Source organism: Saccoglossus kowalevskii, chromosome 12 (assembly GCF_978046115.1).
Source record: "Saccoglossus kowalevskii chromosome 12, keSacKowa6.1, whole genome shotgun sequence".
Taxonomy (NCBI): domain Eukaryota; kingdom Metazoa; phylum Hemichordata; class Enteropneusta; family Harrimaniidae; genus Saccoglossus; species Saccoglossus kowalevskii.
Window position 1 is genome coordinate 28,978,991 of NC_140652.1, and position 68,107 is coordinate 29,047,097.

General features: G+C 35.8%; 4 protein-coding genes and 1 pseudogene across 4 annotated transcripts in view; 2 read left to right on the top strand and 3 right to left on the bottom strand.

The window, feature by feature from the left end:
• The window catches only part of LOC100374107 (RNA-binding protein 28-like), a 25,388-nt gene extending 15,590 nt beyond the window's left edge, over positions 1-9,798 (top strand). The window contains exons 10-17 of the mRNA XM_085506557.1: positions 629-738; positions 921-994; positions 1,264-1,405; positions 1,669-1,889; positions 2,924-3,073; positions 8,337-8,411; positions 8,722-8,979; positions 9,352-9,798. Of these exons, the coding sequence (XP_085362683.1) occupies positions 629-738; positions 921-994; positions 1,264-1,405; positions 1,669-1,889; positions 2,924-3,073; positions 8,337-8,411; positions 8,722-8,979; positions 9,352-9,498 (1,177 nt within the window). The 3' untranslated portion in view covers positions 9,499-9,798. The remainder of the gene's footprint in view (positions 1-628; positions 739-920; positions 995-1,263; positions 1,406-1,668; positions 1,890-2,923; positions 3,074-8,336; positions 8,412-8,721; positions 8,980-9,351) is intronic.
• A 2,690-nt stretch (positions 9,799-12,488) lies between these two features.
• LOC100373952 (beta-1,4 N-acetylgalactosaminyltransferase 1-like) lies at positions 12,489-14,832 on the bottom strand (annotated as a pseudogene).
• A 5,693-nt stretch (positions 14,833-20,525) lies between these two features.
• On the top strand, positions 20,526-21,796 carry LOC144342485 (uncharacterized). The gene is made up of 2 exons (XM_078005593.2): positions 20,526-20,993; positions 21,116-21,796. Exons 1-2 carry the CDS (start codon positions 20,526-20,528, stop codon positions 21,794-21,796), a joined length of 1,149 nt encoding a protein of 382 aa, XP_077861719.2.
• A 5,214-nt stretch (positions 21,797-27,010) lies between these two features.
• Positions 27,011-29,631, bottom strand: LOC100366571 (beta-1,4 N-acetylgalactosaminyltransferase 1). Its single transcript, XM_006823554.3, has 2 exons — positions 29,565-29,631; positions 27,011-28,903 (listed from the first exon to the last, which is right to left on the bottom strand). Exon 2 carries the CDS (start codon positions 28,889-28,891, stop codon positions 27,383-27,385), a length of 1,509 nt encoding a protein of 502 aa, XP_006823617.1. The 5' UTR covers positions 28,892-28,903; positions 29,565-29,631; the 3' UTR covers positions 27,011-27,382.
• Positions 29,632-37,302: 7,671 nt separating this feature from the next.
• Positions 37,303-46,884, bottom strand: LOC100366723 (kielin/chordin-like protein). The gene is made up of 9 exons (XM_085506227.1): positions 46,791-46,884; positions 44,085-44,369; positions 43,584-43,604; positions 43,402-43,416; positions 41,893-41,907; positions 39,991-40,005; positions 39,336-39,568; positions 38,679-38,977; positions 37,303-37,513 (listed from the first exon to the last, which is right to left on the bottom strand). The coding sequence occupies exons 1-9, from the start codon at positions 46,846-46,848 to the stop codon at positions 37,504-37,506; spliced, it is 951 nt and encodes a 316-aa protein (XP_085362353.1). The 5' UTR covers positions 46,849-46,884; the 3' UTR covers positions 37,303-37,503.
• Positions 46,885-68,107: the final 21,223 nt, after the last annotated feature.

Below are 68,107 nucleotides of genomic sequence, written 5' to 3' on the forward strand. Positions count from 1 at the left end.
TCACAAAGGAAACTGTTAAGTACGTATTTCACACCTTTCCTGCGACCGCGGTAGAGACCCCTAATTATAAGCTGTCCGCGGCTCTCCTCGGTGTACCGCGGAGAGCCGCGGTGATTACCCCGGTGAACCGCCAGTTTGATTTCCTACTCTCCCCTTACTGGTACAATCAAGGTTTAACTAAATGGTACTACGGTTTGTGTTTACTTGCATCTCATTGATTCATTCAGAAATGAATACAAAGCTTCAACATTTTTAGTTGTGTTGATATAGCCTTCAAAAGCGCATCTTCCCACCATAGTGACGATCGGCTCACTGACCCCCAAGCTCAAAAAAGTTGACAAAGACGAATACTGAATGCAGCGTTGTGTTTTCCCAGTATGCAATCATGTTGTAAAATTGGCATAAATCATCACTGGGCAAGTTAGGGCTTAAAAACAAATTTGACAGTGGGCACATTAAATAATTGATCTGGTCAACAACAACAAACAAGAAAACCAAATATGTTTCACAAAATTTTACTTTATTGCCTATAGACTTTATGCAAAACCTGTACACAAAACCTTTACAAAGAAAAACGGGATGAATCTAGTAATATATATTATTTTTATATATTTTTTCTGCCGTGTAGGAATATTCCATTTGATGCTCAAGAAGAGGATGTAACTGAGCTTTTTGGAAAACACGGAAAAGTAAACTATTGTAAATTGGTGATCGATCCATCCACAGAACATTCAAGAGGTGAAAATCAATAATGATATTTAGAATGTATGCATTTCATTAACTGTGTAGATTGTGTGTTTTCTTGATTAGAAACGCAAGTGCATAAATATGTTTGAAATTATAACAAAAACAATGAGATATAATATTCTGTTTTCTTCCAGAATTATAATTCATTTGTACATTTTTGTCTATCTCTACAGGTTGTGCATTTGTAAAATTTCGAAGTTCAACTGAGGCTGAAAAATGTCTTGAAAAGAACAGTAATGAAGATGGGGTAAGACATTTCTCGATTTGAGATCATAAAGACAGTGTACAAATGTTGTACATGTAGGACCCTAAGTAGTGATATACAGGAATAATAATGTAATACTTGTAGTAATATGCTATGAAACAATGTTTCACTGATTGCACAAGTGTTTTACTGCACCTAACTGATGCTGAACTGTGTATAAAATTGCTATAATGCCATAACGTGTATTTAATTTGTTATTAAAATTAAATTTATTTCTTTTTAATTTTATTTCAATTTGTTTAAATTCTCAGGTGAATGGTTTTATGCTGAATGGACGCAAACTACACTTGTCAATGGCATTATCGAAAGAAGAAGCAGAAAAGCTAAAAAAGGACAAAAAAGAACCAAAAGAAAAGAAAGACAAAAGAAATCTTTATCTTGCCAGAGAGGGCAGTAAGTACTGAAAATAACTTTTACCAGAATTGTGTTATTATGTTAAGATCATATTGACTAATCAAAAATGGTTTATTGTGAATACTTGACACTTCAAATATCTTTTTCTGAGTTACACTTGAGAAGTATACTTTATTAGGGAGTTCATCAGAAGGCTGACATTGTATACCCGCTGTGTTTTTAATTGTATGATTCGTATATATTGCTTATCCCATGCTATATGATACTGAATATAAAAGTTTATAACACTTCTTATTTTGCAGTGATTCGTCCTGGTACGAAAGCAGCAGAAGGGGTTTCCAAGGGCGACATGATGAAAAGATTCAAGATGGAGAAGGTCAAACGACAGAAATTACAGAATTTGAACATCTTTGTTTCACCAACAAGGTTGAGTGTCCACAATTTACCAACGTCTGTAGATAACAAAAAACTTCGAGAATTGTTCTGGAAAGCAGCTGGTGATGATAAAGCCAAGATAATTGAGGTTAGTTTTCAACTTGAAAATTTAATCAGTCTGTACTGCACGTCAGATATAATTCTTTAATTAAATCATATCATGAATTTTTAATAACCATAAGTAAAAATGGTCTGAGAGGACACGTGTCAGTTCTTTCACAGACTCACTAATTTTCATTAAAATTTCTGCATATAGTAAAACACTTTAACTCAGCTTGGAATTTATTTTCACGATTTTCGCTGAAGGGATGATACAGTGAAAACAAAATCCAATGAATATACCTTTTTCTCCATATTTCAAATTCAACTCATCAAAAATCAGTGAAAGTTATCCCATACAGAACACCAAAAATATCTATTCAGCGAAAATTAATTACAGCTAAAATAAAGTATTTTACAGTATATAAACTTGTCTTGTGATTTCGTGACCATCTTGCAATTTGCGCGAGATCTTTATCGAATATCACAGCACTTGCATACCCTACATCTTATAAATAGTTGGTCTTAATCCTTAATCACATTTTGGCAAAGATGATATTAAACTCAATTATTGATTGAAACAACCATATAATATATAGTGCTAGATTATCATAGAAAACACATATAAATATCGTATATAATTAATAAAAGTGACCAATTATGACAAGGTTACAGAAGTAGAAAGTGTTTCTGAATTTGTTCTGCGCATGCTGTTGATACATTCTGACCTCAATATAACACCAGGGACAGAATATATTGCTTAATGAGCACTGAATCAGTAGTTCCAGTAGTACGTAAAATCTGTATTAGAAAAAACATCCATTTTTTTTAACAAAAAGGGAAGCCAAAATTTACCAATTCTCATATTGAAGCAGCATTCCTTCTGTTACATTGTGCCATTTTTAATAGAAGACATGGTTTCTGATACAGATTTTACACACTTGCATATAAAATATGGTCAAAATAAATCATATTTGAATGATTCAGTATTTTTATTTTATTCTGTATAATTATTTGTTTTTATTAGAGATTCGCTACAAATAGAGCAAATACAGTATACTTATTCTGTGTTTCCATTTGCAGGCCCGAGTGATGCGAGATATGGGACGTGTAAATAGCCGTGGAGTGCCCAAGTCACTGGGATATGCCTTTATTGAATTCACAGAACATGAACATGCTCTGAAAGCACTCAGACATGTCAACAATAACCCAGAAATATATGAACCTATTAAGGTTAGATGAATATTTACCATATTATATTCTACAAACAGCTCCAATAATGGCTTTTGTATAAGCAATGGAGTTATATACCATATTCAGATTTAGTAACATGGGGTATAAATGAAGGAGTTATATTCCACAAACAGCTACAATAATGGTTTAGGGTATAATATTGGCTTGTGGTATAAATGAAGGAGTTATATTCTACAATCTCCCTAATACTGGCTTGGGGTATAAATGAAGAAGTTATATTCTACAATCTCCCTAATATTGGCTTGGGGTATAAGAAGGAGTTATATTCTACAATCTCCCTAATATTGGCTTGTGGTATAAATGAAGGAGTTATATTCTACAATCTCCCTAATACTGGCTTGGGGTATAAATGAAGAAGTTATATTCTACAATCTCCCTAATATTGGCTTGGGGTATAAGAAGGAGTTATATTCTACAATCTCCCTAATATTGGCTTGTGGTATAAATGAAGGAGTTATATTCTACAATCTCCCTAATACTGGCTTGGGGTATAAATGAAGAAGTTATATTCTACAATCTCCCTAATATTGGCTTGGGGTATAAGAAGGAGTTATATTCTACAATCTCCCTAATATTGGCTTGTGGTATAAATGAAGGAGTTATATTCTACAATCTCCCTAATACTGGCTTGGGGTATAAATGAAGGAGTTATATTCTACAATCTCCCTTATAATGGCTTGGGGTATAAATGAAGGAGTTATATTCTACAATCTCCCTAATAATGGCCTGGGGTATAAATGAAGGAGTTATATTCTACAATCTTCCTAATACTGGCTTAGGGTATAAATGAAGGAGTTATATTCTACAATCTGCCTTAATATTGGCGTGGGGTATAAATGAAGGAGTTATATTCTTCAATCTCCCTAATAATGGCTTGGGGTATAAATGAAGGAGTTATATTCTACAATCTGCTCTAATAATGGCTTGGAGTATAAATGAAGGAGTTATATTCTACAATTTCCTTAATATTGGCTTGTGGTATAAATGAAGGAGTTATATTCTACAATCTCCCTAATATTGGCTTGGGGTATAAATGAAGGAGTTATATTCTACAATCTGCTCTAATAATGGCTTGGGGTATAAATGAAGAAGTTATATTCTACAATCTCCCTAATATTGGCTTGGGGTATAAATGAAGGAGTTATATTCTACAATCTTCCTAATAATGGATTGGGGTATAAATGAAGGAGTTATATTCTACAATCTTCCTAATATTGGCTTGGGGTATAAATGAAGGAGTTATATTCTACAATCTTCCTAATATTGGCTTGGGGTATAAATGAAGAAGTTATATTCTACAATCTTCCTAATATTGGCTTGGGGTATAAATGAAGAAGTTATATTCTACAATCTCCCTATTACTGGCTTGGGGTATAAATGAAGGAGTTATATTCTACAATCTTTCTAATAATGGCTTGGGGTATAAATGAAGGAGTTATATTCTACAATCTCCCTAATATTGGCTTGTGGTACATGTATAGATGAAGGAGTTATATTCTACAATCTCCCTAATAATGGCTTGGGGTATAAATGAAAGAGTTATATTCTACAATCTGCTCTAATAATGCTTTGGAGTATAAATGAAGGAGTTATATTCTACAATCTCCCTAATATTGGCTTGGGGTATAAATGAAGGAGTTATATTCTACAATCTTCCTACTATTGGCTTAGGGTATAAATGAAGGAGTTATATTCTACAATCTGCTCTAATAATGGCCTGGGGTATAAATGAAGGAGTTATATTCTACAATCTTCCTAATATTGGCTTGGGGTATAAATGAAGGAGTTATATTCTACAATCTCCCTAATAATGGCCTGGGGTATAAATGAAGGAGTTACATTCTACAATCTTCTTAATATTGGCTTAGGGTATAAATGAAAGAGGTATATTCTACAATCTTCTCTAATAATGGCTTGGGGTATAAATGAAGGAGTTATATTCTACAATCTCCCTAATATTGGCTTGGGGTATAAATGAAGGAGTTATATTCTACAATTTCCTTAATATTGGCTTGTGGTATAAATGAAGGAGTTATATTCTACAATCTCCCTAATATTGGCTTGGGGTATAAATGAAGGAGTTATATTCTACAATCTGCTCTAATAATGGCTTGGGGTATAAATGAAGAAGTTATATTCTACAATCTCCCTAATATTGGCTTGGGGTATAAATGAAGGAGTTATATTCTACAATCTTCCTAATAATGGATTGGGGTATAAATGAAGGAGTTATATTCTACAATCTTCCTAATATTGGCTTGGGGTATAAATGAAGGAGTTATATTCTACAATCTTCCTAATATTGGCTTGGGGTATAAATGAAGAAGTTATATTCTACAATCTTCCTAATATTGGCTTGGGGTATAAATGAAGAAGTTATATTCTACAATCTCCCTATTACTGGCTTGGGGTATAAATGAAGGAGTTATATTCTACAATCTTTCTAATAATGGCTTGGGGTATAAATGAAGGAGTTATATTCTACAATCTCCCTAATATTGGCTTGTGGTACATGTATAGATGAAGGAGTTATATTCTACAATCTCCCTAATAATGGCTTGGGGTATAAATGAAAGAGTTATATTCTACAATCTGCTCTAATAATGCTTTGGAGTATAAATGAAGGAGTTATATTCTACAATCTCCCTAATATTGGCTTGGGGTATAAATGAAGGAGTTATATTCTACAATCTTCCTACTATTGGCTTAGGGTATAAATGAAGGAGTTATATTCTACAATCTGCTCTAATAATGGCCTGGGGTATAAATGAAGGAGTTATATTCTACAATCTTTCTAATAATGGCTTGGGGTATAAATGAAGGAGTTATATTCTACAATCTCCCTAATATTGGCTTGTGGTACATGTATAGATGAAGGAGTTATATTCTACAATCTCCCTAATAATGGCTTGGGGTATAAATGAAAGAGTTATATTCTACAATCTGCTCTAATAATGCTTTGGAGTATAAATGAAGGAGTTATATTCTACAATCTCCCTAATATTGGCTTGGGGTATAAATGAAGGAGTTATATTCTACAATCTTCCTACTATTGGCTTAGGGTATAAATGAAGGAGTTATATTCTACAATCTGCTCTAATAATGGCCTGGGGTATAAATGAAGGAGTTATATTCTACAATCTTCCTAATATTGGCTTGGGGTATAAATGAAGGAGTTATATTCTACAATCTCCCTAATAATGGCCTGGGGTATAAATGAAGGAGTTACATTCTACAATCTTCTTAATATTGGCTTAGGGTATAAATGAAAGAGGTATATTCTACAATCTTCTCTAATAATGGCTTGGGGTATAAATGAAGGAGTTATATTCTACAATCTCCCTAATATTGGCTTGGGGTATAAATGAAGGAGTTATATTCTACAATCTCCCTAATGTTGGCTTGGGGTATAAATGAAGGAGTTATATTCTACAATCTCCCTAATAATGGATTGGGGTATAAATGAAGGAGTTATATTCTACAATCTCCCTAATAATGGCCTGGGGTATAAATGAAGGAGTTATATTCTACAATCTTCCTAATACTGGCTTAGGGTATAAATGAAGGAGTTATATTCTACAATCTCCCTAATAATGGCTTGGGGTATAAATGAAGGAGTTATATTCTACAATCTCCCTAATATTGGCTTGGGGTATAAATGAAGGAGTTATATTCTACAATCTCCCTAATAATGGATTGGGGTATAAATGAAGGAGTTATATTCTACAATCTCCCTAATAATGGCCTGGGGTATAAATGAAGGAGTTATATTCTACAATCTTCCTAATACTGGCTTAGGGTATAAATGAAGGAGTTATATTCTACAATCTGCCTTAATATTGGCGTGGGGTATAAATGAAGGAGTTATATTCTACAATCTCCCTAATACTGGCTTGGAGTATAAATGAAGGAGTTATATTCTACAATCTCCCTAATATTGGCTTGGGGTATAAGAAGGAGTTATATTCTACAATCTCCCTAATATTGGCGTGGGGTATAAATGAAGGAGTTATATTCTACAATCTCCCTATTACTGGCTTGGGGTATAAATGAAGGAGTTATATTCTACAATCTCCCTAATATTGGCTTGTGGTATAAATGAAGGAGTTATATTCTACAATATCCCTAATACTGGCTTGGGGTATAAATGAAGGAGTTATATTCTACAATCTCCCTAATAATGGCTTGGGGTATGAATGAAGGAGTTATATTCTTCAATCTCCCTAATAATGGCTTGGGGTATAAATGAAGGAGTTATATTCTACAATCTCCCTAATATTGGCTTGGAGTATAAATGAAGAAGTTATATTCTACAATTTGCCCTAATATTGGCTTGGAGTATAAATGAAAGAGGTATATTCTACAATCTCCCTAATATTGGCTTGGAGTATAAATGAAGGAGTTATATTCTACAATCTCCCTAATATTGGCTTGGGGTATAAATGAAGGAGTTATATTCTACAATCTCCCTAATACTGGCTTGGGGTATAAATGAAGGAGTTATATTCTACAATCTCCCTAATATTGGCTTGGGGTATAAATGAAGGAGTTATATTCTACAATCTTCCTAATATTGGCTTGGGGTATAAATGAAGAGTCGGATTTGTAACTTACTAGAGAGTATGTTAGCTTTCAAAACCACTATACACCATAAATGCAAACTATACTCTTGTGGTGAAATGTATGATAAATTGTTTGCTGACAATGTTATCAACAATAAAAAAAAGTTAAAAAAAAAATCAATCGATTTTAGCAACTGATGTTTGGTCATTTGTACATTTTCTACAAGCTCACTCTTTAAAGCATTTCTGTTTTGGATGAAATTGTTTCTCATTTTTTCTGTTGGTTATGTAGTTTGTTCATTATTTATCATATGTTAAATCAGTTAACATTTTTTTTAATGGCTAAAGATTGATATTGAAATGACAATAATTTTCCCACCCGAAATTCAACTCAAATATTTTCACATTTTGTAAAATTATCACTAAATTTTATCATCTATTCGGATCATACAAACAATTTCAGATATTGCTTTTAGATTTTGATCAAACATTTTGTCAGTTTTTAACATTTCAAGCGAGGAGGAGCGACTATAAAAAGTTATTTTGAAGGTGATACCAACAAATTGACAATGGCGCTCAAAGAGTTGACATTTGATTCTTTTCATCCATTTTGTCCAAGAAGTATAGTGTTTGTAAAGGGCACAGCATATTAATGGTTTATTTATTTCTAATATTGACAGAGACCCATTGTTGAATTCTCTCTGGAAAACAAACTTGCATTACAAGTAAAAGAAAGAAGAAAACAGAAAGTATCGGTAAGTGAAATGTTTCATTTTATAGGGGTGTGGTCAACAACAGGGTCTAACAGATTAGGTAATTATCCTTTAGATGTCTCTCCCAACTCAGGTGTATTGTTAATTTCACAGTCTTGGCTTAAACTAAAGATGAATGAAATAAATTAAGCCATTTTATTTTTATAGCCTATTTTGAAATTGTCAAATTGGGAGGAGATAAAGTCACAAAATTGATAAATAAATTGAAATATACTACTTGTTGTTTGTTACAGTGGATAGCATATGCACAAAATATTATTTCCACTTGTCTCATTTCCTCATTTTTTTATAGGCAAAGTTAAATGAGGAAGGTGCTTCCGGCAAAAAGCCAATGATTACAAAAACCAAGTTTGAAACAGCAGCAAAAATAATGGATGGAACTAAAGAGAAAGTTAGGAAAGGCATGCCATCACATATGGGACCCAAAGTTAGATGGAGAGATCGAAAAAACAAATTACCAGTTGCTAAAAAACCAAAGGATAAAATGAGCAGAGAAAAATCAAGAGGAATGAAGATGAACAGTGATGCCAGAGTTGTACAACCAATGAAGGTGAGTACAAATTGTATCAGTTGTTGTGTAGTTTCCATAATCAGTTTGTTTGTTCAAACCTCTAAGTTAAGATTAAACACCAAAAAGGGTTCAACTTGTACGCTTGGTGAGTGTACCAATGATGTATTCAGGTGTCCAAAACCAGTTTCATTCACACAAGGTTGTCACTTTCGGGGAAACAGGTGCTTGTGTCTGACCTAGTCCGGTTAATGCCAGGATACAAAATTAAATTGCCATATGGCATATGTAGACTATACTATAATGTGCAAAATTGACAGTTAATGTCAGAAACTTTGCACAATTTAAAAAAAACTTACTGTTTAAAAAGTCACAGGTCATTCAATCACAGCTCATTTTTTCTTTGTTTTTCAGGTTAAAACGAAAAAGAAATCTGGAAAACGAAAAGGAGCACCAGGAGATGACTTTGATAGAATGGTGCAAAACTATCAAAAGAGCAAACTTTCAAGAACGAGACAGACGAAGAAAGTTAAGAAAACAAAATCGAAATGGTTTGAGTGACAGACATTTCATTTCGCCAATGGTGGAGTTTTCTAATTTAATATGATCATGCTGTGACATATTTTTACTTTATCTGTCAATTAGAATTCATTACTCAACAAACAATAACATGTTTTAAATTTGATTTATTAAAAAAATACAGTTACAATAAAATGTTGTGTAAATAATCAATGTATTTTACACATGCACGTTGCATGGGCACCACATAGAATGTGGGGTTGAAATTAAAATGAAAAATTCCTAAATATCTGCACATATTTATCTGTATCTAAATTGAATAAACATGATATTGTCACATGATATGGTCACATGATTTTTATTTTCTCCCCATTGTTCCAAGTCCTGATTTTACAGTTGTGCACAGCATTGTATTCAATCATGCGAAAAGAAAATTATCACCTGGTCACCATGACAATAGTCGAGTTCCGGGCTTTCCAGTTGCCAAGTTACCATCATGATAGTGATGACCTCTGAATCAGAGAATAGGGAGAGTTCTGCTGGTGTCAGTGCTTCAGGTAATCAATAATATGCATTTGTGAGCCTGTTGAATTTGCCCATGTTTATTATTCAATTGTTGTCCTTCGCATATATTTATTATATAAAATGTGGTCCTTCGGTCATATTTATCATGCATATATATTCTATTACCTGGCTATAGGTATCAAATTATTGTAAATTTAATCACTACTGCATAATTTGTGGTCAAATGCGGCCCATTTTCAAAATAACAAAACTTGTGTTAAACTTTATTGTACAGCATTTTCCTGCTAGTAGTAATAATTTAATCCCAAAATGCAATGAAAAATTGTTGTGCTGTGTGAAAATTTGCTTTCAGTGAGAGGATTATATTTCTATCACGCGCTTTTGTGTCTGATGTAAAAAAAAAAGGGTTCGAATGTGACGTAAATGGGACGCAGTGTTATTTACTTTTACGATTGCCATGGCAACAGAATAGCTAGGATGTGTAATTCAAATTGTTTGCTCTAGTTCCAATGCATTTAATACAAATATTTTTCTCAGTAATGTGCAAGTATGAAATCTATATACTTCCACGTAATTGATGCTAGCTTGTCAATGTCGACTAGCTCTTAAAAGCTCTCTCTCTTGATGCTCTCGTACCGAGGATACGGTAGTAATGGAGGCTTTGAGGGTTTTGATTTTGCTGCAAAACTAGTATCAACAGATGGTGGCAAACAGTAGTTCTTGGATTGAGCCAGTGGTAATGTTCCAAACACGGGAAATGAAGTAATTTACAATTCAGTTTGTCTGCAAAATATCACTGTTAAGTTACCTACAACAATTGAACATATTATATAATGAATTTAATGAAATTCCATCATCTTTTTATGAACTCAAATCATTCATAGTTCGGAAGACTATAATATGATCTCATTTATATCACCTGATATTACAAAACTATTACAAAATACAGAAGCACCCTATAGTTCAATTCACTAAAGTATTCGGACTTGGGCAAAAATAAATTGTTAGTTTGCCGTTTATAAATCTCTATAAAGATTTCCATTGTTGTCAGTCTCTGCAATTAGTTATCGTGTTTCTCAGTATTCATTAGACAATTTTTTTCCACAGGCATGAAATACTACAAAGACAAGACAAAGTTATCATACTTGCACAGAGGATGTTGAATACACACCACGTGTACATGTATAACTGTGTTATACCCAATATAGTAATCTTCCTGGACTAAGTGAACCTTTGGGTTTGATAGTTCTGTGTTAAGAATATTCTTATGTGTGCCACTTTACTATGTTGTTTGTATGTTCAAGATTAAACTGTGTGTATTTTCATGGAACAATGTTCAAGCATTATATGTGGCATATAGTGTAACATTTTAACTGCGGCTTTGCAATACACTGGAATATACACAGGTGTGGTAAATGTATGTTGAATGGTTCGCCCATCGTTTATTATGTATATAAACATGTATACGAACATATAAGCATATATGTATATATGTATACAACTTCCTTGGATCTGTTGATACTACATGTATGTGCTATTTAAACCATGTATTCAATTATTGACAACAACAATAGTAAATCTATTCATCTATTTATATTGTTTGTGACGGAATTATTTCACGGTACATTCAAACCTAAAGCCCCATAGTTTGTATACTACTACTTGGTGACCACATCTTTTTATAAGCACACAGACGCGATTTGATTCTCTAAACAGAATATAATTGGCATTCACACTTGAAACAAACCTTCTAACTAATTATGATTTTATCACTCACTATCTAAGACCACCAACCCCTTACTATCTCCCGGACCTATTCCTTTACATATTTCGAAATTATTATTGTGCATGATAACGCAATAACTAGTACATATATTGTACATTCCAGTATTATACACTGTTTCTGAAAATAATACAAATTAACTTAAAACGTTTCTACTGCATGTTATTACAAACTGCCCTATATGAGGATTAGTATCGAGTCAGCTGTTGTAGTGTCCACAGAATATCAATTTACTTTATAAATAATTCAAAACAGTATGTATTGCCATTTACTTGGTTTGACAATTAATACTTATATATTTGGCAATTGATTCTGATGACATATATAATGTCCACGTCCATCATTTAGTGAGCATTTTATAGTGACAAATTTTATTCAGGGTTTAAATCATGTGGCTGTTATAAATGTTTGTTGAATATATAAATTTAAAGTTTAGTTTTTCTAGAAGCTGTAGAAAAGGTTATTTATAACCCTTAATAATGTAATCGAATTTTGTTTTATATTGCTTGTTTATTACTGAAAAACCCATGTCGTAGATTGTATACATGAACCCACTACAACCGAAACTACGTACTGTTGATGCATTCATCTTTGGTTATCAGTGATTCCTTATTTGAGAAAACTAAACAGTTAATTATAAAATTGCTTATTGTTTTATTATAATGTGCCATTTCCTGTGGTTACACCCAATTTCAAAACATCTGATTTCTATTGATATGAAATGTTAACGTTTGTTTCCAGAAAACGCCTTTAAAACGTTATTCCAGGATTGTAAGCATTGATAATTATTCTTGAATAATATGCGTTCTGCACATTGTGATCGTTCTTTAGTTTGATTTTGCATACCTCTATAGTAACGGTAATGTATCGTCTTTTCTTATGGATTATGTCCAATGATGACGTCATCACACTGTGCGATTCGTAAATAGCCCAAAGCATCTACAAAAAACTCCCGGTGAGATATTCATTCAAACACTAAATCAAAACCGACTTTACGAATAGCTTCGGTCTTTGCCATGAAAAAGTTAATAACCATATCCTTTAATATGCAATTCGGGAAACCCTCTACTCTCTTAACTGGTATATCTCTTTTAAAAAGACAACCGCCATCTTCGTTTCTAGCATACTCAACTTCGCTCCAGCCATTTTTGCTTGTGTCTTCAGAGATTTTTCCTTTCATATTGGATATTACCCCAGCAACTAAGTCCAGTTCAGCTGTGCGTGATTCAAGTTTTACCACAAACCGTTCCAAGATGGTTTCATTGGTAAAAACAAAATCATCATCAACCATCAACAAGTAGTTTGTGCGCACCTGACTGACAACCAAATTTTTACCAGCAGCGTAACCGTCTAAGAAAGGCATTTGAAAATGTTTTACATTCTTTTCAGAATCATCTGCAACTATTATCGTCATGTTTGGATAGAACGTATTAATGCTTGATATAAGTCTCTTAACACATTCATATCTTTCAAATGTCTTGGCTACAACAGTTAATTTTCTACTGATGTCACCATCTAGTCTAGGGCCATACAATCTAGGCACTTGATTTCTCTAAATGAGAATTTTAATGACGATATGAAAATTAAGGATGGAAACGTCAATGTAATCTTTTTGTTTTATATGGTGTGTCTTACTCTTGTAAATTAAAGTGTGAAAGAGCACTATTCATATGGTCAATATTTTCTGTCTGCATTGAAACTCGACCATTATTATTGCCTTCTACATGCAGTGAATCTGTTATTGTGAAAGGCTCTACATAAATGTATCCTAATGAATGTCTGGAAGATAATATTATTCTCAAGTGCTTACTTGCTTTCAACACAGAGTCTACTTCAATACCAACAACACGAACGGAGCTTAGAGGCTCGACAGTTATTCCAGACCCCAAGTAACGTATAGTGCACATAGTGTCATTGGTTCAGCCATTTTGTTTTCTTGTTGTTCCCATTCTATATATTCCTTTTTCTGTCTGAAATGTTTTTATGTTTAAAGGCCCAATGGTTGGTTCCGGACATGAACATTTGCTGCCTTGTTGAAATTCCATTTTCTGTCTCAAATGTTCCATGTGTGTTTCAATTTTATTCCAAACTGCTACGTTCTCCGTTCTGCTAATCGTGATAATTTGTTTATTAGGTTTACTCGTAAAATTGAAAATGTTTGTGTCTTGTACATATAGTAACACAATTATCCCAGGGGCTTGTGGATATAATTTAATTTTTCCCAGTGATACTAGGATTTAACCAGCGCCACGGAGTTCTTTAAATTAGTGAATACAACAATTGCGGTCAGTCAGATAGCTGAATAGTATGTGCTATAGCACACAAACATCAAAAATCAAAAGATCCCGCTTCGTTTAAAATAAAAAATACGGTCAAGTGCGGAATTCCCCAAGGGTCCATCTTGAGTCCAATATTTGTTCTTATTTATATTAACGACACCAATAAAGCGACTGAAGCCTTTAAATTTCGACTGTTCGCTGACGATACATACCTGTTTAAATTCCTAACAAGTTGTGAAATGGTGCAATGCCAATAAACTTACAATTAATGTGCAAAAAACAAATTATATGATTTAGAAAACACCCCAGCATCATATTAATGTGGAAGGAAAAAAATATATAGATGGTACATGGGTAGAGGGTGCTTCGGTTACAACATATTTGGGTGTAACCATCGACCCATCCCTGACATGGAAATCTCATATTGAGAAAATAAGTAAAATAATCAGTTCAAAAGTGGGTGTTATATCACGTATTCGACATTATGTGCCAAAATCTATTCTCCTCTTGTTATACAATAGTGGATTTCTCCCGCACCTAAAGTATTGTATTGAAATTTGGGGACGTACTTACCCCACTTTACTTGAGCCAATTCTACGTTTACAAAAAAAGCTTGTACGACTTATCACCTTCTCTTGTTTATATACGCACTCTGCACCTCTCTTTCGACAGCTTGGCATCGTTGACATTAACAAACTCTGCAAACTTCATACTTGTTTGTTCATATTTGACCTTAAGAATAATCGCTTTGCCCATGATATCAGTCATTATATTGATCAGCATTCCCATCGTTACCCAACAACAGTCATTTCCAGTGGAAAGTTGTCAGTCCCGAAAATGAATTTATCACTTTCCCAACATAACTTCACATATTCAGCGGTCAAATATTGGAATTCCCTTACTGTCCAAGTAAAAGGTTTACGCAATAGAAACCAATTTAAAACAGCACTGAACAAATTGCTCTTATCACAGTGAACATCCTGTCGTCCAAATGATGCATACCACTTACTGCTATTTTGTTTTAACTTAGATATTTAATTTACTCGTGTATTTTTCTGATTAAGTACTTATTCATTTATGTTACCATACCACTTTCTGTTCGTACTAGTTATTTATTTTAAGTGATAGGGCCATGAACTAGACTAGTTCTGCTGAACTATTTTCATGTTCCACACCAGAATTATTCACATTGTGTACATATTACCTTGTATATTAATTTTTCCTTTTTATATATCTCCATTATTGTATACATAATGTTCTGGCGAAATAAAAAAATCAATCAATCAACATGTCTTGTGTTCTTATATCTAGAGAAGGCGTATAATGATTTAATTATGTTACTATACCGTGCGTACCCATGGTTTAATGATTATGTTACTAGTCACCAACTGTTCATTGGTATTCATGTTTAGTTTGACACTCAAGTCATTGAAATGGTTATCATGTAAAGTGTGAGAGACGAATGTTTCATCTTTCCACAACTTTCATTTCGGAAAGTCTACCCACGGTTGTGAAAGCTAACTACTAAATAATCTGTACTTAACAACTTTGTATCTTTCTTTGCACAATTAGGTCCTTGTGGAAATCAGCTCTAGCTTTTCCGTATGCTTTCGTTCAAGCTTTCTTAAAAGTGTGCCAATATTAATACAGTAAAGAGTACATATATGATACAATTATTTGAAATTCAGCTTCTAACTTAGTCATCACCCACACTTGCTTATTAAATTAGTGTAAAATTGATCCACGCGTCTCTAACATTCAGTTTGTCTAAAAGATTGAGGTAGAGATTCAGGTTCGTGGGCACTTTTTTTTTTGCTTTTTATTATCCAAACAGTCTTGGCTATAGACTGTTAACATTTTGTAGAATTATGAATAGTGGAACATATTCAAAACACGATTTTTAAATGTAGAAATGGTGCAAACATTCTCTTTTGATTGCTTAGCAAGATTTAGCAAGGCCGTACATAAATAATAAAAAAGAAACATGGTGAAAATAAGAAATGACGGGATCTCCATATTATGCACTATATTTGACTTTTAACAAAACGATAATGCATTTAAATTTGGAACTGTTACAGTCATTTTAATTATGAGCATTAGCAAACTTCTCACTGAGTGAATTGTTATGCAAATTAGCAATTATCTCAGCTTCTTTTTAGTGCACATCCTAGAACTTAAATAATAGCGCCTAGACGCTTTGACCTTTTGTTTTTAAATTTTCACAAATGATTGACAATGTGTTTATCTTCAAAACGCCGTCGGTGCATTGTTTTTGGTCGAACAGGGTTACAACAATCGTACAGACAACTAGCCTGGGTGTTAATTTATGCATAAACTTGAAGTAGTGAAATTTGGGCTGCTGCCTTGCAAAATTGACAACTGGTAAACAGTTTTCAAGACGGCATCTTCTTCATAGTAAACAGATGTACCCATAAACCAATTTTGACAGAAAACAGAAGGATGGTTTAGGAGCTATTTTTTTTTAAATCACTTTTGACCAAAAATGCACATTTTTGTGCATATTTCGAACTAGACTGTCCATAAAAAAAATACTAAAAATTTTTAAAATTCATACAATAAGCTTTCCGAAAATATATAATTTTGTGGACAAGGGAGGTCATCTTGGTTTCCTAATTAACTAATTAAAATACCTGTCAGGTAAACTGCATCTCTACCTTAAGAGAATAAGCAAAATTTTAAATAAATGATTGTATCAACATTTTTTCTGTTTTTCTTACAATACATTTTAATACCTTCAACTCCGATGTACCGCTTGGTGGAGGCTTTACCAAATATTTTGCAAAAGCTGCAGCTGCAGAAGTTTGTTAGAGAGTATTAAGCATGTACGACTAATATATTTAAACCTAACCAACCAACCAACTATAATATAAACATGGGCTTGGCTATGATTATTGTTAGTTATAAAAATAAAGATACTAATAATTATTGAAAATGTCAGAAAATGTGATATCTTAAATTAGAATGTGGGTGACTTTACCAAATCTGATGGTGTGTCAAGTGGTTTTGCATACATGTTTGTTCGGCTTTTTTCCATAGATTAAGCATGATCTTAAACAGCTAAAGTGCTGTGTACTGGCAAAATTACAAATTTGTCTGTAGGATTTGAGTACGAAAGAAATGCAACCAGACGCTACTGATTACCGGTGTAGAACTACTTTATTTCACCTATGATCCTGATACATGATATTCGAATGCAAGTAGATTTGAACAATAGAGGGCGCTATGTCATCATGATGCTATGATGAGTATATGAACATTACATTGATCGCCACATCTATAAAACTCATAATCAATATGATGGAACGGGCCTCTTAAAACAATATAACATGAAGGAGAAAAACAACCAGTTTGACAATTTTGCATAGAGTTGCATTAGAACAAATTATTTGTATATTACGTTGGTGTGTATTTTACTAAATGATTATATTTATTAGTTTATGTTGATATAAGTGCGCCACCTTATGGTGAGGTGACTGCAAGCTCGTATCTACAATCTAAGCTATCACCTCAATGATAAAAGCATAGCATACCATGGTGTAAATGTGTGTATGGCAAAATCAATATTTAGGTAAGTCATTGAGAAAGTCACAAGTGTATATGAATCGCCACACATATGAAATAACTGTGACCAGAATATGAATCATGTTTAATATATAAAAAACTAAAACAATGAGTATGAAATGTATTATGGCAACTTGTTAAAAATTGTATTTTCAGAGTCCGGGGATGCCATTTTTTGTGCAAAATAGACTATTATATATAATAATTTAATAGATATAAGTTCTTCCGAATCTAATCGCAGACTCCCGATAATTGAAACCAAGCTTACCCCTCTAACAATGTTCAAGAAAGTGGCTAGATACTGATAAAATGTAAAAGGTATCATGGAAAATTCTGAATCTAATGTAGTGAAAATAAAATTAAAGCACGATGAATAAATGGCAAAAGAGATATTTTAGGCAAGTGGTTAAATTATCCACAATCTCTTAACACGTATATGTTCTGATTAATGACTTAAATTTGTAAATGCACAATATTTCTACTACAGGTAGAAGAGGGAGACCATGAAAACAAGTTATATTGAGGAAGGGGGAAATTAACTTTTATGTCACAGATTTCTGTTAAACAGAGTAAAAGATGTGTTCCGGTGTTCCGGCACGTGATTTAGGTTCTTTTATATCAGGTTCTACATATAGTAATATATATTGAAGTTTCATAAATGAAACAAATATAGGTATAAGCAGACAGCTGGTTTGATATATTCAGTTTATATAAATGGATAGTAAACAAAAAAGATTAAAAGTTCTAGATCTGACATTGCAACAGGCATTGTAATCAAAACCATTATTGTTCTGGTATATCAACCACATATGATAATGCAACAAACCTATTCATACTCGAATGCTACCTATGTAGTACCTTCTTCTTGTTTTTTGAAAGTTTTTTTTTTGGTTTTATAAATTCATTGTTCAGCCAGTCAGTTCGTCTGAATTTAGTATTTCTTTATGTGATATACAATAGATTTATTTATCGCGTTATTATGCGATGTAGATTTAGCTATATGTAAAGTTGTGAATTATAGATATTATATATCTCCTCCTCTGGATATACATATTAAATTTGACTAAATTACACATTTTTTTATAGAATTTACAATACACATGGTTGTTAATTGTTTCCTTTGCCTTATATTCTTATGAGTGTTTGCCCCACTGAGAATTATTTAATGTTTGTTCTGAATTTCTCCCACTGCCGGTGTGGAGACCACGCCTGTTGCCAACTCCCCTGAGCACCTCGCATGGCCCAGACTGTGTCAGTTCTGTCCCATGCCTTCCGTTGGGGGAACTGATACCCCATCTGGGCTACACGATCCGTTGACGGGTCCCTGGTGTGGGATACACATTCAGTATCGCAGCCTTCTTAACTGGTTCCCCATCCTGATCCCGGTACTCATACCTTTGTTAAGGCGGGTTGTGCGGATCGGGAAGGCCATGTTGCATGGTCATTTGACCGATGGAGACGGTCCAGCAGGAAGTAGCCAGCCTTCAGGAGAAAAGGGTGATACACCTGGTGTAGTACCCCCATTTAGTTCCAGGGTCCTATTCCCTACATCTTTCTCGTTCCCAAGAGTTTGGGTTAGCGTCCAGTCCTAGATCTCAGTCGGCTGAGCGGATAGAAACACCAGCTTCGGTACTTCTATCAGTGCACTCAGGCGATTTGCTGGCGTCACTGGATTTGAGCGATGCATATTTCAACATTCCCATTCACCAATCATGCAGCTGATACCTCAGATTCCCCCTTAGTGGGCAAAGTTTACTGCCCTGCCTTTCGGTTTGTGCACGGGGCCATATGTCTTTACCACAATGCTAGGACAGGTGACCCAACTGCTACACCAGTCGTCGGTTTATCTGAACCCATACCTCGACGACAGGTTATTACACAACTAAGACAGGAAGGTGTTAGTGAAGCACATGCGATTGACGCAAATGCTCTTTGACGAGTTGGGCTTTTTAATAAATATTCGCAACTCCAACTTAATATCGTTGTGGAACTCGCCAGCCAACTCCAGTCGCCGGGAATGACTTCTATGCGCGAACTGATGCACCTTATTGGCAGTATGACTTGAATTCTAGATCAGACGACTCTCTCCCTGATTCTCATTACGGATGCATCACTCCAAAGGTGGGGCGGGAAACTGATCGATCTTCTAGTCCAAGGGATGTGGCCAACCACTTCTATTGGTTTAAGTTGCAGACCATCCTACTGTCTCTGAAATCTTTTAAGAAAGTTGCACACCACCACAGAGTCCTGCTTCGGACAGACAACACCACATTAGTGTCATACATCAGCAAGGAGGGGGCATTTTCCCCCATGTTGTTGAAGCTAGCGAAGGAGATCCTTCTTTGCTGCCTGGAACCAAATGGAATTAATGGCTCACCACCTTCAGAGGATATGCAAGAGTGCCATGGACGCCGTTTCGTATTCGGTTTAGAACACCGAGTGGCAGAACTTGAATTACAACTTTTTAAGCATGGATATTGTACATTTAGAGAACTTAAAGAGTTAGATACAGAATTGGGGTATGAGGGGGAAGAGCTGACTCAATTTATGAGGACAGAGCGTGAGAAGAGAGAGCATGAGAAGAAAGAGAGAGAGCATGAGGAAAGGAGTGGGACAGCCAGACGTGAGACCGAAAGGTCGAGAATTGAACATGAGGCAATAGAGAGAGCACGAGACCGTGAAGAGAAAGAGAAAATAAGACAGCATGAACTTGAAGTGTTGAGATTACGTACGGAAGCTAATAGTCACAATGGGGTATAGAACAGTTGGCTCAGTCCATTGTTAGTTCTAAGGGTCCAAAGCTACCTTTTTTTGATGAGACTAGAAACGAACTTGATGAATTTATTTTAAGATTCGAGCGATTTGCTGCAACTCAGAAATGGCCGCATGATAGTTGGGCTATGAATCTTAGTGTATTATTGACAGGCAAAGCATTGTATGGGTTTTCTGCATTGTCTGCAGAAGAGTTCATTGATTACAATGTTGTAAAGGCAGCTTTGTTGAAGCGTTATGATATGAATGAAGAAGGTTATAGAATGAAATTTCGAACTTGTAGGGCAGAAGGTGGCGAGAGCATTTTGCAATTTGCAGCTAGAATGAGTAGTTATTTTGACCGCTGGGTAGAGCTCTCTGAAGTTGGTAGGAGTTTTGATGGAACTAAGGACTTTGGTAATGAGTTGTCTATTTTTATAGGTGAAAAGTCACCAAAGTCAGTTAAAGAAATGGCTGAATTTGCTGATAAGTTTAGAGATGCACGTAGACAGACAGGTGGTAAAAATCAGAAATCTAGCCAGTTTCAAGGTGGTAGTCAGAATCAGAAAGGACAGCCCTGGAACAAAAGTTCGAAAGGTAAAGACAGGGTAGATTTGGTCAGTCTAAGCCAGGCTGTTATGTTTGTGGTGATCCAAGTCATGCTGCTGTTCGTTGTCCAAAGCATTATAAAAGTTTCAAGCCTCAGGTTAAGTCAGTTGCGATGTTTACATATGATCAGAATAGTAATGATTCACAGGAAGTCAGTGCTACATGTGTAGTTCATGAAGTCACAGATGCAAGTAGGTATCCATGTTTACAGAGACGAAATAGAGTTGAGTTGAAATGTGGCCATGATCTGCCAATTATTAGTGTTGCCAGTGCATCAGTTAATATGATGGCGAGTGGCATGCCTGTTGTTCAAGGCTTTATTGGCAGTACTGAGGTAGAGGTCCTGCGTGATAGTGGGTGTAGTTTGGTGGTAGTGCACAGAGAGTTGGTAGACAATAGTCAATTGACTGGGGAGAGTCGTACCTGTGTGATGATGGATGGTACATGTCGGAAAGCCCCAATAGCTAGACTATATATAGATACACCCTACTATATTGGTGAGGTGGAGGCACTGTGTATGAGGACCCCAGAGTATGATCTTATTGTTGGTAATATTAGTGGAGCTAGGGAGCCCAAGGATCCTAAAATTGGTTGGAAGCCAGGTGTAGCTCATGAGGTAGGGCATGTTGAGGTTAGTTCGCCCTCGGGTGGTGAGCATAGTACTCCTTCGAGTGATGGGACTAGTGTGCCCTCTAGTGGTAAAGGCTGTTGTCCTTCAGGTATTGAGACCAGTGTTCCCTCAGGTAATGAAGGTTGTACATCTGAAAAAACTTCAGCGAGACATGTATGGTGCACAATTTGTACCCGTTGACAAATCAACGATTTGTCAGAATATGTCAAAACATTTAACTCTAAAAAAAAATTGATGTTGAACACAAGTCATTAATAATGCATTCTGTTCCATGTAGGACATCTACAGTGAAACGTGTATGTTTAGGAGTATTCTTGAAACCTGTAAAGCTGTCTTCAATGCTGACATTCTTTCTTTAATGATATTCAATTCTCATTATAATTCATCACTGTCTCACATGCATACTGCAATGAGGCTGGTCAGTTAGGGAGCCCCCTGTTTAATGTTTTAAACTGGGACTTATAATTCGGTCCCCTGTCCACCCATAGTCATATTTCAGCACCCTCTGAAACAAATCTGTTACTTATTTGCATGTGTCTTTATCTGTAATTCACATGTAGTGGTTCAGCAATGTCAGCCACAAGTTTGTTTTTAATATATACAATATTGAACATGTCTTTTCGTTACGATACATGTTCATGACGATTTGTCACACGATCATATCTGAGATGGCCGACTTCTGCCCATCTTTTTTTGTTGTTCTTTGAAAATAAGGACATGCTTACATAGGTCCCAATTCTAGACTGATTGTGTGGGGGTATTAACAATAAATTATAAAATGAGTTTATATTGGTTTATAAGGTTTATCCAATATTATGTCGATTCAGGAATCTGACAATGCTGGTAACTGCAACTAACCCAGTTATCATCTTCCGCCAAATATGCTAATTTTCCCAAGAGGTCTCATATCGGGTGCCAAATACAATTGCTTGCCGTTTATAACCTCTAGATAGTAAATGTGTATTTTTAATAGTTCTCTAGGATTTAGAAATGCACAGAGACAAAATGTTTGCTCAATGCTTATTATTATTCATGTAAACAATATCCAGTAATTACATATTTGAATAGTTTCCTTTGAATTAGATATGTTCATGATTAATTGAATTATTTAATTATTATTAACAATTCATAGTTCGCATAATTTGTTTGGAAGTAGATATGTGAATAATTAATAAAGTAGTGTAACCAGCAAATGGTTCACAATAATCGTGCTATCCATGTGAACAATGACCAGTTTGTAGGCAATATCAAAAAGTAGTTCAGGGAACTGGATATATGTATTGAGTCACATGAATATAGATAGTTAGCTGATACATGCGTTATTCATACAGTCCAATGCCCTCATGTTGCTAGGATAGTGTGATTCAACCAGTATTTCGAATACTTGCAGTTTGATCGAATTACCATAAATGATCAGATGATATGTTAGTTATGTTCCTTGCCTTATGATTATATTAAAACTAATGGTAGTGATGGGGCGCGTGACCTCCTTACTTTATATAACTCTATTATCTCAAAAGATGTCGCAGATAGTGACATATCCAATGACGTAATGAAGATACGGACAAGAGATTAATATTTTGAATACACATTTACTACTAAGAGGGTAATGTGCAAATACATGTAGAAACTTGGATAAACCATTAGCTGGTCTTGTGACCTAATTAATTATAGACACATGTTATAGAGATTTACTACTATTGTTACATTGAGTACATAGGTGAAGAGATTTGCATAAGTTATTCGCCAATCGCGTGATTTATTATATATACACATGTACGGATAACTTGCCATTGTACACATTTGCTTAATTTAGCTGGCCGGCGTTTATAATGTATGTGTATGAATAATTACCAAATACAAAATTAAATCTATGCTAGTTAAAATTTGTTATGCAACATTTGGCATTTGAAATGTAGAAATATGCAACAATTGTAATAAATCAAGAACCACGCTGTCTTTAACTTGTTGTTTAGACCAGAGAGGTGATATTTTCTTGAAAGATGACTTAGTTGTTTATGAATAATTTAAATTTAGGTGAAATATAAAACCTTTGAAGTGCTTTGTATATTGAAAATTGTTTTGTATATCTAGCAGATATTTGATGAACGTGTTTATACTTAGAATAAATTCAAATTGTGCAATGTTTTAAACTGGATATGTTTCTATGCATTTGCATGTTCACTTTATTGTAAATTTTTTTATGTGTTAGCATAGTGAACCCTGATGCTCCTATCTTTAAATCTGGTTGGAATTTTATTAAATTAATTCAGTTTTATGTACAATTGTACAACTTGAGCCAAAATTGTTTTCCTGGGACTAGAAAATGTATTCGAATGTCACCTGTGTTGGCAGAAAATGTTTCATGTTTCTCATATAATTAGGTGGTAATTTTTTTCTTTTCAAACATTATCTATTAAGTATAGATGTTTTGGAACATTCTCCATCATTATATGTAGCAAAGAAATACATAACAAATCATGTTTCCAAAAGTTGTATAAAAAAGGTGCAATCAAACAAAGGACTGACAACAATAGACTCAGCACTTCACAAGAAAAACATAATCAGGTAATAAGGAGAAAGAGATATGTGGTATACATAATGTGATGTCATGTGTTTTGAGAAAATTAGCACATCCCGCTCCACACGCTGCACCCAAATGTCTACACACTATGTATTGCTCACACTGCATACATGTCTCATATAGACTACATGAACTATACATTACATTAGAGTGCACAACTACAAATATTTTGACTTCAAACAAATATCAAAGCCATTTGCAGATGTTAACGGTTTCCCATCCTAATTTTGAATGGCATTATATAATTAGAAAACCAGTTTTAAGCCTGGTGTTTAAACATTGTGTATTTATATTACATTATAATCATGTAATGCTGATATAGGAACCGTACACATATATACGCCATAGTGTTTACTCACTTGCACCAATAGCTTTACACCAGAACTAGAATGATAAGTTATATCTTCATCATAGTTACACGATGTAGGATACGTGTTGTACGGGATACCCTGCTAAAATGTATGACAAGCAAATGTGTGAACAACCTGTTGACTCACACACATGTGACATACGATGATTAATATCCATTATGCAACACAGTAAACGATGGAAAATGTTAGAAAAAGAACACGGACAAAATAAAACTATTTTGAAACAGAAAAGGCTGCCACACTAAAAGTAAGGAAAATGTATAAATAAAATACCAGGGCAAAATTGCACTTGGCAAACGATCCTTGAAAATCTTATTTCAATAGGTCAACATACAGGAACTGTAATTTATTTACATCTCTATTTACTGGCTATATTCATATTGAGAGGGGGCATTCATATTACGATGCCACCATGCAAATCATACGTCTAAGATATATGTGTAAGCTTGTTGGCCAATGTGTACGGAAAATATCCATTGTTGAGCTAGACACAGGGAAGTTGCATTTGGTTTATCGATATACTCACTGAGACCAGAAGTCAGGCATGGTCAGGCAGCAAACTCGGACACTTCAACTCGGCAATCTTGGATACTACTTCAGTAAAACGACACAGGTATATTCATGTGCATATAAACACGTTGAGGTAGGATAAACCTGATTATATAGAGAAAGGAAAGCTAATCAAATGCTATAATCAGGCCCTCAATCAATAATAAAATTAGCTACATCATCGCTAACAAGGTCTATTTTATCAACAATAAGCCAACTTCAGCAATGACCAGTCAATAAACGCAAGTACAATTTAAAAAAACAAAACACATGAATACATGATACAGTCTCAACAGTCAATATATATGAAAGGTCCCAGTGACGTGATACAATGCACCATTGAGGGCGCAGTCAAACAAATCAGGTGTGGTCACAGATTACACGGGCTTGACATGAAGACACTGTTCAATAATGAGGGCGCTGTTCAAAAGTTTGTCGCAAGTTCATTTGTAGAATGTCAAGAGTAATAGTAAAAAAGAATGCTACTGTTCTCTCTCCAGTAGGTCACGCTTTGATTACAATTCAGTACAGTATAAGAATTAATAAGCACACAGTTTGAATGTTCAAAAGTTGATAGATAGATAGTTAGATAGAACTACTAAACTGTGATGTAAAATAAGGGACTACTCCGTATTCAGGAGGTAGGAGCTTATCTTCAATACAGGTATAATAATAGACGTATCTGGTAGTGGGTTTAACCTATATGCTTCTCTCTTCACCTCGTATCCTGTCAGATTTTTAATTTAAAAGGGAGTTTCATTCCACAAATTTGAAGGAGAAATACTGAAGCATGATTGTTGTAATAAGACCTCTTTATAGAATGTTGAGAACACGCCCGACCAAAAGTGTAAACGTGGTTTGGAATGTTCTAAACTTGCTGTCGACAACAGCACAATAAGTAAGATGGATCAACAGTTTTGCCTTCTCCTTCCAATTATATCGTACCAGTATTATATGACATCAAATCACTGTTCTTCCGGTGCGCGATAAACGGTGGGACACTTAATGTCAACATCTCCATCAACTTCCAATCAAGCTAGAAATAATATACGTTCTCATGTTATTTATGTTATTTATTGAGCAGCGACTCACTGCTTTAATGCGTTTGTGTTTTGGTCTAATTTTGAAATACAAATCCAATTAAGTGATTTTAAAACCAGTAAAGGTCCTCATTTATATACCTCAACCATTGCCTAGATTGCAACAGTGTGGACTAGTACATTAAAGTCAGAAAAAAATAAAATATTGCGGGAAAAATAACCTACGCTTGGCGTGACATTTGCATTGACAAATACATAACATAGCTGGAGGTATCTGTATAGTATTGCTGTCTTGGGAATGGAATTAATGGTAATGATCGTACCGTGTTTATGAAGGCCCTTTAACATAAATGTAATGAAGACATAGTTACCTTTTTGACTGGATGTCCAGAGTGTTTTGTACAACATTTATTTTGAGGGGAATGATTAATTTACCCCCTGGACTAATAATAGTTTGAAGATATGGTCAAGATATGGTACATATGTAAGCAAGGTATGGTAAGGTAATATTGAAGTTCTTAGGAGAGAGTGATGACATTTACAAAGGTTACTCTCGTGACAAAAAAAACATATCAATGAAAAACAGACAAGTTGGGACGTGGTCTAATAATTTCTTTGAATAGTTCCTGAGGTTGACATAATAAAAAGCAGAATGGAATAACGAGATTTTGTGTAAATTATTGATAATTTTTTAGTGTAGTCTTTCCTTTGAAAGGTTACAGAATATTCACAACGGTTTGTTATATGCTTGTTTATGAACGTATATATTAAGAACCTTCTATGAAAAACAGCTAATACATGTATATTTAAATTATGAAAGAAAACAGGAAACGTTTTGCAAACGACAAGGTTATACAATCGATCCTCATTTATGTTTACATAAATTATATATAATATATTACGCAATTGATTCTAGTGACATATATGAGCCACTAGAGTCAATCAAATGGTCACATTCAGATATACATACATTTCCACGCCCATCCAATTGTAATCAGCTATTAATCGTTGTATAATTGCAATTATTATTCATGGTTAAAATCACGTTGTTGTTTGACATATGTATAAATTATATATTTAGTTTTTTCTAGAAGCTGTGGAAAAGTATCTCTTACTCATGTAATCTAATTTGTCTTGGGTAACAACAAGTGCATTGTAAAATTAGTGTTTTACCATGATGTGTCATTTTCTGTAGTTACACCTTATTGGATTACATCTGCTATCAATGGTTAATGTTGTTTTTTTCAGAATACTCCTTTAAAACGTTATTCCAGGATTGTAAGCATTGGAGATTATTCTTGAATAATATGCGTTCTGCACATTGTGAGCGTTCTTTAGTTTGATTTTGCATGCCTCTATAGTAACGGTAATGTTTCGTCTTTTCCTGCGGATTGTGTCTAATGATGACGTCATCACACTGTGCGATTCGTAAATAGCCCAAAGCATCTACAAAAAACTCTCGGTGAGATATTCGTTCAAACACTAAATCAAAACCGACTTTACGAATAGCTTCGGTCTTTGCCATAAAGAAGTTTATAACCATATCCTTTAATATGCAATTCGGGAAACCCTCTACTCTCTTAACTGGTGTATCTCTTTTAAAAAGACATCCACCATCTTCGTGTTTAACATACTCAACCTCGCTCCAGCCATTTTTGCTTGTGTCTTCAGATATTTTTCCTTTCGTATTGGATATTACCCCAGCAACTAAGTCTAGTTCAGCTGTACCTGATTCAAGTTTTTCCACAAACCGTTCCAGGATAGTTTCATTGGTAAATACAAAATCATCATCAACCATCAGCAAGTACTTTGTGCGCACCTGACTGACAACCAAATTTTTACCAGCAGCGTAACCTTCTAGGAAAGGCATTAGAAAATGTTTTACATTACTTCCAGTCAATTCTTCTTTCTTTTCAGAATCATCTGCAACTATTATTGTCATGTTTGGATAGAACGTATTAATGCTTGAAATAAGTCTCTTAACACATTCATATCTTTCAAATGTCTTGGCTACAACAGTGACTTTTCTAATGATGTCACCATCTGGTCCAGGGTCATACAATCTAGGCACATGATTTCTCTGGATGAGAATATTAATGACGACATGAGAATTAAGGATGGAAACGTCAATGTAATCTCTTTGTCTTATATGGTGCTGCTTACTATTGTAGATTAAGTGTGAAAGAGCACTATTCATATGGTCAATGTGTTCTGTCTCTATTGAAATCCGACCACTATTATTGCCTTCTATATGCAGTAAATCCATTATTGTGAAAGGCTCCACATATATGTGTCCTAATGAAAGTCTGGAAGTTAGTGTTATTATCAGATCTTTACTCGCTTTCAACACAGAGTCTATTTCAATACCAACAACACGAACGGAGCTTAGAGGCTCGACAGTTATTCCAGACCCCAAGTAACGTATAGGGGACATAGCTGGACACAGTGTCATTGGTTCGGCCATTTTGTTCTCTTGTTGTTCCCATTCTATATATTCTTTTTTCTGTCTGTGGAATGTTTTTATGTTCAAAGGCCCAATGGTTGGTTCGGGGCATGAACATTTGCTGCCTTGTTGAAATTCCATTTGCTGTCTCAAATGTTCCATGTGTGTTTCAATTTTATTCCAAACTGCTACGTTCTTCGTTCTGCTGGTGAATAATTTATATAGTAAGATATGAATTCCAAGAAAACAAATTCCAACTATCGTGGTAGTTCTTCTACTCCACTTCATGGTAATATACGTCTATAAAAAAAGACAGGTTAATATCACAATGTGTGCATTAATCCCAGGTAACCATATGACCCTATATGGGTTCATTGTATAAATGTACCTTTGCTATCTTAAATAAACCTTAGAAGAAAATTGCTCCCGGGATCTTTCGATCAAACAGCCGTGGGAACTGTTTTTGTCCCATAAATAGTGTTTCCTTTCCCCTCTTTCCATATTCACTGTTCCAAATACAAGGTCATGTAAATCATAGGGACAATATTAGAACAACAGCTTTACACTTTCTCATTAAAGTTTCTTTTTACCTAATTCGAAGTATATATTTACAATTAAATTAGAGTCGACGAGCCAACGCCTTCAATGCATCATTAAATGTAATATTGTATCACACAAATCTCACTGTAAACTCTAAATTTAATTGGCACATTTCCTTGGATGAGCGTTGTTAAATATATCCGTTCAGTCAATGTATCAAGTTTTTTGTCGTAACATTGTTATGTTATTTCCCCTTTATTATTATGTGGTCGTTGTGTTTCGAATTGCAGGTCTAAAACAATGCTACTCCTGAAAACCATAACCAGGAAGTGATACGAAGCCAAGCATTGTGAATCGCTAATGCCAGGTAATATGATCCATTGCTCACAACATACTTTACATTATGATTGTTATTACTTACTTATTGAAGCAATGTTTCTGCAAGAACGTAAAACAGCATAGCATCAGATGATAGCCCTCGGTGATTATCGAATACAATGTCTATCATGACAGAGCTTATAGAATGGAAAGGTTGTTGTATACGCTGCATAAGAGACTTATTCAAAACGGAATGTGACAGATGTATGCAGATACGGTAGTACAACATCTATCAGATAGGCTTATGTTAAAATGGTGTTAAATAATCGTGATAATTTGTTATTAGGTTTACTCGTAAAATTTCACTCTCCAAAAATATTTGAATTCATCTGAATTATTAGATAAATCAATAATAATTCACCTTAAATGAAGTAGCGGTATTTGTTTTGACCTAAGAAAGATTACCCTATTGACCCAAAGGATTAAGAACTTAGCATTGTAAACGTTTTGTATTAGCACCAAATGCCGAATTAATCACGAGAAACTATAATATCGCATAAAATTGATGTATTGTTTTAATTTGGGAAAAATTGAAAATGTTTGTGTCTTGTAAATATAGTAACAAAATTATCCCAAGGATTTGTGGGTAGAATTTAATTCCGCGAATTTTCCCCAGTGATACTAGGATTTAACCAGCACCATGGAGTTCTTTAGTGAATACAACAATTGCGGTCAGTCAGATACCGGAATATCATTTGTTATGGTAACCGAGTGATAGACATACAGTCAGAAGCCTGAATAGTATGTGTTATAGTAGCCATGCAATACACATAAACGTCAAAAATCAAAAGAACCGGCTCTTTGTTTAAAAATAAAGTGAAGGCTTAATCATTTTGTGTGTGTGCTGAATGTACACGGTTGTGTGGCGAAAGGGTAAACGATGTGGCACGTGGGTGAGAGATTGAATTAAGGTTATCCCTGATTTGATACAGTATATTCCACAGACAAATTATAAAATTCATGAATAATATAAATTAATAGAATCAAATAATTATACAACAACATACTACAATTTATTAGCGAATTTCGAGATACATTATGAAATTTTGAACTGACAACCAGCGAGTATATGCTGTATAGTGCACACAATCGGTCGTAAGTAAAATACAGTACTTATATATACCAGTGCAGTCTAAATTATATTTATGAATGCATGTTATCGCGGCGTAGGATGTGACAGATTTACTGAATGTGTAATGAGATACAACTATCTGTTAAACAATTAGGACACAAGTTTAATCCCGCCATTTTTAACTGCCAGTATAATTTGCCACGCTTATGGTAGCTATGTAGAACTAATTAAAATAATTGTTATGGTTCAAATATGTGCATGCATATCTGCATATATGTGCATGGTCGATACACCAAGCTGTACTCAAAGGTAGGGGTACTAGTCAATACTGATACAGACCGGATTTATTGGTAAATGAGTGTTTCCAAAATGTTTTGGGACGTGTCTTGCAATATTTGCAAATAATTCAGTACAGAAAAGTAAACTGGATCTACTGAATATTTAAATAAGGAATAGTTACAACAATCTTTAATTATGAATATGTCAATAATTATGAAAGTCTTTGTAAATTGTATAATTTACATAATATGAATAGTGGATTTTTAACATGTCTTATGATTTATGTCTAGAGAGGTCATATGGTAACTTTGATCCAATTATGTTACTATTCAGTGCGTACACATAGTTTAGTGATTACCTTACTAGTCACCAACAGCTCATTCGTATTCATGTTAAGTTCAACACTCAATTGATAGGCTGAAGTCATTGAAGTGGTTATCATGTAGAGTGTGACTTCTACAAGTCATATAATTATTTCAAAATAATACATGGGCATATTTCTACTAATGTCAAGCCAATTGAACACTTGTTAACTATCACACACGTCAGGGGACAAACAATTGAGTGTTAATTCCATCTAAAAAAGTAATCCAGGTAGACGAATGTTTAACCTTTCCGCAACTTTTATTTCGTAAAGTCCACCCACAGTTGTAAAAACTAATTCAAATTTAACGACTAAATTGAAGCATCTTTCTTTCTTTCTTTTTTTCTTTGCACAACTAGGCTCTTGTGGAAATAGGCTCTAGCTGCTTTTAATTAATTATTTCATCCCAGTCCTGTAGTTGTAATGACCCTTTCTGTATGCTTTCGTTCAAGCTTTCTTAAAAGTGTGCCAATATTAATACAGTAAAAATTACATATATGATACAATTATTTGAAATTCGTCTTCTAATTTGTGGTCACCATCCACAGTTGCTTATTAAAGTAGTCAACGATTGATCTACGCGTCAGTTTGTCTAAAAGGTTGACTTAAAAGAATAAGCAAAATTTGAAATATATTATTGTATCAAACGTTTTTTACAATACATTCAACTCCAATGTACCGCTTGGTGGAGGCTTTACCAAATATTTCGCAAAAGCTGCACAGTTTGTTAAAGAGAGTATTAAACATGTACGACTAATATATTTAGTTAGTTATGACAATACTAGTTATGATAATAATAATTATTGAAAGTGTCAGGAAATGCGATATCTTAAATTAGAATGTGGGTGACTTTACCAGAACAGTACAGAACAGTCTACCAGTATAGGTATCATTCATCAGGTTTTAAAGATAGTAATATAAATGAAACAAATACAGATATACAGAGACAGCTGGTTTGATATATTCAGTTACTATAAATGAATTTTAAACTTGTTTGACTGAAAACTCGAAGAAAAGTAGAAGTTCTGGATCTGACATTGCAACAGACATTGTCATCAACATCATCTATGTTGTAGTATATCAATCACATAAGATGATGCAATAGACCTATTCATACTGAAAAGCCATGTATATGATACCAAAACCTTATTCTTTTTTTTTTTGGATAGTGATTTTTTGGTTTTTATTAATTCTTTTCCCACTGCAAATTCAAAACTCTTTGTGCAGCATTTGAACTAATCAAGACTCTGTTGCGTCATACTTTCAGCAGAGCAATGTAATGTTCCGCCAATAAGTTCTTCTATTTACACAAAATGTAATATTTCTATATTTAATATGGAATAGATTTATTTATCGCGTTATTAATCTAATGTAGATTCAACTGTATGTAAAGTTGTAAATTATAGATATTATATACCTCCTCCTCTAGATATACATATTAAATTTGACTAAATTACATAATTTTATAGAATTTGCAATACACACGGTTGTTAATTGTTTCTATTGCCTTGTATTATTAATGAGTGTCTGACACACTGATAATTATTTATTGTTTGCTTTATAACCGATTCTTTGAGTTCACTGAATGCTTAGATATGATTTATATAAGTGTTTTTACATGCAGGACCATTTGGAATTGTCACGAAGAAACAAACTAGATTGTTCATTTTTACCATTAATATTATGTTTTTTTTTAAATAATCTTTATTGGCAAACACAAATGTGACACAATATCTACAAGTCATAATCAACGATCCGGTTAAACAATAGGCAGGCTTCCACTTGCATGAAGATGATTTGTATCAATCTGTATGTTGATGTAAGTGCGCCATCTAGGTACAGACATATTTGCGATATCCCGTGATCTCTGATTACAAGCGAAACTGTACAACCAAACCAACTCCACAAGTGCTAAAACCAACCCTATTAACCCAAAGACAGGCCAAAGCCATTTATTTTCTTTATCCCTCTCGTCCAGGAAATATGTGTGTGCAATTTGATAATCGAATGCTTTCTGCAGAGGTTGAAGGCTGCATTTCTTCAGCTATACCACAGAAGGTGAGGAAATAACTATTAGAAAGTTTCTGGATGTCAATTGTCTTGCACGAGGACGACCTAAAATTCACGATTGTGGCTCAGAGAGATATATGGCGGGTGCCACACGTGGAGCAAGATGTTCTCACTCTTTTCGAAACACCTGACATCACCTCTTGGCTTGTGCCTTGAGGTCCATGTATTTCCCTCACCGATTTGACAGTGTGTTGTTTGTTTTGTTTGTGTGTCCCCTGTGTTTTCTCGGATTTGTAAATATTGCCTTTTGACATTGATTGTTTGGATTATAGTTGGGTATTATTGCTTGGATTTTATCTATGCCTTCTGTGTCTATTCATTCTGGACTAGTTTCCTTGCCAATACCTTTCACAGTTTGTTGGATGGCATGCTCTGCTTATTAATAACCTTTATTTATAATGTTTAGTTGGTAAACGTTAGTGTATGGCGTGAGATTAGTGCCAACATTAAATATTTTATAATTATTTCTTCATGATTATTTTATTTAATCATTATTTTATAATTAAATTATTTTATCATTATTGTGTAATTTTTTATACCATTATTATTTTATTATCTCATTGTGTTTACTTTATTTTATCATTACTGTGAAATTATTTAACCATTATTGTTTCATTTTTTCATTGTGTTTACATTATTATTACGTTATTGTGTAATTATTATACCATTATTGTTTTAATATTTCAGTGTGTTTACATTATTATTACGTTATTGTGTAATTATTATACCATTATTGTTTCATTATTTCATTGTGTTTACATTATTATAACGTTATTGTGTAATTGTTATACCATTATTGTTATCATCAAAGCAAGTAGACTTCCGTATCCCCCAATGCAATATGCAACATGGCTAGTGACTTGGCACAGTCTGTCATTGACTTGCTACAAACGCAATATATTCCTGAGAGTACCCATCTAGAGGGCAAGTCATTACAGTGAGTGATCTCGAACCTCGTAACACTTTGCATATTTTAAATCCACCAGCAAATTCTAATCTTGGACATGCTTCAACCAAAAAATTAAGAACTTCAGCACTATCAGTCCAATAGGCATGTGTAATTTACTTTCCCCCAATCCTGCTTTGGTAAATAATCTGGACCTGGCGACCAATGCTGATCAGTAGAAGCTCGGGCTATCCATACATGTGACCATGTTGGATGAGACACGTTGTTGTCGCCCTGACCATGACGAACTGCACGACATCTTCTCGTGCTTGAAGATGACCGGGAAACTTCCCCATAGCGACATCTTCCAAAAGTTCTTCTTATTTCATCTCTGATGGTTCTGCCCAGATCTAATGACAGAGACACACTGGACGCAGTACGCGCATCATCACGTAGTGACGCCGTCGCAAACAACTGTGTAGCTTGCGACTGCGACCTATCTCTGTCACGATGGACATCCCCGTGAGATGCATATGGTGCTTCTTGAATTGCAACTGATTTTCTTAAATAATTGCAAGCATCTCTGAGGCTATCAGAGTCTGTATCAGAGCTCAAATGGACACGTTCTCTCCAGCCAGCGGCCATGACAGGGTAGACCCTTTGGGCCTCCTTTATTTGTGTCTTTCATTTTATGGGTTATTTCCTATTTTGTTGATGAAATAATCAAAGGAAAATAAATATTGCATTTAAACTCATCTGAAGGTGATAATCACTTTGGTGCTAGCTTAGGGGGTTGTTTATCTATTAATGATAAAATAACAAAAGAATAATGAAATAACAATGGTGAAAGAAATTCACAATAATGATAAAATAATGAAACAATAATGGCGAAAGAATTACACAATAATGTAGAAATAATGTAAAAACGATAAAACAATGAAATGATATGGTATAATAATTTCACAATAATGATAAAATAAAGTAAACACAATGAAATAATAATGGTATTGTTATGAATTAGTTTTCCTGTATCTGGTGACCAACTTATTTAGCTGATTACTAGTGAATGGCTGTGTTATATCTGTCATCATTTAGGCTCATGCTCATCTTGTGAACCAAACTAACAGCTCGATGGCAGAAACGAAACCTCGCTTGACGACTAACGCCGTTAACAGTATGGCACTGATGAACAATGCTGAAGAGATGAAGATTTCGGAACCCCTTAGAAAGGACGAGTAGCGAATAGGACTTGTGTAGCGGATGACATCAGAAGCAAGATGATAAAGAACGACCCGAACTAACGCGACAAAAAGAGAAGAGACGCTTAGACTTTGATCAGAACTTTAGCTATTTGTGTATTGTGTAGAGAACCATAAGGAACATTGTAACTCAAAGACGGTGAACTCTTTTTCAGAATCCCGGCTCTTTTGCTCAGTAATGTAACGTATTTCTTGCTTTCTATTGTCGTTTTTTTGAACGTTTTTTTGTGATATTGAATTGTATGTGTGTGAGCGCTCAGATCTTTGTTTTGAACTGATATTTAGTGACGTGCGAGGTCCTTTATAACGATTTAAGCACGTTTCAGTGGACAAGTATTTGCAACACAGTGTTTTAAGTTTTGTGAAGTTTTATGGTGTTTTAATGCGGTTAAGAGTAAGGAATATGATGGGGAGAGTAATGCCCCAAAGAGTTTTCAGAGTTTTCAGAGTTTTCGATGTACATATTTATCGACGTTTTAAGAGTATTGATGTTCAGAATAATCGATTTGTACGTGTTGTTTCGGAATACTTCTGACACTTTTTGAGTTGATTTGAGTTGAGAGCACCTTTGTAACGTTTTTTAATGTCTTTTTGAAATTAGAGTGTGGTGCGCCTATATATGTATTGTTTGATGATCGCAAGCTTTTGTTCATGATTGACAGGATTATATGTAACCTAGTAGTTTCTATCGTTTTAGCCTTTTCCCGTCTTAATTGCCAGAGGAGTAATGTATTATGATAGCGACTTTGTTTAGATTAAGGACTTGCGAGTTCAGTTTGAAGATTATAAGCATATATGACAGGAGTTCGATTAATAGATTGTTTATTAGTTACCGTTTTGCAATGCTGTAACAGAGAGGCGTATCCCTGGTAATCACGTGATCATGCCGTCGACTGCAGCGATTGGCTGATCGCATGGTAACACTGCCACGCCGTAGTTTTTTGACGTTTTGTAATAGAGTTAGTAATCTTAGTAACGAGAGACAGTGCAGCGAAGGGTTACCTCAGCAGGGAGGGGGAGGGGAGGGGGGAGGGGGGAGGGGGAGGGGGAGGGGGAGGGGGAGGGGGAGGGAGAGAGGGAGAGAGAAAGAGAGAGAGAAATTAAATGTTGAAGATTACACCAGTCATGACGACTAAGAAGACAACACACGATCGAATTCAGCCCCAGAACATTACCAACATAGGTTACTAGAACGCCTTCCGTTGATATCCAATGGTTCTAGTTTTCTGACATTGTGTTTATATTTTGGGGGGTAACGAATTGACTTTCACCATGTCTAATGGAAAATGACAATGGGGAATCGATAGTCCAACTTGGGCGGATCGGTAAAGAAATTCATCAACTATTTCCAAACATCTGTACCCGGAAACCAAATGTTGTTTGACGCTCTTGTTCTCCCAACAACAACAATTCATCTAGAGAGAATGTTTTTTCTTGTGACATTTGCAATGCAGTAAACATGCAGACAAATCGAAGATACATCTTCCGACTTACAGCTGTACTACAGTACTCTAACAATCTGACTGATTTTAAAAGAGGAAACTCGTCTTATATTCTTGCATTGATACACAAATCACAAAAAAATAAACTACGATTTTTGAAAGCCACAAATTCTGACCACGCTTGTCGAGAGTTCCACCCTTGTTATAAGAATATACGGGGCCCTGCTAATGTAAACTGAAGTTGAAGGTCTTTGATAAGCGGAGCATCAAATTATTTAAAACAGGTTACTGGCAAAGAGAATAGTCTATTATACAGGAAGGGTAAATGACAGATTATGTTTTGTAGTATTTGATTGATAATGTTCCTACTGCGTCTGGGTATACAAACACACACATTGAAGCAACAATATCAATTTGCAGTGCTCTACTTTATTAACTTTTATATTGTGCCCTTTATTTTACCAAACACAGATAAGAACCAGGTAAACTATCTATTCCTGTGTTATTGACCAATCAATCCACGTTTAATCCACGTTTAGTAATAGCAAGCTCCCACTACCAGTAATTTAATAATGTTATACCATTCCCCGCCACGCCGTGATCGTTTTTTTTATTCACAGCTGTAAAAATTAAAAGAAAGGAAACATTACAAGGTATTACGTTACATGCATTAATACTGACACTTCTAGGAATATTAAGATGACATTATAGTGACTAAAAATCATAAGTTTTGAAAACGAATGTTATTAATTATTTGAAAGACGTATTTTTTATGCTCCTTTTTATTACCTAACATACAGCATGTCGGCGCAAAATAAAAAAAGGAAAACACACGGTAATATGTTCAGATTTGGGGGCAATCGCGGCCTTATATATTAACTTATATTAAGTTTGCATCCCATATATGTGGTAACAATAACAGTTTTTATACAATTTTATTCAAAATTGGATATTATAATAATCATTTCGTGGATCTTGGTAAATGTATATGTATATTTCACGATATTCATTAAATTCAGTTAAAATCTTAAAACTTTGTAAACTTATCAATCAATATGTCAACGAAATTCATTTTTTGTGTAACTAGCAAATGAATTTTTAAAAATCTGGCGTGAAATGTGACTGAAATAAAACATTTTAGTAATAGAATCAAGATAACAGAATGAACACATGTATACTGTTGATAATGAGAACCAAGTGTTAGTAATAAACGCCAAGATTCAAATTTCAAATCGGGCTAGCTTTTTATTTCGTCCAAATATATTACTACATCATTATTTAGGAACTCATTTCATGATATATATTTTATATGGGATATTGAGATTAAAACGGCATATGGCATTAATTGAGGAACACTTCACGTAGTAGTTGTCTTTCCAAATTCTGCTTAGATATGTTATCTTTACTGAATTCAAGGTATAATATTCTATGGGGGCATATAGAGCACAGTACATATAGTATTATTAGAGAAACATGACTTACTAGGACTTTTTAGCCTAAGGTTGGATAATATATTATTGCCTTGTTTCAGGATTTTATGCTGATTTTTCTATGCCAAAAAATAATCTACCCATTCAACGGACAAGGTTGAAATAGATATGCAGTGTTTTCATTTTACTCAATAATGTAACAGTGTTTGGTGTTTAGCACTATATTTTAGGGTTCCGGACACTCACGAACCTGCATCTATACATTAAATGACCAAATATGGAAAGTAGTATATTGTAATGACAAAGCAAAAACTTGATATTGAAATTGATATAGTGATAGAATTATAATTCTCACCTTCCAGGGACCATCCAACTATCTCCAAATTCGTATATATCATCTTTAGTCACAATAACTCCATCAGATTTCATTAGGTCATCCTCAGGATCACCATTAGCGTTTCCTAGTAGACCACATACATTGCCTCGCATATTAGGACCATTCAAAGCTATATTGATACCATGGGTCTCTTTTGTCCAAACCAGAGATAGAGCGGGACTATCCAGTTTTACGTACACGTGTTCGTCTTCTACCTTCACAGTTCCCTGTCCATTACCAATTACAGCAGATGAATTGGTGAAGAGTTGATCTTGTATCTACAGTATATAAAGTAACAATTAACAATAAAATGCATATACAACATACCTCATACATCATTAAAAAACGTCTCTCATATAATTGTATACAGCTTTTAACACAGTAACATTTAGATATTTCATTCCATTCCATTCTGATCAAGGTGCAAGTATTGACTAGATTTCCAATGCTAGACAAGAAAGGGGAAAGCTTGGAAAATAATAACGCAAAGGTTCGCTATACAACAAACTCAACTTTACTACGCATGCAAGATACAATGCCCCGAAATAATAAGGGTTTACATCATTCAATCAGATATTGACATTAACATCTAAATTACTGACACCAAGGCATGAACTCCAATATGTAACGACTTACAAGAAAACTATTATTCTGTAGTATTCGTAGTAACTGCATCCCATCAACATTAACATTGACAGCATTAATACGAGTTAGTGGTTTTGAACGTTTCTCACGGAAATCAGCAGTCACTTGAAATGATGGTTTGTGGATGTCACTACAGTCCTGAGTGAGAACATATGTACACAGACCTTGGAAATTGTATCTTACGCCGTCGAACGTTGTCATGTGAGGATCTCTTAGGGCATTGCCTGTAAAAACAACATGTCATATATATTTTATTCTTATTGTTTTTTTAGTGAATGTGATATATTCTTTCTAATTACGACACCAATTTATAAATTCGTTCGAATTTGATTTATGATGCACAGGGACGTGTCAGTGTCAGTGTCAGTGACGCACACAGTCAGTGACGCACACAGCCAGTGACACACACAGTCAGTGACACACAGACACTAACACACACAGTCAATGACGCACGCAGCCAGTGACGCACACAGTTAACGACGCACACAGTCAGTGACGCACACAGCCAGTATTTAACATATACGAGTACAAGCACATGAAGAAAAGATAGCACGGTGTTCAGAATTAAGCATTTATCTGTCATGCAGTGATGTTTTATAAAACAACAACAACACAATGTATTAATTCATCGAATAATATATCTCACCTGTCGGCGTTGGGTCTATTGTAGAAAAAGAAAGTGTAAATTTTATTAATATAAAAAATATACATATCACCATATAATTCCTATATACGTCTATGAGTAGATCTCAGTCTAATAACGTTTTCATCTATATAGAAATACTATATATATATATATATATATATATATATATATATATATATATATATATATATATATATATATATATATATATATATATATATATATATATATATATATATATATATATATATAGTAAGTTAATTCCTTGCCACATACTTTGATAATTGCTAAATCGAGGTTCTATGAAGTGAATTATAGTTATATTTTTTAAATGGGTCATTGAACCCATGTACGATAGATCATTTTAAGTCTTCGTGTTTGTGAATTTATTGCAAAATTATGCCAGGACAAAAAGTATTTCATCATATGATTAATCGTTGGTGGTCAAAAATGCAAATATCTAATTGAAAACACAAAGTTATCTCATGTAAGCACTGTTGAAAATATTTTGACCAGTACAAAGTTAAATGTGCAGAATCAAAAAGGCCCTCAGTGTCCATCCTTAGTAACACTACTACCCAATAGTTTTTCTTATAATAACTAAATGTTGTTATAACTGGATGTTCCTTGTATTAAATCATTCCGTTCCAAATAAAGTATAATTAATAATGTTTCAAAAAAATCCGTAGCTTATCCATGAGGAAGCATTTCTAAAAATGTTGGTTGTTTCCATTGTAATCAAATGTAGATCTTGGTTGGTGTGAAGGATAGACATTACTGCAAATTTTATAAGCATTCGTTCCTTGCTTGAATGAGAGTTTAAATTAAATTTCACACCCCATCACTTCAACAACCAAAATTCTTATAACGGAATTAACAAGGTGCAATATATTAAATTTTCACTAATATTTTTTCATTACTTATCTTCAAATAAGAGTTTTGTTGCTTAAAAATAAATTCATAATTACAACTTGCACTGAGGGATTTGACAGCATATGATTCAAATTAACGTTATTGAAAATGTATATCCTTGCTGTACTATGCTGAATTATAAATTAACAGCACTAAGTTTGAAAGCTACTATGGATAGGAGGCATTGCATCTATTGTATGTGTTCTGTAATACTAATTACACTAATTCAATAAACAAATCAATTCAATTGTGTACATTTAGAATGTTGAATTTCATATAACAAAATAAAAACAGGTAATTGAAGAATTTTAACTGTAAATTGTAACTTGTAACTGATGCTGCTTAGTGTTTTTCGGTTAATCGATCGGGGTTGAGTACCAAAGATACAAAAAACAATATAAACAGTACGATAAAAACTTTCCGTTTTCGACATTGAAGAATTCTTTCGTTTTTTGAAGGTTAATTATTTTTTTTTAATTAAGAATAATTCATAAGGAAATGCATTCCCTATGCACCAATAAATAATTACCGATTACACACAAATATTACAGAAAAGAAATTGATATATTCTTTATATTTTTACTTTTATTTGTCTTGAATTATGATTGAAAGAAGCTGAATGAAATTACAAATTATGTAGTGTTTCAAACAACTCATGTATAAACAATAACTTTAATAAATATGATTTTACTTGTTAAAAAAACTGTATCCTCTTTATAAAAACGAAGGAATTTCACAATGTCGAAAAGGAAAGTCTTTATGGCAGTGTTAAACGCAGTGTTAAACCGGAATATCTATATATAATATTGATACATATAATCCTGGGTTTGAAACATGAATAGAAAATGTATTACTTACTGGGTAATTACTGTTTGTAACAAATTAAACAATGGTAACATTATAATATGCGAATTATCAAATTTCCCAAATAAATTGTCTACGATACATATTAATAGAACACAAAGAAGCAATTCAATGAATATATCTTACCTGTTGGCGTTGCGCCTATCGTAGGAAAAGAAAGTTTAAAGTTTATTATTATGCAAATTGCCACGCCTAGGAGTAATTTTGTTGTCATCTATATTGCACAATTCAAGTATGTTACAAGTCACATATTTTAAACTTATTTTCCAATGAATGTTTTTGTAATGAGAACTAAATAAAAAACATTAGTCACTACCCTTTTTTTCATTTCGACGCTGTACAAAAAATGTAATATTTTATATAAACTGCAGATCTGTATTTTTTATTGCTTTGGAGTGAAAAAAAAACTTTACCGAATGACAAGTATTCTCAAAAAAGTGTCACCCCCTTCTTGCAACACTGCAAACATTGTCTGCAGCAGTATATTCGTTGCCACATACTTTAGATAAATGCTAAATCTGGGTTGTACGAAGTGAATTATAGTTATAATGAGTTGCTCATTGAATCTACATACGATTCTCAAATTTGCTTTATCGTGATTTTTTTAGTGGACCATGCTGCCTACAGTTTTTTTTCGATTCGTCATGGTTGAATTAATTGAAAAGATAAACTGGGACACAAATGAGTATTTCATCATTTCATCGTTGGTCACAATTGCAGTAACATTCTCGAAAACACAAAGTTATCTCCTATAGGCGACCGATAAAAATGCATGTGCAGAATTAAAAAGGCCTTCTGAGATTGCAAACCTTCAACACAGCTGCAAAGTGCCCATCATTATAGTGATACTACTACCAAATTGTAAATAGTTTGTCTTATATCAACCGGATCTAGATACCACTGGGCCATCCTTGTATCAAAAACAACCCGTCCCGAATAAAGAATAATTAATATTGTTTCCATGGCAACCAGATTCACATACATAAAATCTAATTATTCGATTTTAGTTTTAAGTCAAGAGCAACAACCTCTTCTGAAAATTGCATATAAAATCTCAAATAACCCTTTTTGCAATTATTAATGCGGAATTATTAACAAAATAAAAAAAAACGTAGCCTTATCCATGAGGAATCATTTCTAAAAATGTTGGCTGTTTCCTATCAAATGCAGGCGAAGGATAACCTCTACTGCAAATGTTATGTGCCTTCGCCTATACCTTGGACTGGAGTTTGAACTTTACACTCCATTTTTGCAACAACCGAAAGTCTTATAACGAAATTAATAAGGTGCAACATATTCATTTTATGCTTATAATTATAATTATTTTACTAATTAACGTCAAATAACAGGTTTGTTGCATAAAAAATAAATTCATATTTACGACTTATACTGAGGGTTTTGACAGCACATGAATTTAAATTAATGTTGTTGAAATTATATATCCTTGGTGTACTAAAATATAACAATACTATGTTATGTTATCTCAGAAAGCTGCAATATTGTCAAAGGTGGCATTGCAGCTATTGTATGTGATCTGTAATGTTAATTACACGAATTTAATAATAAAATAAAATAAACTGTGTACATATAGAATGTTGAACATCACAAAAAAGTAATTCAGCGAATATGTCTTACCTGTTGTCGCATCAGCTATCGTAGAAAAAGAAAGTGTAAAGTTTATTATTTTGCAAAATATAAATATCACGATTTCTACGGCTAGGAATAGGGTATATGTATAATATTAAGCCAGGGTATATATGTTATATTAATACACGTAAATCTCTTTTTGAAACGCGAATAGAAGATACGTTACTTACTTGGTGGTGGAGGGGTGGTGCCTGTTTTAATATAAAAGTTACAAACACTATTAAACAATGTGACATTATTATATGCGAATTATCAAATCAGTGTGTCAAAGTTAATAATTAAGACAATGGTGCATGTGAAGTACACATACATATATTTTAAGCAGGGAAATTAACTACTTTTTTATATGTCGTTTGTGATTGAAATCTGGTTATAATAGGAGACTGAACACCTCGAACTGAGACGTTTCCAAGTTTTAATTAGGTAATTTTCATGTTATTCGAAGGTATCAAGGAGTCACCGGCGGTAACCAGTGCAAGTCGCGCCCAGGTCAAACCTCAAACTTGTGATTTCCATTTGAAGAGCGCATTGGATTCTGGGAAAACCAATGTCTATCAACACAAATGTCACACATGCGCAGCGCGACGACTACCGCGCTTAAATAGAGTTTTGATCAAATATTAGCGAAACAAAGATTAACACTGTCGCTAATATAAATTAATAATACTCACATTTAGTTACAATAACAAACTGTATGGGTGCACCCGGAGCATTATGTTCTCTATAATATATAATATAATCTTTTGTTGGATCATATTCGCTACGAAATGCACTTAAACCATTCGAAGTGGGTCCTCCTCCAATTCCTATTGTTAAGCTACCTGGGGGTTCTGCTGGAGCTTCAAGGATTTCATAATCTACTATGACTGTTTGACCAAGTTCCTTCGTAAACACCACTTCTATAGTTTTATTTTCACATGTGTTCCAGTCAGCGTCAAATGTAAAGTCAGCGGCACCTGCAATTGATATTACAAAAAATGAATATGACCGTGTCATCGAGTTTTCTGCCTCGAGCAATAATAACAACAATGTGTCCATTGAATAGTGTAAGTTACTGAAATAGATACTGAAATTTATCTGTAAATGTAACCTCAATTATTTAATTGCGTATATATTATATGTTCATATTAAAGATATAAAGTCATCAAAAAATGTAATTTTTGAACAAAAAATAGAGTTTCCAGTTCTTCTGATGGTATTCAAACAACATTTTACGCTCCCCGATACCTGTATGCTTTGTAGTCTCACTCTTTATTAGGGTACTTATCAACATCAACAATCCACTGGTATTATTAGAACTGATAAAGCAATTCTCATGTAATTTCTTAAAGGCCCAAGTAGAGTATACAAAAGCTTGTAAACAAAGGGAATTATTTTGTTACAAATCTCGTAAAGCTGAGATGTTGTCGAATAAAAAACATGAACCGTTAAACCGACGCACCGCTGCTAACTGCTGTCAATCAATATCCCGTGGCGTAGATGCGCCATAACAGAATGTGCTTGTCCAATCTTCACACACATTTACATAGTTCCTCATGAGTTGTTCATTACCACATAGCGGCTTCAAGGACAATATAAAAAAACGTGTTCGTAAATTTGAAACGTCAATGCAAAGAGTACGAGTCAGAAATCCACCTTTAGTTATTTGAAATGAATACTGTGTTTTAGTGTTGTTCATTGTTATATTCCAATTGTGTGTAAACACAGTTCTTTAACACCGACAGTTAATTGAACGGAAATGAGACTCGATCCGGGACTCGACTACACCAATATTAGTACTACGTACATTAGTTAATTTGCTTTCAAAGATTTGACCACCTTTGTATTTATTTCAACTTATAAATACAACAAACCACCACATTTGCGACATGTATATATATCCTCGGGGCGGAGCTACGTCACTAAACGTTCCACGTTGTTAAGACGCGCACCACTGTACCATGGATTTCTATGGGCTCTGAGCGCGTTGATGAGGAACGCCGAACGCTGAGCGAAGAGCCGGTGAAAATTCGAGAAAACAACAAGAACTCAATTTTAAAGTAATCCCGAACAATCAAATTTATATGCGTTACACACGCAGGGGTAATTTTGTTACACTGTTCAGGGGAGTCTCAACAACCATCCTAAAGTATTTTTTTCTGAGAGTTTTCGACCTTTGTTTTCACCGTGATGGTTACAATGCGGTGAAAATTCCCGGATGTCCGCCCCGAGAATACGACAAATTGCCATGTCTTGTCGCTTAACTCTCAGTTGATGAAAAATACTATTTTCTGCATACGATTGTATTTATTCTTTAATACTATATACATGAACTTGATTTTACCTGGACAAACGCGACCAGAACAATTCTTTAATAAGTTGCATCACTATGATATGCGCACAAGTGTCGAGATTTTGTATTTTCTGTTTCTGAACAGGAGTTTACTAAATGCATAGCCTTAAATGCACAGTGTTGGTCAAATAATAAATAGTGTCCTTTCAATATATAGGGAATTATTCAGCTGCACGTTTAATTTTGCTGCTGCAGTTAATATCTAATATAGATATAGTTTTTCCAGAAGTCATGATGAAACTAAATAGTTGAGTATTCACTTTAACATAGTCTTTGTGTATTTTCCAATAAACAATTAATTACGTAACTATGTAATCTGTAAAAACATGTTGTATTAAGCTGGTAGACTACTTCTTTTCATATAACTCTACGTCAACTATTCACTGCTAAATGTATACCTAGTTTCTATGTAATATGTAGTGTTTCACGTCAACTGTTGTTCGCTCGATTGAACTGAAAGTAACTATATGCAACTATATGTTCCAGACACTTTCAGTAAGATAATTGTTTTGGGAGATTTCATATATACAAAATCATATTATTCAAAAATAAATATATTTACTCCAATAAGATTAAAAAGAATCTGCCATCTTCTGCTTTTAAAGCCGGGGTACGACATCTAAAAAAGCTTGACTATTTAATTTCAAAAAATTGTATGGATATTTTTCTGGATATTTTACTGTCTAGGTTATAATGTTATACGAGTATACATCAAACATAGTGAGCAAACTATGTGTTATTTCATGTTGGTATTTCATTACCTTTATCTAGTAGTGTTATGTAACTATTTATCTTACAAATTTAATAAACAAAAAAACACCATTCATACTGGAGTACATTTGGTAACGAAGACAGTGACATTTGTTTAACGATTATACTCTGCCTTTAGTTTCATACGAACAGCACAGCAAAACGATTAGTTTTGACAGATTTAGTAACTACAATCTTACATCTTTGTAAAATGTCGCACTTAGCACTTCCATATAAAGCACATATTTGTTGATGAATTAATCAATACATAGTAATCAGTGTAAGAGATACATACTTGAGTCAGCAATGTAACACATCAAGAAAGCCACAATAAGTGTTGAACGTCCATCCATGATTGCAGTGGAAGATGAAATCGTGTACAGAAATAATGTACTGTGCGTACGCGTACATATACGACCACGTATGTGTAGCAGCTTTGTGAGATTAATCTTAAATTTCAAATTAGGAAGTGACAACTGGTGAGCGTAAAATAAGATAAATACATATGATTTGATAAATATACATATGTACACTAATCTGGTATCAGAATAAGCCATGATTCTCTAGTACCTCGCTGTCGCCATTTAAGATATAATTACAAATTCCGCGACGATCAGAAACAAGATTTTTTATTTTGGCTACACACATTTGAAATGTCAGAGCCCGAGCCTAGACTTTTCAATATATCACTATGGTTTAAATATGGTTGATATTTTAAAAGAGCATTGTCTACATTTCGATCCTGAGAGAAGGAAATTCAATCTTGGCTACAAAACATATTATAAGCAATGCTAGACGTTATTCATAGATAAGAAGTGTAAAAGTTCTACTGGAAAACCAAACCAAACCCTGGGAGTTATTTAAGTTTGAACCTTCCTGGCCAACTCTAAAACACAAGCTGGGAGAATGACTAACCTGATTATGTAACCAAACCTCTTACTCATATTTAATAGTGCTAATCTTCATGCCTCATATTGTAGAGTTTGAATTACTGACGTTTACAAGGACAACAAACTAAAATTGAAAGATAATATAATAATTGAATTGCACTCTACAGTACATTGAACAAAAATACAAAATATTTTGTACGTTCTGTCATTAGCTCATTAACAAATCAATGCGTACCACATGAGATTGAAATGACCATTTTAATGCTATTTGACAAAATAGGAATGAAATTTGGTTTATAGATTATGTATAAGATAAAGCTCTCGCACAAAGACTAATCAGAAATATAAAATATGAGCCAACATCAAATGTCTGTTTCAAAGGCCATAGAAACGTTCGAGAAAAATCGAAACATTTTTTAAACATCTGTCTCAAATAAAGCTGTCCACAAACATTAATTATGCCGGCAAATGAAAGGGAATAATGCATTGAATTAATACGGTTCATAAATAAGCTGTACATACTTAACTTAATCAAAAACGTAGATCATCGCAATAACAGATGCTTGAAGCGAGGCAATAATGCCAAAATAAACTACCATAAAAGATCATTTAGTAAATCTTTAACAGTTTTGTGTACTGGAACCGTTGATGTATGTGATATACAGTATACTGCGTTTATTCTGTGTATACTGAGATTCCATACCTAATTTCGTTATTTGGATTATCCAAAACGGAACCTTTGAACTTCAATCATACATATTTATCCCACAGTATCATACCATACAACAGTGATCACTACTAATCTTACTACCAACTCTTTAATTCCATTATTTATGGAATTTTGGTTGTTTGGCAACAAGGTCACTGAAATGTTTTACATGGCAGATAAGGATGAACTTTGATTGAATTAGGGGACATGATGACATTGATATACTATAAATTGAAAGCATCTGATATGACAATTATTATTGTGACGCCATATATGTTATAACTTAAATGTTATAACTTGTAAAACTGTTTACAAGAAAATTGTAGAAAACCCACAATTGGGAAACAAATGTATCTAGAATATCAAATATCCAAATGGCATACAATATATGGACAGGTTGCTTTCTGTTATCTTGTTAGCGTCTTATAGAAGATGACACTGTTACATGGAAAAACTATCATGGGTATATAAATCGATCAAAATCCTAAACCTGATTGTTAATACCAACCCTATTTGTAATAACAATTAACCTTATTTGTAATCAAACTATTGGTAATTCAAATCCAAAATTTGATAATGATTAATCCTATTTGTAATTATACCAACCTTATTTTTATTAACGAGCAACTTTATTGTTAGTTCTTGTGCACTATTTGTAATAATGATTAACCTTATTAGTTCAAAAAATGCGACGATGGTAGTACGATCTGATAGTGAACGCAGATGGCTCTCGATTATCACACGCGTAGATTAGACTTCTAGGTTCCAACATGGCGGCAAGGGCGAATTCGCATTTGGCGATTTGCCAAGCCAAAGAAAGTGACCTTGTGAACGTGCCTTTGTGCGAGGAAGTTTTACACCGATCCATCGTGGTGTCCCAATTTACAACATGTTTTAGTGGTGGTTCGCGTCTTTATTTTATTTGTCAGTGTAAACTGCAGCTTTGGAGTATAGATCGGAGGCCAACAATAAGTTAGAGAAGGATATTAATATTTTGAAACATTTGTCTCAATTCAAGCTGTCAATAAACATCAATTATGCCGGCAAATGAAAGGGAATAATGCATTGAACTAATACGATTAATAAATAAGCTGTACAATTCACATCAAAAACGTAGATCGTCTCAACAACAGCTGCTTGTAATATTTGTAGCAAGCGAATATTGTCAAAATAAACTATCATATAAGATCAGTTAGTAAGCTTTATGTGTACTGGAACCGTTGATGTATGTGATATAAACTGCGTTCAATTTGTGCTACTGAGAATCTAAACCTAATTTCGTTATTCGGATTATCTAAAACGGATCCTTTGAACTTCAATCATACATAATTATCCCAAAGCATCATACATTACTGCAGTGATCACTACTAATCCTATTGATGACTCATCTCTAATTCCATTATTTATGGAATTTTGGTTTTTTGACAACAAACAGGTTATACATGGAAGATAAGGGAAATAAAACCACATCAATATTTTCCTCGTCTATCTGCTAACAAGAGGTCGCGTTCGTGAACGATACAACATGTCATGGAATTGAAGTGTTGTTTGGAATTTATTAATAATTAATATTAGTTGTATCTTCACACTCATGTGTCACGATTAAAATGTAGTCGTTTTACGGTCCGGGAACACCACGCGGCCTGAAATTAAGCGATATGTTGACCACTTATATGTAGTCAATCAAAAAGCGACAAAAGCGGGAGGTTGGGCGAAACGGTACTGTTTTCTGTGTAGTCCTTCTCTGTCGCTCTGGCATGCATTAAGCCATGTAAAGAAATCGTTTTCAGCAATGTTGTTTTCATACTAAGTAACTGAGAGCGTTGTTCCCTTCGACTATGAACGAACTGGATTGAATGGTTATTTGGTTACTCGGAGAGAGGAGCAGTTGTTCGGTTCCGATAGAACGCTATCGTTTAAAAGTAGCAATGGGACGCGTTCAAAACTATTATTACTACATACATGTAATTATGCCTACTTAACGATCATTGGTGACTCACACGTTACTTAAATCGATCAATACCTACATTTGTAATGCCAACCATATTTGTAATAACAATTATTTGTAATCAAATTACGGTACAAGCCTTCTCGTGAATGAAAATAACCAGAATTTACTTATGTTCCAATGACAATATTGACAAGAAAAGTGAGAAAATATTGTACTTTATTATAACGGTTTTACAATAGATGAGTTATGGCAGAGATATTATGCCATATCTCAGTTGTAGGCTGGTGATGAAAATAAAATATTTTGTGAATGATGAAGTAGTTTTTTTCTGATTTTAAAAAGTGTTAAAAAATTATGCTCTATGGATCTTCTAAAAATAACGATCTGTGAAATAATATTAATAAAATTACGTCACTGTAACACATAAACGAATGTTATGTTATGGTGCCATGGGGCAATAGCTCAATGATTTTAGAAATAAACCAATGAACATTGTCAATATGAGTATGCTTCTCCACAGTAGACTATCGTCCTGATGATCCTCTATTCTATAATGGTGACGTGATTATTACACAAAGCTTTTCGACCAAAGTCCCGACCGTGTTTCGCGATATCCTATGGCGCGTGCATGATATCATAACTCAAATCGTGTTACAATACTATTGCTTTTCTAGCAAGGTCTCTATAATATCATCGTGTTATACGATATTCTATATAATGCGATATTGTGTAAAGAAGTTTAACAAGGGTTATAATGCCTATCGTGTAATGCTCCCAGATCATATATTCTGATATCGTCATTATAACATACATAATATGCATTTTTGTATTATTTCTTACAATGCGTTATCGTGTACACCAATACCTAATAAACATAGCTCACGATATTACCATAATGCACATAGCTACGGTGCATCTTCGCATAATAGTTATACTGTATAATGTTGTCGTGCATTTTGATATTAGGTAAGAAATAGATCATTAAAATGGACAAGGTAGAATGGGATGCGTTGATAAAACACACTGCTCTCTGATTGGTCTGACAGTTGTGTGTTAAGACCTATTTCATGTTGGCTGATATCCATAACTTTAGTATCATTATTGTGATTAGTATTATGAACACAGATGAAGGAAAATGTCAAAATGGAATCCATTGAATACTATAAATGTCGAAAAGGGGCCCTTCAGCTTGCCCATTATGGAGCATAATTTTCAGACCCCTTGGGCGCCTGGCACATCCATTGGTAATTTTCTATTATTTCAAAATCAGTAAAAACAGAGATGCTGAGTCAAATACAGTATTTATATTCATTGAGGTGTGGTACGGCGCACAGTGGCACAGGCATAAGCAGACATTACTAGATAAATAACTCGTGTTTCTTTATTCAATTCAGTTGCACGTAATATTTGTTTGAAGATTGTAAAAGTAAGCTATGTCAGGGATTGTGGGTGTCGCTCCTGTGTATTCCCTAAGGCTATTTTCAACGGAAGGTAATTACGATATCCCACAATGTATCGATCGCGTGTCCGGTAGTTCTAACTAACTACTATTTAGCAAAATTTGTCCAGCCTTCAAGTTGCTTCTTCAGTTATTTAAAGGGGCACTCCCAGTTAAGCCTAATCTCACAACAACTTTACTTTCTGGATTCAAATTACAATTGTTTCTAGTCGATTTAATCCTGTCTTCTTGTCTGTTTAAACGTCCTTTGATACCCATGATCATTTGCGACTGTCCTCTTAAACAAGGGTGGGTCTTTTTTTCTCTGTTGCTATGCGGTGTTTTACGAGAATAAGAATAATTTTATTTGAGCAATACGTATAGAAAGAAAGCCATTGTTATAAAAAATTATTCATGTTTGATTTTTAAAATCGGCCGATCTATCAGTAAATTATGTTGTTTTCCGTTTTTTCGTGGAATTTCTATGAGTTATTTCAACTTCGGGGGGGTTGCACCAAATGTGCCTACTTATGTGTTAATTTAAAGTGAGGCCTACTTTGATCTTTACTCCGTGCATGAAGTAGACGGCGGAATCTTCAATTGTTTTCGAGGTTTTTTTTTTTTGTCGTTAACGGTATTGCATTAATTCTGAGTACATCTTTCGCCATTATCCAGGCGTCGTGGTTTTGGGACAAAGTATATCCTCTTCAATCACGACTTCTTCAATTTTATTTACTTCCACTGAATTGAAACAATCATCGACTTTGTCTTCGCGAATGCGTACACAAATTTTTCAGCGACGCCATTTAAAAAAAAATACCTTTGGCCCGACGGTTTTCGAATATTCCTGAAGTACGTCCGTATTACTGACTTTGGAAATATCAGCAGTTTCTTCAAATACGGTCAGTGTACCACGGATGAAAGTTAGATTTCAGCGAGTCATTGAAAGGTTTGTTGACAGCAAGATTCAAGGGGTTGCAGTCGGTCGGTACAACAAGCCAGAACAAACACAGTGGCGATGTTGTTGTGAAGTTTTTTTCAAAACATCTTCACATCGATGTGCGCTGAATACATCAAATATTGCCAGGGCTTTTTGTTTTTTCGGGTAACCGCAGCTTTGTGTAACCCATGATCACACAGAGGCAACACTACAATACACTTTCCTTTACATTCTCTTCCATTACACAACAGTCTTGTGCTGAGGCAGTTATGGTTCACATCCATCACCAGTTCTCTTGTTTGCCCAATTACAGACCTGTAAGACAGTGCACTGACTTGAAAAAACTCACTACTCTTTGCAAAAACTAATGCATACTCTAATGGTTCTTGTTATGGGTTATTCTTCTAGAATTACAGGTATTCGCGGTTCGAACAACGTATTTTAATCGATTTTAGAGGAAGAAACAATGCTTTATTTTGCTTTATATAGGTTATTCCATTCGATATATCCATTTTTAACAACTAAATTTGAAATTGTAGATTTTTTTGCAGATAGTTTGACTCAATAAAGGGGTCCAATTCGAAACAGGTTTGCTTAAAAAGGGAGACGCCATTCTTCCAAGCATGACATAACATCATTCTTTCACATATATTCATGCTGTTATTGGAATACTTACGTAACCAGTACACAATATTCACTGAAAACCGACCACGTAAGTTTTCGCCTGTTCTAGATGATATTTATAGCGAACGACCTGGGGTGTCATGGCGTTCTCGATGATTCCTCAGCTCCTGAGAGCGAGGTTATTTGTAGATCGCCGCTGTGTCTGCGAAAGTACTACGAGAGTGAAAAGTCTTTTGATCAGTAAGGTAATTTTAGAAAAGTGAAAACAAGATTGACTGTGAAATAAAGGTTTCTTTTAAATATAAAATATCATGGAATCTGGATGAAGTAATGAAAGGAAATTGAACGGGTATGAAAGGGCAGTAAATGTGGCAAGAATGCAAGATCAGAATCCGGGGGTCAAAATACGTCACAATACATCCATCATCAACCATCGGCTTTCAACAACTATGGGTGCGGTAAAAGTCTTGATTTGCAGTTTGCGTGAATGGCCGGGGAAAAAATCATGTGCTTCAGTAACAGTATTTGCTGCTTTTTTGTGCAATGGAAATAAATTCAAGAAATGCTGTCAAAGGACATTTCCTTCTAGTAAACAAAACAACCCTGGGACGTTTATCTTGAGAAATTGAGAAGACGAAAATCTCCTGGGACAGTCGTTGTTGTGAAACAATGGACATACTTCTTCAGGGTATCAAGGCTAGTTATTAGAAGATTATTAGAAGAGGGGAACTTCTGCTTTATGGAAGAGCAAATTTCAATGTCATTAACCACAGTAATTCTAAATCGATGTTGGTTTTAATTGGTGTTACCTGGTGTAGAAGTAATAACATTACGATGATTTCGAGTTTAATAGTAAATTATTAATATTAATAAATTACTAGTAAATGGTAGACTCCCTTTTGAATAACATCAACCAGTCTAACCTGGTTGACAACAATGAAATTCTAACAGCAGGGCAATTAGGACAAATTAATAAAAATATACAAACATCATTTATATCAACTTGGGAAAGTGAGTTACATAACGACAATCAATCAAAACATAATGAATAATAAATATATTAAGAACATACAGAGAATTAAAAAACAATTTTGCTTTTGAAACCTACCTTGTTACCCTGCAAAATATTGAGATGCGCGAAAATTTAAATAATTCCGCCTCAGTCACCATAACTTGAAAACTGAGACTGACATACACTACGGAATACCCCTTGCTAATAGATTATGTATCATTTGTGATCAGAATCAAATCGAAGATGAGTATCACCTCATGATGTCATGAAAAAGTTTCACCCCCGATAGAAATGTCTTATTTGAAATAGCAAAAACCAAAAATTTGTCACCAAAGACACAATTCATAGCATTGCTAAACAACAGTGGTCTAACACTCCCTGTAGCAAGGTACCTAAAGAAGTGTTTTGAAATAAGACAGCAACCTCAGTGACAATTTTCTTTCCCAGTTAAGTTTTGCATTTTTTCTATCTTTTTATTGTATAATTGAACTATACAAAATTTGACTTATGTCACCAAACTGTACGTTTTGACGACTCGTATGCAATTGTAAGATTATATTTCTGATATACTTAAAGTGAATCTCAGCGCTGTGCTTTTTATAAATGTTATGGTTCAGTTAATAATTTCCTGGAAACTGTACAGAAAATCACATTATTTTTGTGTTCATAGTTTTTCTAAATTTCAGTTTTTTATTGTTCATAATTATTTACAGCAGTAACACGTTTTTTCTGTTGTGAAACTATTTCCAGTTATTATGATTGTGTACATGACAGCTTTGCCCCACACAATAAGACATGTATGGGTATGTGCGAGAATGTTTTATGGGTTAATAGACCACTTCTTTTCTTTAATTCCAACTATACCTCTGGATATATCACTTGTTGTTTATCATCCATATTTCGATATCCCACAATGTCTGGCAATTCTAACTAACTACTATTTTGAAAAATTTGCGCAGCTTTTCTTCTACTCCCATATTGTCCTTAACAGTGAATATTAATGCGGATATATTGTAAATTACACAGAGGTAACACTACAATACATTTCTCTTTACATTCCCTTGTATTACACAACAGTCTTTGTGCTGATGCAGTTATGGTTCATAACCATCACCAGTTCTCTTGTATTTATTGCGAACGACTTAGGGGTGTTATGGCGTTCTAGGCGCAATGATCCCGGAACCACCGTAGGTGGCGCAGCACACGACTAAAGCTTTCGCGGAACACAATCAATCTCGTTCGTAGTAAAATACCAGGTAATGACCTAAATGCCCCACATATGTATGTTGTAGGCAACATTTTCACATTGTATCGGATGGAACGCCTTAGAGTGGTTTCAAGAGGATTGGAAACGATGGAAAACATACGAAACAGTATATATCTGAGCCAGAAAGTGAATTTTATGATTTTATTTAATATCCCTGTGACGTCACAAAAAACGTCATCTTCGGCAGGTCTTCGGAAGCAACGAACCAAAGAAAAATATAATTATCTTATATATTAAGGAGGTCAACAAACTTTTCATAAATAAAAACGTTACTCTTATATCAGGCCACTCAACAAACAGTCCATGGTATCATTGTCTTTCATTGGTCACGGGCAGGGAGGGATATCGTATCCACATTCTTACCATCCTACATACCCATAACCTCTAGAACACCATGTAAACATTTGTCCAACACAATACCACTCATCAAATAAGCACAATTCCAACATGTAAATAAAACTCCAAGGGCCCTAGGAAGTTATTTACAATTTTCATTACTGTTGAGATATCCATGCATAATAGAATTTGCACATGTCTATACCCAGGATGACGACCCACAGATGCGCCACAACATCTATAAATGGGCAGATGCAACACATGGTATCTATCTCTAGTTCCGAAAAACTCTGGATGATATTTATAGCAAACGACCAAAGATGTCATGGCGTTCTAGATGATATTTATAGCGAACGACCTAGGGGTGTCATGGTGATCTAGATAATATTTATAGCGAACGACCTAGGGGTGTCATGGCGTTCTAGGTGATATTTATAGCGAACGACCTAGGGGTGTCATGGCGTTCTAAATGATATTTATAGCAAACGACCTAGGGGTGTCATGGCGTTCTAGGTGATATTTATAGCGAACGACCTAGGGGTGTCACGGCGTTCTAGATGATATTTATAGCGAACAACCTAGGGGTGTCATGGCGTTCTAGGTGATATTTATAGCGAACGACCTAGGGGTGTCATGGCGTTCGAGATGAGATTTATAGCAAACGACCTAGGAATGTCATGGCGCTCTAGATGATATTTATAGCAAACGACCTAGGGGTGTCATGGCGTTCTTGATGATATTTATAGCAAACGACCTAGGGGTGTCATGGCGCTCTAGATGATATTTATAGCAAACGACCTAGGGGTGTCATGGCGCTCTAGATGATATTTATAGCAAACGACCTAGGGGTGTCATGGCGTTCTAGATGATATTTATAGCGAACGACCTAGGGGTGTCACGGCGTTCTAGATGATATTTATAGCAAACGACCTAGGGGTGTCACGGCGTTCTAGATGATATTTATAGCAAACGACCTAGGGGTGTCTCGGCGCTCTAGATGATATTTATAGCAAACGACCTAGGGGTGTCATGGCGTTCTTGATGATATTTATAGCAAACGACCTAGGGGTGTCATGGCGCTCTAGATGATATTTATAGCAAACGACCTAGCGGTGTCATGGCGCTCTAGATGATATTTATAGCAAACGACCTAGGGGTGTCATGGCGTTCTAGATGATATTTATAGCGAACGACCTAGGGGTGTCACGGCGTTCTAGATGATATTTATAGCAAACGACCTAGGGGTGTCACGGCGTTCTAGATGATATTTATAGCAAACGACCTAGGGGTGTCTCGGCGTTCTAGATGATATTTATAGCAAACGACCTAGTGGTGTCACGGCGTTCTAGATGATATTTATAGCGAACGACCTAGGGGTGTCATGGTGTTCTAGATGATATTTATAGCGAACGACCTAGGGGTGTCACGGTGTTCTAGATGATATTTATAGCGAACGACCTAGGGGTGTCATGGTGTTCTAGATGATATTTATAGCAAACGACCTAGGGGTGTCATGGCGTTCTAGGTGATATTTATAGCAAACGACCTAGGGGTGTCATGGCGTTCTAGGTGATATTTATAGCAAACGACCTAGGGGTGTCATGGCGTTCTAGATGATATTTATAGCAAACGACCTAGGGGTGTCACGGCGTTCTAGATGATATTTATAGCGAACGACCTAGGGGTGTCACGGCGTTCTAGATGATATTTATAGCAAACGACCTAGGGGGGTCACGGCGTTCTAGATGATATTTATAGCAAACGACCTAGGGGTGTCATGGCGTTCTAGGTGATATTTATAGCGAACGACCTAGGGGTGTCACGGCGTTCTAGATGATATTTATAGCAAACGACCTAGAGGTGTCATGGCGTTCTAGGTGATATTAATAGCGAACGACCTAGGGGTGTCACAGCGTTCTAGATGATATTTATAGCCAACGACCTAGGGGTGTCATGGCGTTCTAGGTGATATTTATAGCGAACGACCTAGGAGTGTCACGGCGTTCTAGATGATATTTATAGCAAACGACCTAGGGGTGTCATGGCGTTCTAGGTGATATTTATAGCAAACGACCAAGGGGTGTCATGGCGTTCTAGGTGATATTTATAGCGAACGACCTAGGGGTGTCATGGTGTTCTAGATGATATTTATAGCGAACGACCTAGGGGCGTCACGGCGTTCTAGATGATATTTATAGCAAACGACCTAGGGGTGTCATGGCGTTCTAGGTTATATTTATAGCAAACGACCTAGGGTTGTCATTGCGTTCTAGATGATATTAATAGCGAACGACCTAGGATGTCATGGCGTTCTAGATGATATTTATAGCAAACGACCTAGGGGTGTCACGGCGTTCTAGATGATATTTATAGCAAACGACCTAGGGGTGTCATGGCGTTCTAGGTGATATTTATAGCAAACGACCTAGGATGTCATGGCGTTCTTGATGATATTTATAGCAAACGACCTAGGGGTGTCACGGCGTTCTAGATGATATTTATAGCGAACGACCTAGGGGTGTCATGGTGTTCTAGATGATATTTATAGCGAACGACCTAGGGGTGTCATGGTGTTCTAGATGATATTTATAGCGAACGACCTAGGGGTGTCATGGTGTTCTAGATGATATTTATAGCAAACGACCTAGGGGTGTCATGGCGTTCTAGGTGATATTCATAGCAAACGACCTAGGGGTGTCATGGCGTTCTAGGTGATATTTATAGCAAACGACCTAGAGGTGTCATGGCGTTCTAGATGATATTTATAGCAAACGACCTAGGGGTGTCACGGCGTTCTAGATGATATTTATAGCGAACAACCTAGGGGTGTCACGGCGTTCTAGATGATATTTATAGCAAACGACCTAGGGGGGTCACAGCGTTCTAGATGATATTTATAGCAAACGACCTAGGGGTGTCATGCATTCTAGGTGATATTTATAGCAAACGACCTAGGGGTGTCACGGCGTTCTAGATGATATTTATAGCAAACGACCTAGAGGTGTCATGGCGTTCTAGGTGATATTTATAGCGAACGACCTAGGGGTGTCACAGCGTTCTAGATGATATTTATAGCCAACGACCTAGGGGTGTCATGGCGTTCTAGGTGATATTTATAGCGAACGACCTAGGAGTGTCACGGCGTTCTAGATGATATTTATAGCAAACGACCTAGGGGTGTCATTGCGTTCTAGATGATATTTATAGCAAACGACCTAGGGTTGTCATGGCGTTCTAGATGATATTAATAGCGAACGACCTAGGATGTCATGGCGTTCTAGATGATATTTATAGCAAACGACCTAGGGGTGTCACGGCGTTCTAGATGATATTTATAGCAAACGACCTAGGGGTGTCATGGCGTTCTAGGTGATATTTATAGCAAACGACCTAGGATGTCATGGCGTTCTTGATGATATTTATAGCAAACGACCTAGGGGTGTCATGGCGTTCTAGGTGATATTCATAGCAAACGACCTAGGGGTGTCATGGCGTTCTAGGTGATATTTATAGCAAACGACCTAGAGGTGTCATGGCGTTCTAGATGATATTTATAGCAAACGACCTAGGGGTGTCACGGCGTTCTAGATGATATTTATAGCGAACAACCTAGGGGTGTCACGGCGTTCTAGATGATATTTATAGCAAACGACCTAGGGGGGTCACAGCGTTCTAGATGATATTTAAAGCAAACGACCTAGGGGTGTCATGCATTCTAGGTGATATTTATAGCAAACGACCTAGGGGTGTCACGGCGTTCTAGATGATATTTATAGCAAACGACCTAGAGGTGTCATGGCGTTCTAGGTGATATTTATAGCGAACGACCTAGGGGTGTCACAGCGTTCTAGATGATATTTATAGCCAACGACCTAGGGGTGTCATGGCGTTCTAGGTGATATTTATAGCGAACGACCTAGGAGTGTCACGGCGTTCTAGATGATATTTATAGCAAACGACCTAGGGGTGTCATTGCGTTCTAGATGATATTTATAGCAAACGACCTAGGGTTGTCATGGCGTTCTAGATGATATTAATAGCGAACGACCTAGGATGTCATGGCGTTCTAGATGATATTTATAGCAAACGACCTAGGGGTGTCACGGCGTTCTAGATGATATTTATAGCAAACGACCTAGGGGTGTCATGGCGTTCTAGGTGATATTTATAGCAAACGACCTAGGATGTCATGGCGTTCTTGATGATATTTATAGCAAACGACCTAGGGGTGTCACGGCGTTCTAGATGATATTTATAGCGAACGACCTAGGGGTGTCATGGTGTTCTAGATGATATTAATAGCGAACGACCTAGGGGTGTCATGGTGTTCTAGATGATATTTATAGCGAACGACCTAGGGGTGTCATGGTGTTCTAGATGATATTTATAGCAAACGATCTAGGGGTGTCATGGCGTTCTAGGTGATATTTATAGCAAACGACCTAGGGGTGTCATGGCGTTCTAGATGATATTTATAGCAAACGACCTAGGGGTGTCACGGCGTTATAGATGATATTTATAGCGAACGACCTAGGGGTGTCACGGCGTTCTAGATGATATTTATAGCAAACGACCTAGGGGGGTCACGGCGTTCTAGATGATATTTATAGCAAACGACCTAGGGGTGTCATGCATTCTAGGTGATATTTATAGCGAACGACCTAGGGGTGTCACGGCGTTCTAGATGATATTTATAGCAAACGACCTAGAGGTGTCATGGCGTTCTAGGTGATATTTATAGCGAACGACCTAGGGGTGTCACAGCGTTCTAGATATTTATAGCCAACGACCTAGGGGTGTCATGGCGTTCTAGGTGATATTTATAGCGAACGACCTAGGAGTGTCACGGCGTTCTAGATGATATTTATAGCAAACGACCTAGGGGTGTCATTGCGTTCTAGATGATATTTATAGCAAACGACCTAGGGTTGTCATGGCGTTCTAGATGATATTAATAGCGAACGACCTAGGATGTCATGGCGTTCTAGATGATATTTATAGCAAACGACCTAGGGGTGTCACGGCGTTCTAGATGATATTTATAGCAAACGACCTAGGGGTGTCATGGCGTTCTAGGTGATATTTATAGCAAACGACCTAGGATGTCATGGCGTTCTTGATGATATTTATAGCAAACGACCTAGGGGTGTCACGGCGTTCTAGATGATATTTATAGCGAACGACCTAGGGGTGTCATGGTGTTCTAGATGATATTAATAGCGAACGACCTAGGGGTGTCATGGTGTTCTAGATGATATTTATAGCGAACGACCTAGGGGTGTCATGGTGTTCTAGATGATATTTATAGCAAACGATCTAGGGGTGTCATGGCGTTCTAGGTGATATTTATAGCAAACGACCTAGGGGTGTCATGGCGTTCTAGATGATATTTATAGCAAACGACCTAGGGGTGTCACGGCGTTCTAGATGATATTTATAGCGAACGACCTAGGGGTGTCACGGCGTTCTAGATGATATTTATAGCAAACGACCTAGGGGGGTCACGGCGTTCTAGATGATATTTATAGCAAACGACCTAGGGGTGTCATGCATTCTAGGTGATATTTATAGCGAACGACCTAGGGGTGTCACGGCGTTCTAGATGATATTTATAGCAAACGACCTAGAGGTGTCATGGCATTCTAGGTGATATTTATAGCGAACGACCTAGGGGTGTCACAGCGTTCTAGATGATATTTATAGCCAACGACCTAGGGTTGTCATGGCGTTCTAGATGATATTAATAGCGAACGACCTAGGATGACACGGCGTTCTAGGTGATATTTATAGCAAACGACCTAGGATGTCATGGCGTTCTAGATGATATTTATAGCAAACGACCTAGGGGTGTCACGGCGTTCTAGATGATATTTATAGCAAACGACCTAGGGGTGTCATGGCGTTCTAGGTGATATTTATAGCAAACGACCTAGGATGTCATGGCGTTCTTGATGATATTTATAGCAAACGACCTAGGGGTGTTATGGCGTTCTAGATGATATTTATAGCGAACGACCTAGGGGTGTCATGGCGTTCTAGATGATATTTATAGCGAACGACCTAGGGGTGTCATGGCGTTCTAAATGATATTTATAGCAAACGACCTAGGGGTGTCATGGCGTTCTAGGTGATATTTATAGCGAACGACCTAGGGGTGTCACGGCGTTCTAGATGATATTTATAGCGAACGACCTAGGGGTGTCATGGCGTTCTAGGTGATATTTATAGCGAACGACCTAGGGGTGTCATGGCGTTCGAGATGAGATTTATAGCAAACGACCTAGGGGTGTCATGGCGCTCTAGATGATATTTATAGCAAACGACCTAGGGGTGTCATGGCGTTCTTGATGATATTTATAGCAAACGACCTAGGGGTGTCATGGCGCTCTAGATGATATTTATAGCAAACGACCTAGGGGTGTCATGGCGCTCTAGATGATATTTATAGCAAACGACCTAGGGGTGTCATGGCGTTCTAGATGATATTTATAGCGAATGACCTAGGGGTGTCACGGCGTTCTAGATGATATTTATAGCAAATGACCTAGGGGTGTCACGGCGTTCTAGATGATATTTATAGCAAACGACCTAGGGGTGTCATGGCGTTCTAGATGATATTTATAGCAAACGACCTAGGGGTGTCACGGCGTTCTAGATGATATTTATAGCGAACGACCTAGGGGTGTCATGGTGTTCTAGATGATATTTATAGCGAACGACCTAGGGGTGTCATGGTGTTCTAGATGATATTTATAGCGAACGACCTAGGGGTGTCATGGTGTTCTAGATGATATTTATAGCAAACGACCTAGGGGTGTCATGGCGTTCTAGGTGATATTTATAGCAAACGACCTAGGGGTGTCATGGCGTTCTAGGTGATATTTATAGCAAACGACCTAGGGGTGTCATGGCGTTCTAGATGATATTTATAGCAAACGACCTAGGGGTGTCTCGGCGTTCTAGATAATATTTATAGCGAACGACCTAGGGGTGTCACGGCGTTCTAGATGATATTTATAGCAAACGACCTAGGGGTGTCACGGCGTTCTAGATGATATTTATAGCAAACGACCTAGGGGTGTCACGGCGTTCTAGATGATATTTATAGCAAACGACCTAGGGGTGTCATGGCGTTCTAGATGATATTTATAGCAAACGACCTAGGGGTGTCATGGCGTTCTAGATGATATTTATAGCAAACGACCTAGGGGTGTCATGGCGTTCTAGATGATATTTATAGGAAACGACCTAGGGGTGTCACGGCGTTCTAGATGATATTTATAGCAAACGACCTAGGGGTGTCATGGCGTTCTAGATGATATTTATAGCAAACGACCTAGGGGTGTCATGGCGTTCTAGATGATATTTATAGCAAACGACCTAGGGGTGTCACGGCGTTCTAGATGATATTTATAGCGAACGACCTAGGGGTGTCACGGCGTTCTAGATGATATTTATAGCAAACGACCTAGGGGTGTCATGGCGTTCTAGGTGATATTTATAGCAAACGACCTAGGGGTGTCATGGCGTTCTAGATGATATTTATAGTGAACGACCTAGGGGTGTCATGGCGTTCTAGATGATATTTATAGCAAACGACCTAGGGGTGTCATGGCGTTCTAGGTGATATTTATAGCAAACGACCAAGGGGTGTCATGGTGTTCTAGATGATATTTATAGCAAACGACCTAGGGGTGTCACGGCATTCTAGATGATATTTATAGCGAACGACCTAGGATGTCATGGCGTTCTTGATGATATTTATAGCGAACGACCTAGGATGTCATGGTGTTCTAGATGATATTTATAGCAAACGACCTAGGGGTGTCACGGCGTTCTAGATGATATTTATAGCAAACGACCTAGGGGTGTCATTGCGTTCTAGATGATATTTATAGCAAACGACCTAGGATGTCATGGCGCTCTAGATGATATTTATAGCGAACGACCTAGGGGTGTCATGGCGTTCTAGATGATATTTATAGCGAACGACGTAGGGGTGTCACGGCGTTCTAGATGATATTTATAGCAAATGACCTAGGGGTGTCACGGCGTTCTAGATGATATTTATAGCAAACGACCTAGGGGTGTCACGGCGTTCTAGATGATATTTATAGCAAACGACCTAGGGGTGTCACGGCGTTCTAGATGATATTTATAGCGAACGACCTAGGGGTGTCATGGTGTTCTAGATGATATTTATAGCGAACGACCTAGGGGTGTCATGGTGTTCTAGATGATATTTATAGCAAACGACCTAGGGGTGTCATGGCGTTCTAGGTGATATTTATAGCAAACGACCTAGGGGTGTCATGGCGTTCTAGGTGATATTTATAGCAAACGACCTAGGGGTGTCATGGCGTTCTAGATGATATTTATAGCAAACGACCTAGGGGTGTCACGGCGTTCTAGATGATATTTATAGCAAACGACCTAGAGGTGTCATGGCGTTCTAGGTGATATTTATAGCGAACGACCTAGGGGTGTCATGGCGTTCTAGATGATATTTATAGCAAACGACCTAGGGGTGTCATGGCGTTCTAGGTGATATTTATAGCAAACGACCTAGGGGTGTCATGGTGTTCTAGATGATATTTATAGCAAACGACCTAGGGGTGTCATGGCGTTCTAGGTGATATTTATAGCGAACGACCTAGGGGTGTCATGGCGTTCTAGATGATATTTATAGGAAACGACCTAGGGGTGTCACGGCGTTCTAGATGATATTTATAGCAAACGACCTAGGGGTGTCATGGCGTTCTAGATGATATTTATAGCAAACGACCTAGGGGTGTCATGGCGTTCTAGATGATATTTATAGCAAACGACCTAGGGGTGTCACGGCGTTCTAGATGATATTTATAGCGAACGACCTAGGGGTGTCACGGCGTTCTAGATGATATTTATAGCAAACGACCTAGGGGTGTCATGGCGTTCTAGGTGATATTTATAGCAAACGACCTAGGGGTGTCATGGCGTTCTAGATGATATTTATAGCGAACGACCTAGGGGTGTCATGGCGTTCTAGATGATATTTATAGCAAACGACCTAGGGGTGTCATGGCGTTCTAGGTGATATTTATAGCAAACGACCAAGGGGTGTCATGGTGTTCTAGATGCTATTTATAGCAAACGACCTAGGGGTGTCATGGCGTTCTAAATGATATTTATAGCAAACGACCTAGGGGTGTCACGGCGTTCTAGATGATATTTATAGCGAACGACCTAGGATGTCATGGCGTTCTTGATGATATTTATAGCGAACGACCTAGGATGTCATGGTGTTCTAGATGATATTTATAGCAAACGACCTAGGGGTGTCACGGCGTTCTAGATGATATTTATAGCAAACGACCTAGGGGTGTCATTGCGTTCTAGATGATATTTATAGAAAACGACCTAGGATGTCATGGCGCTCTAGATGATATTTATAGCGAACGACCTAGGGGTGTCATGGCGTTCTAGATGATATTTATAGGAAACGACCTAGGGGTGTCACGGCGTTCTAGATGATATTTATAGCAAACGACCTAGGGGTGTCATGGCGTTCTAGATGATATTTATAGCAAACGACCTAGGGGTGTCATGGCGTTCTAGATGATATTTATAGCAAACGACCTAGGGGTGTCACGGCGTACTAGATGATATTTATAGCGAACGACCTAGGGGTGTCACGGCGTTCTAGATGATATTTATAGCAAACGACCTAGGGGTGTCTTGGCGTTCTAGGTGATATTTATAGCAAACGACCTAGGGGTGTCATGGCGTTCTAGATGATATTTATAGCGAACGACCTAGGGGTGTCATGGCGTTCTAGATGATATTTATAGCAAACGACCTAGGGGTGTCATGGCGTTCTAGGTGATATTTATAGCAAACGACCAAGGGGTGTCATGGTGTTCTAGATGATATTTATAGCAAACGACCTAGGGGTGTCATGGCGTTCTAAATAATATTTATAGCAAACGACCTAGGGGTGTCACGGCGTTCTAGATGATATTTATAGCGAACGACCTAGGATGTCATGGCGTTCTTGATGATATTTATAGCGAACGACCTAGGATGTCATGGTGTTCTAGATGATATTCATAGCAAACGACCTAGGGGTGTCACGGCGTTCTAGATGATATTTATAGCAAACGACCTAGGGGTGTCATTGCGTTCTAGATGATATTTATAGCAAACGACCTAGGATGTCATGGCGCTCTAGATGATATTTATAGCGAACGACCTAGGGGTGTCATGGCGTTGTTATTTGGACGTTTGCGACAGTGTTTTCATTATTTATTTTTTGATTAACTGATTTTATCATACTCTACCGATGCACATATCATTTTGAAAAGTGTTCATTAGGATTGGTTCGATGTACAATAGTGCTATACGCACGCCCGTCGCATATATATTGGATTTCATATCCGCTTGGTGGTTGTGAATACTAAGGTACAAACTATGTTCCAAATAAAGACGAAGTTCTGGACTTTTCTACCTTTTCAGTATTTGTGGTTTGTTAGGTAGAAACTGAATTACTCTGAATATATATTCAGTCACTGTTCATTCATCGGTTAACATGTACGAATGGTAAATAGAATGGTAAATTTCACAGCATTTTTGCGAATTAATCTCTGTTCCGAATGGTTTTGAACTATATTGTTTCCTTTGGCTGTTTGATGCTGCCCTCTACGGATTGTCTTGGTAAGTATTTCGACACTACTCGCTGGTAGCGCATTCCCCAGGCTCTTCCGTGAATTATCGGGGAGTGCCGAGATGTGCCTGGCAGATTGTGGGAAATAATTGTAATTATTCACTGAGAGGACACACTTCTTATAATGCCCGGAAATTAAATTTCAGAGGTTTTTAATCAAAACCGACAAAGGCGATGGCGGTGGGTAGGGATTAAATCAAACCATAGAGGGCGCAATAAACTCACCCACAACCACAGCGCACGTGTTTTGAATTTTTGGTACGCTTTATTATCATGTTCTCTTAGATGTTGCTCATATCTTCACCTGTTATAGTTACGATATTTTCACTTTGTTGAGATTTGAATGTCTGTCTATGTACGTGGCAAATTGTTACGTAATAATTGATATCATCATATTCATAAAGTGTGCGCCCAGGACAGATACAAATAGCGTAACGTAACAGTTGAATAAACACGCACAATGTAAGAGATCGATAATCGTATTCAAGCTGCGATGTAGGATCTCGAAGATCTCAAATGACACGAGTATGGTCCACCACGACCCCTACATTCCAAGTGACAGCGTAAAGACTTGCAAACCGAGCGTTTGCCAAATTGATCGCAAATCCAAATCATCGGTAAAATACAAACTACTACAGTATTAAATCTACATTGATGTTTTGGGACAAGAATTTGACATATTTGAGGGAAAATGGGAAACACAAATTACAATTTTTTGAAAAGGCATCGATATATCAAAATGTAGCCGATGAATTTGTTAATGAGACAATTGTCATTGTGGTCATCTCTGTGCGGCTATAAAAGAGGGCAGTATTTGAATCTCGTCGTCAGCTCCAATGATTGCATTATATATAATATCTTCATCATGGTATAATTCGACAGATATTAAATATAGTTATATAGTTCGTTGTATTGTGTGTTTGTTCTAAATGCCATGAGATAATGCGATAATAATAAAAAAGTAATAAACTTGAATTTTGTTTTTAAGTTGTCGTAAATAAAAGCCAAAACGATCAACGACAATCGGAGAGATAAAAAGTGACGTTCGAATTCTCCCTTGCATGTATGCTTCGATTCGACGTTATAATGGTGCCTAAATGACAGTACATGTAAAAGTATGAGTACATCCTCAAACGTAACTGGGGTGAATATGGGGTCAAATAATCTCTGGACCCTCAGGCTTGTAAGAGTACTAGTAGACACCATACCCATTCGCCGGCTGCCCACTCAGAGTCGACGACCGAATCGAATGTACTATACCGTCCGCTGAAATACTCAAGTAAAAGTTAAAAACCCAACTTTTAATATCGGGCTACCAAAGTACAGCGTGGCAAGTTATTATTTTTAGGCTTTTTGAATAAAGCCTATACATGTTTTTGGGCACCTTTAAAATATTATACTTATGGGGTTTTCAAGTGTTTGTTTTCAGAGACAATTACAGTTAAAACTATTTTGAGCACATACATTTATACCTCAAACGCGTTTATTGATAGCAAACTTTACATCTAAATTTAAAATAGCGTAACGTGCCAGACCCAAAAAATAACCTTACTTACAGGATTTTTGTGTTTGTTTTTTAAGGTTGTTGTATGGCTTTTTGTAGAGCCCCCCTGCCGACCAAACTATAACGAAATTAAGTCATTTGATCATCTGTAACGTCGGTTCAAAGGGCATTAACTCTCTTGTACTTTAAATATCACATGTGATAGCATTCTTCGCATAGACTGAATGCGCTGGACTAAA

Bases quoted from the DNA above. Each gene is read 5' to 3' on its own strand.
- LOC144342485 (XM_078005593.2), top strand. From the start codon at position 20,526: ATGAATCTTAGTGTATTATTGACAGGCAAAGCATTGTATGGGTTTTCT. The intron at 20,994-21,115 runs GTCAGTCTAAGC...ACATATGATCAG, and splicing joins GTAAAGACAGGGTAGATTTG to AATAGTAATGATTCACAGGA.
- LOC100366723 (XM_085506227.1), bottom strand. From the start codon at position 46,848: ATGGATGGACGTTCAACACTTATTGTGGCTTTCTTGATGTGTTACATT. The intron at 43,605-44,084 runs GTGAGTATTATT...ATATTAAAACAG, and splicing joins GTTTGTTATTGTAACTAAAT to GCACCACCCCTCCACCACCA. The intron at 38,978-39,335 runs GTAAGTCGTTAC...TATATACTGTAG, and splicing joins TACAGAATAATAGTTTTCTT to ATACAAGATCAACTCTTCAC.
- LOC100366571 (XM_006823554.3), bottom strand. From the start codon at position 28,891: ATGAAGTGGAGTAGAAGAACTACCACGATAGTTGGAATTTGTTTTCTT.